The sequence below is a fragment of the Marmota monax genome, unplaced genomic scaffold (genome assembly GCF_021218885.2).
Source record: "Marmota monax isolate L192 unplaced genomic scaffold, Marmota_monax_Labrador192_F-V1.1 WCK01_AAM20220418_F8-fsc00016, whole genome shotgun sequence".
In the NCBI taxonomy this organism is placed as follows: domain Eukaryota; kingdom Metazoa; phylum Chordata; class Mammalia; order Rodentia; family Sciuridae; genus Marmota; species Marmota monax.
Genome location: NW_026695209.1, coordinates 4,620,338 through 4,692,426, shown reverse-complemented (window position 1 = coordinate 4,692,426; position 72,089 = coordinate 4,620,338). Strand labels below are relative to the sequence as shown.

The following is a 72,089-nucleotide window of genomic DNA, read 5'->3' as shown; positions in this document are numbered from 1 at the left end:
GGATTGAACCTGGGGACACTTAACCACTGAGCCACATTCCCAGGCCTATGTCAATAATTTTTAGATGACTGATATTAACCATCTTGAAATGATTAGAAGACAATGAAGATTTTTGGTCAAAAAATGTCTTCATCTCTCTATTAAACTACCTTTAGATGATAGAACTATGCCTTCTTCTCAGATGCTCACTTACACTGTATTGATAATAACTGAGAAAAAAGGGAATCTTATGTGCTCAGGCCTATAATCCTAGTAATTGTACAGTAGTTCCACTTCATCTGTGGGGTACATGTTCCAAGACCCCCAGTATATACCTGAAATTCTAGGCAGTTAATAACTCAATTTATACTGTTAGTCCTATGTATACATATCTAAGATAAAATGTAATTCATAACTGTGACACAGTAAGAAATTGATGATAACAACTAATAATAAAAAGAGAACAATTTACTGTCATAAAATTTATGTAAAAATACTTATTTTCTCCTATGCCCTTACAACTCTCTAGTCTATGGAAATATACAGCACTAACAATTTATGAGTAAAAAAAAATTAGAAAAAAATGATTTTGGATCTGATTTCAATACCCTTTTTTTCATGCTCATTCTATCTGAAATAATTCATAGCAAAGGACTTCACAGAATAGTAAATTTTAACTTTAAACTATAATTAATAAATATAGACTTTAAACTTTTACATTACTTTGATTCAACACAAAAGATTATAGCAATTTCATTAAAATACTAGAAGAACACATTTTAAATTTAGATTTAAATGAATGAATATTACCTTGTTATCTATGTTTATTAACACAATTATAGTGGTACTTTATTGAAAGTATTACAAAATATTACTTATCACATTTAAATTACATAAAACTATTCTGCTGTCCCTAGCAGTGTCAATGAGTACATTTGGCTCTTCATACAAGAACAAATGATGCATTTTTTTTTTCATACAAGTACAAGCAAAGACTATAGGATTGTAATAGGAAAACAAGAGTTAATTAGTCTGTTTCACCCAGCCATGTTAGCAAAAGCCAGATTCAAAGCTTTTACATGTTGGTAGAGTAGAATTGAAACAAAATTGCCATCTCCACAGGAGAAATTACAGTTAAGAGAAAGGAAATAATACACTGGGTCAAATGAAAATTTTAAATGATTGATATAGTATTTCTTAAAGTATATTAAAAAAAAAACTTCTGAGCTTAAGAATGGAACATAATGAACATTTCTGCCTTCCCTTTTCAAAAATCTTCATTAAACAATAAAGACATAAAAACAAAAATGTGAAATTCAAAAATCTCCATTAAAAAATAAAGAGACATAAAAAAACAAAGATGTGAAATTCGTTGTCCACAAGATACTTTTTTAGTTTCAAGCTACAATATGAGATGAGGAGGAGCTGAATACAGGAAAACCTCAAGAGGCAGTACTGAGGATGGCCAAGGAGACCCCTGCAGCAGCTACCCTCAGAAAAACCTGGAGGAGTCCCACCTGCTGAAAACAGTGGCAATATCTATGCTTCTTTCTTTCAAATAATAGAAAATGGGAGGGCAGACTGACTTAAGACACTTGTCTCTGTATTGTTTGCAAACACAAAGAAGTAATAAAAATTAACTAGTCAAAGAAATAAACCAAGATCATTCAGGGTTTTCTTAAAAATATTCTTTGGGCAAGGTAGAGACAAAATGAGTGTAAATATCTCTGTATTGATCTCTTCTAAGAGAAAGATATCAACAATTTACAGATCCCAGTGGAAATCAACAGACTCCATAAAACTTAGCATAAAACTTAGCATTTCTAATTTTAAAAATATTACAAAACTTTTTTTTGTGACTATAAAACACACAACAAAGAGCCTTATCAAAAATTTGTTTAAAATATATTTTTTAAATTCCCAATAGATAATTGGTAAAAATATGTGAATATTTTGCAGAAAAAAATCAAGCAAATTAATGTTGACCTGCAACATTAATAATCCATCAACACAAACTTGAATTATAAAAAAAAATCAGTGAAACATAGAGCTGGTTCTTCAAAAGTAAACAAAAGAGATTAAAAGTAAAAGGAACAAGACTCAAATAAAATCAGAGATGATAAGGGACCTTACAACCAATGTCTAGGAACATAATCTCATTAAGTATTAGTCTTTACAATTTTAGATTAACCAATTTGACAACCTAGAATAAATGGACAAATTCCTAAGCACATACACTTTATCACGATTAAATCATGAATAAATAAAAAACTTAAACAAGCTAATAACACATAGCAAGATTTAATTAATAATAAAAAGCATCTAATCAAACAAAAGCCCAGGTACAGATGGCTTTACTAGTGAGCTCTACCAAACACTTAAAGAAGAACTTGAAGATGAAAATAAATTCTTTTCAATTTATTATAAAAAATATAAAAGACAAAGGAATTCCTCCAAATAAATTCTATGAGGGCCGTGTTATCCATATAGATACATAACAACAACAAAAGAAAACTACGTGTTAATATCATTGATGAACATGGATACAAAATTCTAAACAAAATTACAGGAAAATGAATAGAACAGTCAATCAGAAGATTATTCACTACAATCAACTTGTATCATATTAGGGATATAAGGACTGTTGCATATATGCAAATAAGCAAATGTGATATACCTCATCAACTGAAGTACAAAAATCATATGCCCATCTCAACACCTGCAGAAAAGGAATTTGTTAAATTTCAAGATTCCCTTCATTATAAAAATGCTGGACGAAAGAGGAATAGAAGGAACATCCCTCAAACTAGGGAAGGCCATTTAGAGCAAGCCAATAGCTAATATACTAAGTGGAGCAAATTTGATAGCTTTCTCTTAAATTCTGGAAAAAGACAAGGATGCCTACTCTTCACCATTTTTCATTCAACACCATGCTAGAAGTCTTTGCCAGAGCATTCAGGCAAAAACAAAAACAAAAAAAGAAAAAGAAAAGAAAGAAAAAGACACATTAATTGAAAAATAAGAACCAAAAGTCAAACTGGCATTTTTTTGATGATTGCATGACTTTATATGTAAAAAAAACCTGAAGTCTGTAGCAAAATACTTTTATAACTAATAAATGAATAATTCGGTGTAGTCGCTGGTCATAAATTTTAGAACACAAAAATCAGTGGCATTGATATATGCCAACAATAAGTCATCTGAAATTGAGATAAGAAAATTGATCCTATTTACAAAAGCTATTTAAAAACCTGGGGATAAATTTCACCAAAGATGCGAAAGATTCTTACAAAAAAAGTTTTAAAATACTGTGGAAATTTAGAAGGAGAGCAGAAATTGAAAACCATTGTTCATGAATTGGAACTCTGTAATTTCAAAAATACCTTTATGAAAAATAAGGAGGTAAATCAAATCAATTTTTTTCAAATTTCAGTAGTTACCAGGAAAGAGGATGCAGTTTATTTATTTGTTTTTGTTTTGGAAGTTAAAGACAAAAGTACTGCTACATAGTATTTAAGCAACAATTTGTATATCTGTAGACTACCAATTAAGACTTGCATGCATAATGTGGACCACTGTTACAATACTGTTATTTTGAACAGAGATCTCTAATGATCATACATTCTATTTAATGTAAAACCTTCTTAGTCTCCTGATTATAATGAGGATTTTGCTCAATTTCTGAGTTAGGAAGTAATATATTTATATACTGATCATAATACTTAGATGCTCGAGAGAATAGTTATGAAATTAATGAATATCCTTTTCATGAAGATATTGGTGCCTCTAGAATACTGGTATATTCTAGAGCAAATTAATTAGTCATAAATATGGAAAAAATATATACATACATATTTTTTGCAATAGGTTAGAGTAATCAAAAGTTGTCTAATGTTTGACAGAACTATCACATACCTACTTGGAAATTACTCTAAATTGTATGAAAGTTTTCTTCAATACTTTTTAAATAATGGTCTTGGGAAATTATGTTCGAGCAATGAAAAGTAACAAGGTCTATTTTCAGTTGTGACTTTAAAAAGTATAACTCTAATTATATATGAAATAATTTGCACAAAAATAGTGGATTTAAAAAAATAGATGCAGACTGTTCAGGTAGTGTATTTTTTTTATTATTTATACCACTAATAAGTAGAGTTCTTAAGTTATACAAGGTCCTCAAGTTTGACAAAGAAATAACCTAAACTTGGAAGAGCTGGATATCTTATTGAGATTGATGGATGTTGGCCCACAGTGTTCTTCTTTTTGACAGCTGTGACCTTCTATTTCTCAGACCTTAAGTCAGAAACTAATGGGAAGTCCTTAGTGACTTGAAATAACGAAAGCTGATTTATTTACCCTTGATCTGGGTAAGACACGGAATGTCCAGCAAAGTGACCCTAAGGGCAAGGAATAAACTGGTAATTAAAGTGTAAAAAGAATAAAAGCCAGAAAGTGTCTCTGAAGATTTATCTATCTTTCTGTAATCATAGGATCAGAAAAAAATGCAATTTAGAAAATTGACTTTGTTCCTGTGTTTTTTCATTCATATACCTTTTATTGTTGTTCTTAGTTTTTGTAAAGCTTATTTATGTCAGTATGACTCCATCATTTACAGAGCATATATGATAACTCTTGATAATAATTATAGAAATAGTTTAAAGGGAAATACAAGTGAAAACCTGACAAATGTGAAAGTGTAAGATTTCAGGTGAAGCTAAACATGAAATGAGACATAAATACTTTTTTTTTCTGTTTATATATCACAGACATGAAAAGGATCATAAAAATCACATGTTCCAATAATACTGTTGTGTGACTATTTAAATATTACAATTTACAATGTCCATCTTTGCTTTCAGTTCACAAAGGGTTATCCAACAAGTTAAAAGGGGACTTATATTGATTTCACAGATTACATTTATAGTCACATTTATGAATATCATTGTATCACTTCTTACATTTCATCTGCTTAATATCTTAAGGTTTATTTAATGAACAGATAAATAAAAGAGCAACTGAAAATCCAGTCCCTATCTCCCAGTTCTTGCCTTATAGTAGTGGTTCAGTTGATTAGGGATCACTAGATAGTGTCAAACCCATGTTTGCTACTCTGACCTGAAGTAAAATGATGAGGAAATGAACCTTAGGGAGTTTTCCAATCCTTTTGAGTCTGTAACTTCTCCTATGCTGCCTTATAACTGCACTCACATCCCCTGGCAAAACAGCCTTTAGTTGGGGCTCTATGAGACTTGTAGAAGATAAAATATCTGCTGGTTACTGATTCCCCAAAATTTTACCTTGTTTAGGAAGCTCCTAATCTCCAGGTCATGCCCATATCCACTAAAATCCCTCAGGAGTGTGTGCGGGTGGGAGGGTAGTTAAGAATCATGGGTTCATTAAGACAGAATCTCTCCTCTAGAATTTTAGTATGTTTTGTTGTTTCTCCAAGTATTCAAAATCATAAAAAAACATGATTTTAAAATTCGTTTGGGATTTTCTATTCTCAGAAAGGAACTATTGAACTAATATGATATTGTCATCTTATATAATAATGCATAATAATGACCAGTTTCTAAAAAAAAAGATTTAAAGAAAACAAAATTTGGTTAATTTTTAAAAAGTCTGACATTGCATTTTAGCTAAAATGGATACATTTATTAAGTTTACATGGATTGTGAACAGTGATACATTGTAACTTTTATCAAATTCATCCATTAGTTATTTTTTTTCTTTTTTTAATCTTAATTTCATTTTGATTGATTTTTATTTGTTTTAGTTATGACTCTAAAGGTTTGGGATAAAATTCTTATATTTGTAAACTGAAAATAAAGTTTTATCTTAAAAATTTATTAAAGTTTAAAAATTGAGATTAAATTTAACAAACTTCTTAAATAAAGCAGGTCTTTAGGAATATTTTTATCTTTGCTGACACTTATGTCACTTCCTTGGGTATTTTGGTTTTGTACTTTTTCCAACCCCTCACACTATTAGTGTTTTGACTTATATTCTAAAATGGAAATTTGTCATTTATTTGATCAAACATTAGTCTTTCATTTCATAAAAATTGAGAAATGACTTTTGCTGTTCTCTATTATGTTCTATTCATAGGGGTTTTAATGAAAATGTAATGACAGTTTAATAGTAATACAATTCTAGATTGAAACTTTATCTGAATAATTTCAAGATATTCTGGTATCATCTTATGAATTCCATTCTCAAAAACATGCTATTTAACTGTTGACCCTCTGTAGATAATATGTCAGTTTCTAGGTGATATAAGACAATTTCTATCCCAGTTTGAGCTGCTATAATAAAAAAAAAATAGATTGGGTAGCTCATAAGCAAGAACAATTTCATTCTTTTAGTTTAGGAGGCTCAAAATCTAAAATAAAGATGTCAGCACTTTTGAGTTCTGGAGAGGACAATCTTCTACTACTAAGTAGTAGAAGTCCCTTTGTGTCCTTACATGGTAGAAAATTGCTACCTAGTTCCCTGACCTCGTCCTATAGGCAATGATTCCACTTATGAAGACTCCAGCCTCATGTTCTTATTACCTCCCCAAAGCCCTTCCTTCAAATGCCAACACATTGGAGTGAGAATTCAACATATAAATTTTGAGAAGAAACTGACATTCAATCCTTTGAACTTTCTCATCTGTGGTGTTTTGAAATTTACGTATGATTAGAAAATATTTTTAATGTTTTAGTAGAAAAATAGAATTCCTGATTCTTTACATTTTTAATGACTTTTTGAAAATTTGCAGTTATCATCTCCTCACATAATTTTTATATTCTTATGATTCCAGTTAATCCCATGTTAAAATTTCTGACTTTATTCAATTTACCACTTAAAAAATATATTTTGCAATTTTCATCTACTTGTCTCTTTCTCCTAATCCTAAAAAAATATTTGTTTGCTTACTCTGCCTTCATCTACAATTTTTGTGTTCCATAATCCATGAATTTATCAGTATGTTTAATAGCTTCAACTTTCTTCTATTTACTTATTTATTTATTTACAATTATGTTCATTCTTCCTGAGTAATAGCTAATAATTTTTAGAACTGTCAAGGTAGTTTAGGGACTGTGATGATTTATTTTTCATATCAACCTGACTGGGCCACAGGAAGACCACATACCTTACTAAAATTATTTCCAAGTGTATCTATGAAGGTGTTTCAAAAAGACATCTGTGAAGAAGTGAGCATTTTGATCAATAGACTGAATAAAACATATGTATGTGCATGTCCTCCCATCTACTGAAGACTTGAGGAGAACCAAAAGGTAAAGAAGGATGTATCTGTTCTTCCTGTGCCCAACTGCTTGATATGATACATTAACCTTCTGTTCTCTTGTGTTCCTGACCTTTAGACTAACACTGGAATCTGTAGCATCATTTATTCTATTCTCAGGCCTTTAAACTATCTCTCTTGTTGTAGACTATAGAGTGTAAACTGAGATGTCGGAGTTGCCTATCCAGCTCCATAGTCATAAGTGAATGCCTCATAATTCACACACACACACACACACACACACACACACACACACACACAGCCTCATGAGTTTAAAAAAATGTTTCTATTTTCTGTGGAGACAAAATTTAATACAAAATAACTTTATATATCATAATTATCTATTCAACTACTTGTGGTCAGTGTTCTACACCTTCCAGATACACATAAAAAATCTATAAAGACTTTTGTCACTTTCAGACAGTCAATGAGAAAGGATTAATAAAAGTTATTCAAAATCTCTTCTCAGCTGTCTTACTGGATTCCAATGCATGTTTTATTATCAGTATTGGCAAACTAATCAAAGCCCCTCTTTCACCAAACTGATTTCAGTCTATGTTTTCTGAAGTTCTAATCGAATCATTTTTAGAATATAAACAGGTAGAACATAAAATATTAATCTGTGGATATGGCTGAAAATATTGATGCTTCACTCTTATTTGTTATCAATGTTTCTAAGAATAAACTGCTCCAGAATTCAGTAGCTTAGAACAACCATAATTGTACTGGACCTTAAAATTCTTGAGTCCAGGCTGACAGCTAAACTTTTGTATACATGAATCTGTTGAGACATAGCATTCAAGATGACTTCCCTTCTCCTGTGTTTAATATCTGTTATGATTTGGATATGAGGTGTTCCCCAAAAGCTCACGTGTGAGTCAATGCAAGAAGGTTTAGAGGAGGGATGATCCTGTTATGACAGCCTTAATCCAATAGTGAATTAATCCCCTGAGAGGGGTTAACTGAGTGGTAAATTGAAGGCAGGCAGGGTGTGGCTGGAGAAGGTGGATCATTGGGGGTGTGTTTTTGGAGTATGTATTTTGTATCTGGTGAGTGGAGCCTCTCTGTGCTTCCTGATGGTCATGTGAGCCAACTCTTCCAACATGCTGTTCAGCTTCACCTTGACCCCAAGGAATGGAGTCAGCTCCCTGTGGGTGGAGACCTCTGAAACCATAAGCTCTGAAATAAATTTTCCCTCTATTAAAATTGTACTGGTCAGTCTTTTAGTCACAGCAGCTAAAAAGCTGACTAAACAATGTCTTATAGTAGTAGCTAGACTGATGAGCAGATACGTGAAGTAATTTTATTTAGGTCAATATTTGGGACTACATTTATGATTAACTGTTGACATTTTTCCCTGGTGGTTTCTGCATGTGATTATCCATGATTTTGACAGCATAGCAACTGGATTCCACAAAGTGAAGCTTACTACACCCGCAGAGGTCTGACCTCAAAAATCCCTCTTCTGATATATTATATTGATTAGAACTAGCCATAGGAAGATGTATATTTAACAGGCAGAAACAAACTATCTCTTGAAATGATATGAAGATGTACACCAAGGACAAGGATATGTTCTTGGGTCAAATTCTTGGGGGACTAATATGCAAAACCCCAAACACTTTCCAACAGCTATTCATCTGGTTTCACTTTGTGGAAATCTGAAAATTAATTGGTCAAATGTCACAAAAATACATTTAAGAGTATTTTATATATGTTGTACATCATATTAGCATTTGAGACTTTGATATAAAAGTCAAAGATTGGAAGTAAAAGTTTTAAAAAATAATGCATGTATGTATGAATATAATCATAGCTGTTTCTGTTTCTTTCAGAATTAAAAATTATTTTCAAATAAAATAATACAGCTTGAGTTATGAATATTAATATTTTAATTTAATAGAAATCTTCAAAGTCTAAAGTGAACTTCTAAAAAATTATGAACATAGCAATTGTTTCAGTAGGTAAAAAATCCCCAATTTTTCTTTTTTTATATATCTATTTAATATCAAATTTTCTTTTAATGTTTTTATAAAGCTTTTAAAATATTGTTCTTTATGATTTTATGAGTATGTAAAGATACATTTATAAGTTGTCTTTCCTTTCTTACATTTTTCATGATGAAATAATTTTAGTAGGCTCTGACTAAATTAATAGACCATAAACATTAGGGCGACTGACCAACTGAAGAATCCTTACCACTTTACTTAGTAGATTTAGTTCCTAGATTTATGTGCTTAAATCACTACATTTTGCTGGTTCATAAACCATGATACATTGATTCTATTCAATATTTTTCTTGGCCATAAAATAAGTTTCCAAGGGATAAGTATACATTTGAATTATCTGCTCTATGAATATTTTTTATATAAGCACAATCTTAGAAAATTGCCAATAAGTTTTTATTTCTAAACAAAGCACACAGATATGCCTATTTGGAACAATGGTAATGCTCTTAAATTTCTATACTTCTTGAAATAAAATGACAAAAGCATAATTGATTTGCATTTTGCAAATAAGGTCATATTTAGGTAAATGCCTTAATTCATGGTTTGTAAAGAAGTAATTGTTGTGAGTAAAATGATTCTCAACACTGATGAACTTTAATGCAAAATCTAAGCTCTTGCTTATTAGAAAGTTCACTCCTCTACTGTGCTTCCTGACTTCCATTTTTCGTTCAGTCCAGTATTCTGGGCCACAAGAATGTGACTTGCTTTGTATAGTCTCAGTATTAAGATCTATTGAAGCATGACTGGACTATCATTGCTGACCATGAATAGATTTCGGAGGAACCGGGAACTTAGATGTAAAGAGAATTTTAACTCACCAATCCTTAATTGAACTTTTATATTTACTAAGTAAAAATAGGCAACACTTTATAAACTACTAAGATTCACCTGTTACCAAAATTAATCACATGTATTTTTACATAAATTTATATTTCTTACAGATTTTTCAAAGTCATAAATTAGACACAATGAAATATTGATAGGTTTCAGGATCTGCTACTGCTCAGACACCCTGATTTAATATTAACTAAGAAATGCACATCCTGATTTAATTTTAACTAGAATTCACATAAATTGTTATGTTTTAAAAATATTATGTAACTGATTCCCTATTAAAGTTACTTTATAAATCTGATCTACAAAAACATATACATCAGAAATTATTAAGAATTTCTATAATTCTTAGCATTGTATGGTTGTTAGATGATATTTATCAATTTCCTCTTTTACCATCCATTTCAGATTTCTCACTTGGGCTCCTTAAATACCATTTCTGGTGGTGTTACTCAGATTTTTATTTGCAGGTCATCTTGTCTTCCACAGGTCATATTTGCTGCAATTTCACTTTAAATACGATTTAATATGAGAGCATATCCAGTCCATAAACAAATGCCATGAGATTTTTTTTTTCCAAATATATCCAGAGACTCAGCTTTTTAACTGATCCTGTGTTTTCTGGTATGTTGCATTTTCTTGTATAGTGGCCAAGCACTCTTAGATAAGTTATGTCATCTATTGTAAATTACAATTTACTATTTACATAACTATTCAGTCAGGTACTTGGGAGGATTAAGTTCCCATTTTCTTTTTGGCTGTCAGAAGGAAGCCAGTATCATTTTCCAATGGTGACCTGCTTTTCTTGATTTGTGATCCCTTCATCATCAAATCAGCACCATGACCTCAAACTTACATGCTTGAAATGGCTTTAATTTCCTCACTTTTAAACAAACAGAGAAAATAAACTAGCAATTCTGTGTTTTGAGAGAGCCTATTTAGTTAATTTCCCTATTGAGAATTTGTTAACCATAGTTAACGATCTTAGTTGTAATTGCAACTACAAATCCCTTTGTCAATGTAACACTAAAATCATGGACTCATATATACAGAGTCCTATAAATTATGATTGGAACTATTTAGGTAGCCATTGTAGAATTTTCTCTACCAAAAGTAGAAAATACTTGAGAAGGAAGATATATAAGCATTCTATTGCTACCTAACAATATTTCTACACGTTTAACACACATTTATTCTACAAATTGAGGGTGAACAGTTCAGAACTTTGTCAGAATCTTTGTCAAAAATAAAATCAACTAGTCCATTAGATCTATATTCTATCTTGGAAATTTGACTCAAGAAGATTATATATATCATGTCCATGTTATGTTGATATAATTGAATTCATTATGGTTGTGGGGGGAAAGAATTAATTTTCTTAGCTTTAAGATTAAGGTTGTTATTTGTAGAAGGCTTAGATTCCAGAGCTTACTCTTTTTTTTTTTTTTTTTTTTTTTTTTTGGTCTCTTGAGTACTTTCAAAATAACTATTTGCCTCACAGGCCAATGAGGAAAAATCTCTTCCTACAATAAGCATTGCAATCTTAGGTAATGTAATATTGCACATGTCATATTTATCTTCTATCATTTTTTGTCTTATTCTATTAGCTAAACTTAAGTCACTGACCAGTCCCATTAAAGAAAGGAAATTACACAAAGGACTGAATGCTAGGAGGGAGAGATCATGGAGGAGTCATCTAAAATGTTTTCAAGGCAGAGAAATTTTGATAACAAAATAAAAATTGGGAGGAACATGTGGATGTGGAAGTAGACAGCGGCAGGGTAGGGAAAGAGAGGGAGTGCGTGTTGATATGAGGGGACAATTTGATCCTTATTCATTTGAACTGATGATAGACATGGGAACTCCTTGAGCTGGTTTAGCTAACATTCAATCGACTCCATGTTGGGTTTGTGTGTTTGTAGTGTAGTTTGAGTTTGGTTTCTGTCACTAGCAACCTCCACTGATAGGGGTTATGATCTTATACCAATAAATATGAATTTTCAAACATATCTGAACAGTTAATGTTAGCTATTAAATTATAATTCTTAAACAGAAATAAAAATAAACACAAGTACTAGTTGAATTGACATATGAAAATAATAGAAGATTATTTCAACTGAAAATTATCTTTATTATCTCTCCATTCAAAAAGTCATTTCAGAATTTTTTTCTATAATAAAGTATATATAAATTGTAGTTGAGCCAATAAAATTGTCAAATGATTTTTTATGAAAATAATATTATTTCTTAAACTGAAGGTAAATCATGAATATGATTATGATTTAAGAAATAAAACAAAAATGAAACTTCAAATTATAACATTATAAGTGATACCTCAGATGGAAAAAGAAAGAGAATGCTCAGTTTTCTTAAGGCATCAATGCTTAGGTTGGATGTAAAAATTAAAAAAAAAATAATGAATCAGGGAATGTTCCAAATTATCAAGATTTTTGCTTACTACATTAAGGAAGTAATTTCTGAAGTAGTTAGGAAATACACAGAATTGCTTTTTAAGAGTTTACAAGTCATATTTTGAATTATATGTATCCTACGTGTCAACAATGTAAAATGATTAACCTTGATTGATAGCTAGAACATGGGTAAGTCGATTATGAGTTTCATGAATTAGATAAAATGAATAATGAAAATCTGAAAAAGGCAAGGAGCTCCAGCTTTGATATTTTCTGGCTGATACTTGGAAATTGTTGATATGTAGATTACAGCTGAATCCAAATAAATTAATATCATTTTGAAGTGAGAGATGGCATTTATTGGATCCCAGTGAAAATTACAAAGTAATTATCAATAAGTGAAAAGAACATGAAGATAGTTGAGTGTAGGTGGCCAAAAGAGTTTTGGGAAGGAAGCTATCATCAGTATGTCAAATTGATCATAAGAAAAAAAAACACTTTAAATAATAAAACGTTATCAAATCCTACATTGCACAGTAAATAAATTACTTTTACAAAGACATCTTTGGAAAATAAATTTGAAGATAGAAAGCATGGTGTAGTCGTTGAAAAATAAATATGAAGAATTTATCTTCAGTTTGACATTATTAGTCTTGATATCAAATATCATGAGGTGATTAGGTGGAGAGAGAAGTAGACAGAATATTGTCTTGGAGGCAGGGCAAGAGGAGAGCGATCCTAGGAAATCACAAGCCTTAAATAAAAAGGAATGAGAAACATCTTTTCTTTTGGTCTTTTGCTTATTAATTACTAAGACCTTGTATTGGATGTGTTGTCTGCAGAAGAGAAGCACCAGTGTCACTTAGGAATCCCAGGACTTTCCCCAGATCTTCTGAATCAGAATTTATGATTTAACAGCAGCACCCTGTGAAACTTTATTCTAGACTGCCCTGGTGCACAGACATATGGCTCAACACTTAAAAAGAGAAACTTTCTACCAAAGCTTGTGACAAGTTAGTGCTCAGTTTACAGTCTGGAGCACATCAATGTCATACATCTTTTACACTAATGCCACTTATTTTGAAGAAAACCATCTCTTGTAAAGAGCAAGTACTTCACTGTACACAACTGGTATGAGATATACCTGATTATTATCCTTACGTAAACAATTTCTGACTATCTTAATTCTGAAATGTGTTCATAGCTAATTAGTTTTCAATAGAGGAAAACAAAACTCAAGAGGGGAAACGTGGCTAAAATCTGCCATAGAGTGTTCATTAAGAGTATCATGAAGAGCAGCAGCTAAGAAGCTCTGATTTCCTCGTGGGTAGAACTAATAGACATCCAAATATTTCCTAAAGAATAGGAGTCCAATCTCCCAAACCATACCCAATGTTAATATATATGATTGAAAACAATTTACTAATCATGAAGCCCATGCCCCCCCCCCAAATTCTATAGCAATACTATCAACTTTAAGCTATATAGGTTGAAATGAAGGTTCTGATTTGCTGAATCTGTAGCACCACCAACACTAAGAGTTTTCAAGTTCTCAGGTTATATTAATGCTGCTAGAGCAGCCTTTATTTGATTGACTTGTTTGCATTTGCGCATCTGCTCTGTCACTTGTAACTAAGTTTTCTTCATGGAGTTGCTTGTCCCAAACATAAATGTTTTTGCAAGACTCCTTTAAACAACAGTTGAATAGTGATATAGAGTGACTATTTATGTGTGGCTAAGGAGCTCATTTGTTCAGGTAGCTTACAAATTAGGATACATATTCTTTGCAACTTTCCTGAAAGTAAATCTGCTCTGGAACTACCTGGATTGAGTACTGTGGGAGCAGGTGCACACAATTTCTACACTGAAATAAAAACCAATGCTTCAGATCAAGATGACTAAGTCCAAATTGCCCAGAGACTTTTACATTTTACTGAAACATCAGACACAGTTAAAGAGAAAAAAAAAATCAAATAACCTTCTATTTCATTTATGTTGCAAATAACTTACTTTTATAAGAATCACTTGTCTGTAAAAAAGATAGAGTGCTGCTTAAACCTTCACAAGCAAAGCGCAGTGAAATAGAGACTGTTATTGTGTTGATGAAATGTCCCTTATCAGGACATATTCACATTCCACAGTTCTGTAAATAAGTCTGCATTGTTAAAGATAAAGGAAAAACTATTACTTCAGGCAGCCCCTCTAACCGGCTGTTTGACAGAAATAAATAATACCAAAAAGAAAATAAATAAATAAATAAAAGTACAGTATGCTAAATATAGACTCTTAAGTACTCTAAGTTATACTAGAAATTAGAATTGGCACTCATGAGTATTGGGCAAGATGAAAAGATCCTGATTAAATCTGAATGACTCTGCTTTCTAATCATATCATGTAAGACACATAATTTCTGAGTCTGTTTGCTCTTTTAAAAATTAGAATAAAGATTATATTTCTCTTCCCTTTGAAATGATGAAGATTTAATTAAAAATAAAAAGGATAGTTGCTACAAATTACAGTTCATTACATAAATGAAAAGAATTTATGATATAATATTTGAATCTGAGGAAATAAAGTAATTCCTATTATCAATGCAAACTAATTAAAAATTCTACATAAAAATAAACTCTGAATGATAATGAGTCAACATACAGATATTTTTTTTAAAATATGCATTTGTTGGCTAACGGATTGATATATTTTATAATAATATCTAAAATTAAGTCTATAATAAAATCTAAACATCAAGTCAAATTCAGATTTTTCTCTTCAAATTCATTAAAAATATTGCCATGTTTTGGCATTTTCTATTAATGTTTTAGCAATCAATTAACACTGTATATTCCTGTATACATTATTACAGTGTGATCTAACTTTTTATTAAAATGTACTACTTTAAAATATCTTAAAAAATATGGTTTAAAATTATTTTAATTGGAGAAACAATTTTGATGGATAGTAATCATATATCTTCAACCTTATGACTACATAATGGAATCACATGGATTATAATAGAGAAAAAAAGAAATCTTTATTAATAAATTTCACATTTAATTTTATGGATCTTTACATAATGTAAAACAACAAAATTTTCTTATGTGCATTAAACAGACTGGGCAAAATGAAACAAACATTTTTTTTTTTTTAATTTGAAATAAAATCAAGGAAAGCCCAGGAGACAATAGAAAGAGAACAAAATAAATGTTGATAGGCATAGACTACCAAGGGGATCCTGTTGAAGAACTTTTCCAGTTCAGTCTTAACAGAAGACCAGCATAAGAGAGACAAGGCCCAGGTAAGAAGCTGGTGTGGTAACCCTTTACGATTCATGAATATAAAGATTCAAACTCCGTGAAAAATTGAACTCCTTAAATTCCACCCTGGACTTAGAAGATAAACTAAGATTGTTACCTTCATATTTAGAATTTGAATTTTTACTAACAAAATCTATGACTTTAATGTGTTTTCAGGTCAGTAGCCCCTAGGCATTTGGCTTCAGCAAATCCAAATCTTCTGTGAAAAAGAATCCCTATCCACCCCAACACTAGGAATTACTACTGAATTACTATTGCTCAAAATCACCCAAATTACATGCTTGTAATCCCAGTAATGTTGGAGGCTAAGGCAAGAGTATTGTGAGTTCAAGGAGAGCCTAGGCAACTTAGTGTCAAAATAAAAATTAAAAAATAAACTGAGGCTATAACTCAGCATCAGATGGTCCCTAGGTCCAATCCCAAGTACTACAAAAATTCTTTTATTAAATAATAATAATAATCAAGTAAATAAAACCTGTATTGCCAAATTGTTACAGATATAGCATATATGTTACAGAAGAATATCACCAAAAAATGAAATTATCTTTCATGTTTGAAAGAAAATTACTTTTTCTTTGTATTGTCCTTAGAGGAGTTTAAAAAATTAGGTAAGAAAGTACAAAATAAATATTTAGATCATCGTTTAAGACCATACCTGAGTGTAAGTATGTGGGGGAAATGAAAACTTCAGAAGGCACAACAGTTTTCTGATCCCTCTGTTAAAACATAATCTCAAAGTTGCTCTATACTGTAAAGATGCCAAGTTTAGGGACCAAAATGCTATCACCTCTTCAGAATTTGAATTCTAGTCAAAAAGTCACACTTATTCCCAGCCTACCCCTCCATCACGGGCTCCGCAGCAGGACAGGCTCCATCTCTCATGGGAGAAGTGAAGGTCATTCTTCCTCATCTCTTCTCTCTCCAGAGCCCCTGAATTACAACACTCTGGATTCCACCATGGGGAAAGAGCTGAAAGTCAAGTTGTCTGTCCTCTGTGAATTGAGAGTAGATGACTCTTTCACATTCTCCAGCCTGGTCCTTCTATACATGAATCATCTCCAGGGACAGAATTTGCCTGGAGATGTTTGTGTCTGACCCCTTTCAATTTCTGATTTTAATTCATTTAAACCCATGCAAAACCCCCACGGTTTTGTTCAGTTTTCTTCTAGCAGATTCACATGGGGTAGAGTTCATTGTAAGTTGCCCGGACTAACACCACTTCCTTAGGTCCCTGCTGGTCCCTGGGTTCTGAGAGTCTTTTCCTCATGGAGGAGTCAGCAGCAATGTGCACGGCTTCACCCGTTCTTGCTCTCACCCTTTCCTCTACTTTCTCAGCTCCATCTGACAAATAACCAGATTCTCATCTATGTTGTCTCAGCTATTCAACAGCATTTCCCAATTTAACACCCTGTCACACACTCAATTTTTCTGTTTCCCACCATAGTAGATAATGAACACAGGGGAGTTTCATGTCATCTTTGTGTGTTTAAAACAGAATAGGACAAGTTTTGCCCATATTCATTACTGGAACATTTTAAAAAACAAAAAAATAGATGAACAAAATATAGAGTTACTTGCCATCATACAAACTCAAGGTTGAATAACACATTTTTCTTATTTTATCTATAATATTCACAATGATTATGCACTTATTATGTATATAAATTAGAATAAAATCAACCACAATTTTTATTTTTTTTTAAAGACAAGCAATTTTAAAATGAAAGAGAAAATTCCCTCATTATGTGTCTCAGGGCTTCTGTTATGGTTTTCTTTCTTTTCTTTCTTTTTTTTTTTTTTGCAGAATTACCACCTCATTCTCATAAATACTGCTCATTTAAGATTGGGAAGAGAATGTGGGTTTTAGAAGACATTGTTTCAATACTCAGTCAATTTGAAGATTTTTCATTCAAGTTTGAGGTCAGGGAAGCATGTACTTGTGTTGTACTCTGTACTCCTTTGTATTATCAACAAAGTTAAAATGCCTTGTAGACTTCAGTGGAAAGTCTTTCAACTAATATTTTCATTTTCTGAACACGGTAAATATGCTTAGCTAACTACATTTGTTAAGGTTGGTATTTTAAAATGCTATCAAGCCTTCAGAGTGCAAAGGATCTTACACAGGGTACAGAAATGGACAAAGAAATAGATTTGTTTCTGACCAATTACTATAGTTAGTTATCTCACAAAATGCAGGATTCCTTCAAGGCAGTGTTTGCCTCTGAAAACTCATCTGTGCTGAGAGTGAAATGCCAGAATTCCGAGTTTCTTATACATATTTAATATACGACAAACCATATCATAGATCTGTTCAATTAGCAAAATAAAACTGTGACATGCATTGATCTTAATAAGTATGTATTCAAGATTGAAAAGCGACTTGTAATTTTAGTTGCTTAGGAAACTTGGAAAATTTTAATTATTTATAAAACAAATACAAACAAACTCTTGCTTAGAGAATGAAAATTCAATATAATCTAATGTAGGTGCTCTGCTGAATGATTAATATAGAATTTGCTTATGAGAAAATCCCTTCCAAAAATTTTAGAGATAAAAACATAACTTTTTTTTGTAAATTATTTCCCTTATTTTCAATAAAATATTTTCATTAATAGACTATCAGAATTTCTACATTTAGCTGTATAACCCTTCCTATAAGAGTTAAAATATTTTTGCTGTCACTATCTTCACTAGTTATCAGCTTTTCTGTATAATTCTGTACACATATATGAATGTGTACATATAAGTATATATGTCTACATTTTTATTTACATATACTTGTAATTTCTTGTCCTAGGTTACATGCACCTAGAAACAGAGTTCATGTTAATCCATGCCCTTATTTTACAGATGCTGCTATGGTGCTGTATTATCAACAATTATTTCCACAGTGGTGAATAATTCTATTGTGTACTCTCTAGGAAGAACATGACATATAAACAAAATAAGGTATTCCATATAATGTTTTCTTTTCAGGTAACAAATTATCATTGTTGAACTGAAATAAAAATGCTTTCTATGTGTGCTTTATATTTGGATCACCATTGAGCTTTCTTACTCTTACCTATCATGGTAACAACAATGCCCAAGACAGAGTTTGCAAGATGCACATTAATGATATAATTAATATTTTAAATGAAGGAATGAAGGATTCAAAAACTCTATTGAACAAAGAGTACATAATTAATGATCCTTTGTTAAATACCATAATAACACTGCCAGATGCTTTGCAGTTTTAGCTTTATGCAATCCCAGTTCTTTGTCATTGTCTGAAAATTAAACAATAAAGTATTTACTTTTGTAATGATATAAATTAAAACTCACTGGGTAAACTACTCTGTTTAAGACAACATTTAGTGTTTCTGCTTATAGTATTCAAAATATCAATGAGTTAGGTGAAAATTTCAATAATTATTCATTCAATGAAATGCTCATTAAAAGCTCATGGAATATCAGGAACATATCTAATATGCTCAGTCTATGAAGAAAGGTTTTTTTTAAAATTTTTTTATTGTTGGTTGTTCAAAACATTACAAATTTCTTGATATATCATATTTCACACTTTGATTCAAGTGGGTTATGAACTCCCATTTTTACCCCATATACAGATTGCAGAATCACATCAGTTACACATCCATTGATTTCCATATTGCCATACTAGTGTCTGTTGTGTTCTGCTGCCTTTCCTATCCTCTACTATCCCCCCTCCCCTCCCCTCCCCTCCCCTCTTCTCTCTCTACCCCCTCTACTGTCATTCATTTCTCCCCCTTGTATTATTTTTCCCTTTCCCCTCACTTCCTCTTGTATGTACTTTTGTATAACCCTGAGGGTCTACTTCCATTTCCATGCAATTTCCCTTCTCTCTCCCTTTCCCTCCCACCTCTCATCCCTGTTTAATGTTAATCTTCTTCTCATGCTCTTTGTCCCTACTCTGTTCTTAAGTTACTCTCCTTATATCAAAGAAGACATTTGGCATTTGTTTTTTAGGGATTGGCTAGCTTCAGTTAGCATAATCTGTTCTAATGCCATCCATTTCCCTGCAAATTCTATGATTTTGTCATTTTTTAATGCAGAGTAATACTCCATTGTGTATAAATGCCACATTTTTTTTATCCATTCGTCTATTGAAGGGCATCTAGGTTGGTTCCACAGTCTTGCTATTGTGAATTGTGTTGCTATGAACATCGATGTAGCAGTGTCCCTGTAGCATGCTCTTTTTAGGTCTTTAGGGAATAGACCGAGAAGGGGAATACCTGGGTCAAATGGTGGCTCCATTCCCAGCTTTCCAAGAAATCTCCATACTGCTTTCCAGATTGGCTGCACCAATTTGCAGTCCCACCAGCAATGTACAAGTGTACCCTTTTCCCCACATCCTCACCAGCACTTATTGTTGTTTGACTTCCTAATGGCTGCCAATCTTACTGGAGTGAGATGGTATCTTAGGGTGGTTTTGATTTGCATTTCTCTGACTGCTAGAGATGGTGAGCATTTTTTCATGTACTTGTTGATTGACTGTATGAAGAAAGGTTTTTGAGGGCTTGACTTGGTCTCCTGTCCAGGTGTAATTGCCTACCATAAGGAAGATAGAATTGGGAACTGATGAATGTGTGGTGGCTGGTTTTTGTTCAATGGGTATGTCGGGGTGTGTCTCCCTGCCTGTCCTCAGGGACAAGGTGTAGTAAAAGTTGCTCACTAAAGCTGTAATAGGGCAAAAGCTCCAATGCTGGCAAAATGTGTTAAGTAAACTACAAGAAGCTAACATGGTTGGAGAGGAGAGAATGAGGCCTAACACACAGGTTCCTATGAGGTAGAAGAAGTACATAGCCAGACAATGAAAGACTTTCCAGTGGGCAGTAAAATTTGCTAAATTTAAAATAAGAATCATTATATATTGCAATACTTTGCTCAAGGGCCGAATTCTATGCAGTCTTTGTGATATAAATCCCTCTGTCTCAACAGAATGTTAGAAAATTCTCCATTTTCTTTTTAAAAGTTAATTAGAGGGTGCACTGTGTCATAGCTCTGTTTAAAAGTCTCTAATTACAATGTGTTAAGTAACTGTGGTGTGATACCATGCTGAGTGTGAGACTTCACATTTTTCATGCAGATTTTCTTTAAAAATGACAAATTTTTAATGTAAAAATTTTTAATGTAAAAGGGGAGGTGCGATAAACAGTCACAGTAGGAAAAAAAGTCAAAGATACGAAAATGACTCCTATGTGAATAATTGAAAATATTCATGCATTGTATACTTAACATGAATTTAATGATGTCAACCATCATTGACAAATTTTCTGACAAGTGGAGAATATTGTGATATTTAGTTCATTTTGGCAATTTCATATACCAAATTCTAGATAATATTCTTACATTAACATTTTTTTGGGGGGTATTAAACTCAGAGGCACTCTACCACTGAGCCATACTTTGTATTTTATATTTAGAGACAGGGTCTCACTGAGTTGCATAGTACCTCACTTTTGCTGAGGCTGACTTTTAACTGGCAATCCTCCTGCCTCAGCCTCCTGAGCCACTGGGATTAGAGGCAGTCACCACTGCACCTGGCTTACATTAGCTTTTTTTTTTTTTTTACCTTGGTGTGATTTTATTTTCTTTTTTTTTAAATTTTTTATTGTTGGCTGTTCAAAACATTACATAGTTCTTGATATATCATATTTCACACTTTGATTCAAGTGGGTTATGAGCTCCCATTTTTACCCCATATACAGATTGCAGAATTACATCAGTAACTGATGTAATTTTACATTAGCTTTTTAGACATCATCTCTTTCTCCTTAGATTTGTCTCAAAACACAGAGAAGAGTATATTAGGTAGAACTCTCTGTTGGCCCTTGTGGCAAAAGGATTCAAACTTGGATTCCCTGCTTCAGAAGACCTGTTTAGCAGCTGTTTGTCAGGGATGTTGGAAACTTCTTTTGACTCACAAAACCTCTAGGTTTAGATTTGGACTGGATCCCCATCTTCGTTCTGAAGTGTGATTTTTCTCTGCTGCAAATTCTGAGTCACCTAAAGAATTATGTAAGTATATGTATTCCTACCTAACACTCTCAAAGCATTCTCCATTTAGCAAATAGAATCATCTAAAACTGAAAATGAACCCCTCAATTGTGTGTGTGTGTGTGTGTGTGTGTGTGGTGCTGGGATTGAACCCAGGGTCTTGTGCATGTGAGGCAAACACTCTACCAACTGAGCTATATCCCCAGACCCCTCAATTGTCTTCTTAATGTACCAAAGCCAGCATGTTTCAACTGTATTTATAAAGTAAGCTATAAATATTATTGAAGAAATAAGATCTTAATTTGCTGCCCTCAGTAATGTGTACAGTCACATACTGATTAGTTCTCACCCTTCAGCCATGTACCTCCATTGCATGCTAAACATACTCAACATTACCTCTCATTCTGCCAAGTCTCTGCAATTACAAGCAAATTCTGGGGACCTTTTCTATTCCAATGCCATATTCATAGATCCAAGAAGGCTACTTTAGCAAACAAGTTAGTCATCTTTCTTCTGTAAAAGACCAAATAGCTTTTTAAGATTTAAAGCCTGCATTAGCCTTCTTATGCCACCATTCAAAAAGAAAAAAAAAAAGAAAGAAAAAAACATGGATTGGGAGGATTAAACAACATACAGTTTTACTTTGCATACACACGTTTTATACAAGTTTATTTTGAGGCTGAGTACCTGTAGGGCTCTCTTCCTGGCTTGTAGAAGGCTGTCTTCTCATTGTGTCATCCAATATCTGAGACAGTGATCTCACTAGTGCCTTTTAAGGACATTGATCCTATAGATTCAAGACCCCACTCCTAATTTTGCTTAGCCATAATTACTTCTTATTGGCCTTATGTCTAAACACCATCATATCGGGAGTTAGGATTCAATTTATGATGCTCAAGGGGGAAACTCATTTTCCACACCGTGTGCCCATTATTTCAGTGTACCCTTGTTCTGTAAAGCAACATTATACAATCAGTACATGAATACATCTGACCTTATTAAAAATAACCTGTATTTCCAAATGTAGATGACAAAATGGACTTTACTTGCAAGTTTTGTTTGCACACTTAGATGGTTTAACTTTCTAAAATATGGTTTTAGAGGGTCCTTTTTAGTCTCCTCTCTCTCTAAAAACTCATTGTAATCATATTTCATGCATATAGTCAATCACCATTTTTAAATTGTCTTGTTTTTTAACCCATATTTCTAAAAAATATTCCTGTTTTAGCAGAATGAAGCCCCTGTTGGGAGTTACTTGGAAACACTGGAATTTGTATTTCTGGATACATATCACCACCCTTTCATGGTTACCCTTTAGCTGAAGTGCTCCAATGTCTCCATGGGATGTTTGAAGAGTTAATTGACCCCACACGAGTCTTGGACAAATAAGTCAGTTATAAGAGCAATAACTGTAACCAAGCAAATTGAATCTTCTAACAGGCATGCCAGCAAAGGCAACAGATTTTCTAGGGGGCAGCTATGACTGAACTTTGGAAAGTATTGCTGAGCTAGGTGTGTTTTTACTGCAAATGGTGTCAGGATTGATTTTCACAAGAACTGTATTTTGATTTACTACCTCAGAGACAAGAGAAGACACGTTTAAAAATATATTTCAAAAATGTGTTCAATGTCACCAGAAATCTTACCTAACATGGAAATTCAACCTCATTAAAAGTTATTTTAAAGGATATATATAGCAGAGAAAATACAATTGATTCTGGAGTAAAAGTATGATTTTTTTTCACAAAGGAAGGTAATACCTGGTGGAAAAATTCTTGATATATTTGACCATTTTAAAATACAGAACTGCTCAAGAAAATCTAACATATGAGCAAGATATGGCTGTACTAGATATACAGAACAATTGATACTGATGTAAATGTTTCTTATATGATTATGGAGTTATTATTTTTGCTTCAAATTGTTTAATAAAAAAATTGTGTATTTTCCTATAGTGTAAATACAACCTCATCTATAGTCCATATAGTAAATCCTTATACACAAGCAAGAAAATTTTGGTTACTTTAAATGCAATATTGTTATTATAACACTTTAGTAATTTTTTTATAAAAGGCTATTTTCCTCTTATTTCAGTGTGTAGATGCACTCCATACTTTTGAAAAAGATTATATAATCTTTACTGTTTAAAATGATTTCCAGATTCTTTTTGCATATCCTAAAAGCAAATCTGGATAATTGAAAAATGAGTTATAAAATTCAACTCAATATTTTTTCTAATTTCTTAGTATTCATATTAGATATATCACACTTGTTTAACACTTGATACTAGTAACCGCTTTAAGTCTAACAGAGTAATCAAGGAATTGTGGAAAAACCTACATCCACAAATGGGCTAGGACATTAAATTGATAATCAGAGACTAGAAGTGAGACTACTTAATATCAATGGAAATTACTATAAATGTTAACATGCTTTAATAATCTGTGTTAGTCAGCATTTCATTATTGTAACCAAAATACCTGACAAGAACAACTTAGAGGTGAAGCAGTTTGTTTTGGATAACAGTTTCAGAGATTCAGTCCACATGGATGATTGACTCCATCTCTTTTGGGCCCAGGATGAAGCAAAACATGGTAGAAAGATAGTGGGGTTTGAAGGATGTTCACCTCATGGCAGCTAGAAAACACGGACAGAAAGTGAGGTGCCTGGAAAATAGAAACCCCATAGGCAAATCCCCACTGAGCTACTTTTCCCAGTTATGCCTCACCTGCCTCTAAAGTTACCATACAGTTTTTCTATTCAAATTATCAATCCATGAAATGGATTGATCTACTGATTTGTTTAAAGCTTTTAGGACCTTATTATTTCAACTCTGAACATTCATGCTATAAAACACAGGAAGTTTCTTAAATTGAGCTTGAGGTGCTTTTTTCCATTGTGATTTTATATGTAATCTTATCAAGGTAATTGGATGACACTGATATTTGTTTGTTGCTGCTAGAGAAGAGATTCATAATAAGAATATATTCCTTTTTTTTTCATCCCCAAGAAATGGCTAAATATTCATGTTTGTGTACTGTAAGATCTATTAAGGGTTATATAAATGGCTTTTGAGTTCCAGCACTGAGAAACTACCAAAGTCTAATGAACTGAGAAGATTTCATCTCACTAATGTAATCTGAGGTTCTGAGGTTTTGGAATATGTCTTTGAATTCAAACTCAATAAAGAGAACTCATGTAAAATGCAACACTTAAATTCCCCAAAGATTTCAGCATCCTTTTAAATAGACTAAACTGTTATACAACAGAAAAAGAAAGGCCAATAAAGCTGATCACTATGCACAAATGATTAAGAAATCCTTCTTTCCTATGGTAAGATAACTCTTAAATTCCTACTTCCAACAAAGGATTAAGCAATCATGAATGAGGTTGAATTTCTCATTACATCAGCATGGGAATTGGAGCACGCATATTATTATAATAGAAAAATGAAGATTTTTATTGTTTTCTAAAAATAATTTATATAAAGGATTTTATGTTGACTTTTATCCCTGTAACTTTGCCCTGCCCACTATAGAAGCATATAACCAAAAAATTCCTTCAAATTATAGGTTTTATGTTAATCTAATATTTGAAATAGCTATAATTCAGCAGATTACAGTGTATTAAATCTCAACCATCCACTAAAACGGCTCATTTATTTAAGATTTTGAGAGCATAACTTTACTCTATGTGCTTTTTCAACATTGAAGTTGCAACAATATCCATAACAGAAAAGATTGCTGCTCTCATGGATTTGATATTGTAGTGGAAAAAAGACAATAGTCAAATGAGAAGTTGAATAAGCTAGAACATATTAATTATAAATATAATCAGATACAAAATAAAATTAGTAGTATAGCAACTACTCTACGCATGTAGGCTAGTCTATGTTTTTTAAAAGATTTAAAAAGTTGGGAATAATTTTTATATAATGATAGACCAGGAATGTAAAACAAAACAACTGTCACCAATGAAAACCTACTGTCTATGGGGACTAATGACCTAGGAAGAGAAGAGAAGGGGATGATGTCAGAGATGGAGGCCAGAGTAAGGAATATGGATTTTATTATAAATGCATTCAAAAGTCACAGCATGGTCTTACTTTGATTATTTAAAATATATTTATGATGCTTATTTATGACAGCTATGTGAAAAGTCATATTAAAAGAGGTGTCAAAAAGTAGGATCCAGAAATGACAATTTTCAGGGTATTTACCATTATTCTGATAAAGATATTGTTTTTTATTTAGCTGTCACAATGTAACCTAAAATCATGACTAATCACTTATTGATGAAGCATTTTCTAAGATTCTTTCACCTGAGTTATGGAATCAAAAATGGGCATCTCAGGCTGAAGAAGCATTACATCTCCTAATAGGAGTTCACTGTCAAGCCAATATCTGAATTTTTGGGTGAGAGTATCTAGCAATTTATGGAAAAGCAAGTTAAAAACTTCACAAGAGGGTATATGCTTCCTCCCTTTTTTTTTTTGTTTTTGTTTTGGGGACACAAAGATAACAATTTGCCTTAACAGCTAGAGTTCAGAGATTAGAATACTGTATTAACTCCAAACTCACCTGCTGCTCATAAATGCTAGAGGGGTTTATTTCACTCTGTAACTGCCACTTTCCCCCCTTGAAATATTGGAACTATCTCCTCTGGATCTCATGAGGTAAGAAATAATAAGCAAAGAACATAATGCCTCATCTATAACATGCCTTCAAAGGTGGAACCAGTAAAACAATACCACAAAGCGTTTGGTTGTGTGGTGTTTCTTCACTACAGGATTTGGTCAAAGCTTAAGCTTATGTTATCCTTTCAGGGATGAAGTCATAGCTGCCAGGCCATCCTGACATATCTTCTGGCTAGATAATTGATAACGTGAAGGTGAAACTGAAATGGGTAGGTGAGAGCTGGGCAAAAGCTCACATAAACAGCCAGTGTCAAGTGTGTGTGCTGTCTCACATGCACACCTGCTCTCCATGTTTGTCTCCCTCTCTGCCTTGCCCCACGGTCCTCATTCCTCATAAATATGAATCAACCAGGTCTCTATTGATTATTTACTCTACCCCTCCACAGGATAACATGTTCCATACTACACTGTTAGCACCTTTGTCACCTCTGGACCCAGTGTCCAAAGAGAATTGGCATTTGAGTTCCTGTGCCCAATAGAGTGATAACAATTCAAATCCTTATTTCCTTGAAGTTCCTGAGTGAGATCTAATGGAGTGGGTGAGAACTTGGAGTCTAGTGAGACCTTGGCTCTATTTAACTTTAAAACAGCCGAGTCCCTGGTGGACAAATATAAAGGAATCAGAGGAATATTAAGAAAGTATCCCTGAACCAGTGATGGAGACACAATGGGCTTTATGTTCAAGACCAGCAACTAGCCTCAGGAATCAAATGGCATTTATTTTCCTTGAGGAGGAAAGAGAGAGAACTGCAAGCCACAATCAGGATGCTTGGGTCAACTATATTCCAGCTAGTAAGCAATTCCTCCCAATTCCTCCTTAAACGGAAACTGAGGAGAGAATGATTTTCTAAATACTTGGCTCAAACTGTTTGCTGCTAATAATAACTGGATTATCAAACTCCTGCCTCCATCTTCTTCTCCAGCCAATTATCTTTATGATAGGTGATGGTATTTTACTTCTTCGTCTAAATTTATATATTTAAACACTGAGCCACATCCCCAAACCCCACCCTTTTATTTTGATAAAGACTCTCCCTAAGTTGTTTAGGGCCTCTGTAAATTGCTGAAGCTGACCTTGAACTCATCATCCTCCTACCTCAGCCTCCTGAGTCACAGGAATTACAGGCTGGCATTTTATGTTTATATTCATTTATTTTAGTGTAACTATGAAAAAGTGCTTCATGGATCAGAGACATACAAAATAGTTACTTATAGAATATATTTCATGTTTTTAGCGTGTGTGTGTATGTTTTTCCTTGTAGTACTAGGAACCCAGGGGACACTGAGCCACCTCCCCAGCCCTTTTAGTTTATTTATTTATTTTTTATTTTGAGACAGGGTCTTGCAAAGTTGCTGAGATTGCTTTCAACTTGTGATCCTCCTGCCTCAGCCTCCCTCATTGTTGGGAATACAGATGTGCACCATCATGCCCTACACTTACAGAATATGTTAATACAGGTTGCACATAAAACTGTTCTACCTTGTGGACAACATGGTGAAGACCAAATTATCTTGTACATACAGCATATATATGTGGTTTAAGAGAGGCACTCCAAATGTATGAATCTCAAAACTTTCACTGGACATAGGACAGTTTGTATATATTTCTTCTTCTCCTTTCATCTAGACAGAGAAAGAGAAAACTTTGTATTGTTAAAAAATTCTCTTCACCGAAAAAACTAAAAAATAAATATTAAAATATTTTTTAAAAATTCTCTTGAGGAAGTGAAGGGAAATTTCTTAAGTTTTCAGCTCTCTGGAACATAAATGAATGGGTGAGGGATTTATTTGCCTTTTTTTTATGTAAACGACCACCAGTAGGGATAATTGATTTATAAATCTCCCCATGGTATTTACCTTTAATTCAGAGACTTGCTTCCACTTCCTCATTTTTCAAAGACAGGTTTGGGGTTGCTGGTACTTTTTGTCTAGAAATCGGTGACTATGCAAGAAGTGTGAAAATATTCATATTCTTTCCTGACACAGATTGATTTCTATACTGATGACATTATGTGGGTAACAAGCAATGATCTTCTCAGCACACAGTTATTAAATGTGTACTATGTACCAACATAGGCTATAAAACATCACACAAGGGAGAATAACATTTTTGCCTTCACTTGAGGAATTTCAGTGGAATAGGGGACAAACAGAACTGGAAAAACATGGTAAAGCAAATAGCACTTTAATGTCAAAATCAGCAATAAAATATAATTAGAGAAAAATCTAGGAATTGTGGTGACTTGGGAATTTTAAAGAAAAGGTGGCCAGAGTTTACCTTAATGAGAAAATGTCCTCTGAATAAAGAAATTTGAAAGCAAGGGCATGAACCTTAATGGTGTCTGAAAATAAGCTCAGGTAGAAGAACAAGAAGAGCAAAAAGCTACTGGTGGGGTCATGTTTGTCTACTGGATGAGTGACAAGGAAAATAGAATGAACAAGTCAGAGCAACTGGAAGAGAAGGAACATGAAATAAAGTTATGACTAGTCATGTCGCTAAGTTCATTTCATATGAAGTTAAATGTATCGTATTTCATACACTAAACAGTCAAGTTAGGGGTGCTAATTTTTCTAGCTTCTAAACATGAAAGGATTGGAAACCAGATGATTTCTATACAGATAAATAGGTTTTACATACTTTGTTGCAAAGAAGCAACCTCGGAAAGTCTTTGTTGTTAAGATCCCTAAGCTATTACCAAAATTCACACTCCTTCTCTTCAGCAGAAATTGTTATAGCTGGGCATATGACTGCTAGATTATACTTCTTTCCATGATCTTTTAAAATTAGGTGTGGACATGACAATTAAATTATCACATAAGGCATTAAACAAGACTTGACCAATAGGAACTTTGCTGTTCCTCCATATCTCCATGATCCTGAATCTAAAACAAACTTAAAAAGGCTTTTTTCTTCCTCTGTTCTCCTTTCTTCTTGTATCCTTTTCTCCTTCAGTTTCTTCCTTAATTCCTTGCTAGCATCCTTCCCCATTCTATTTTTCTTCAGATAAATGATTCATCCACTTCTATGTTACACAGTTTACTAGGTGTCTAAAATTCAGTTATAATTCAAACCAGAATCTAACCTACCAAGTGGAACTTACCACCACATATATGGAAAGATCATGGTAAAATAATTATAGGTATAAATATTACACTGGACTGGGATAACTTTTAACAAAAGAGAACTATCTTAGATAAAAATAATTTTAAGGGAAATATCACAACAAATCATATTGTTTAAAGGGATTTACATAATTTTCTGAAGTTTCATAGCCATATTGCTTAACATAAATTACTCATACATTGAACATTTCAGATTTCTATTGGAAAAAAAAAAACTGTGAAAAGAAGACTTCACATAATACATGAGATTACAGTTTTAGCCATTGTGATATGGAAAATTGTGATACATGGAAAGTTCATATACACTGCTCTGCTACAACATTCTCTGGTTTATAGTACATGCTTAACAATTTATGTGATAGGTATGTTAAGTCACTATTTGACATTTTCTGTGTCATCTGGAAGAGATCATGAGGGTGTGGTTGGTGGTGTGTGAACTCAGAGAAGTTAAATGAGTGAAAAGTCCTTTTCCCAGAGAGAAACTAGCATGTGTACGAAGAGGTTAGCTTCCATATCTTAATTTAAAGAGAAATCTATGAGGCAGAAGTGAAGTTATTATTGGTAATCATTCACTCATTTCAAAAACAGTGATTATTAATGACTCTTTGAGGAGATACCATTAATTTGTCATGTTGAAGAGTCTACAGGTCTTATATTATTAACATTACAGCGATTCTGAGGAAGGTGACTATAACATTATTATGTCAAAATCATGTAAATGTGAATTGGAATTCTTAAGTGTGATATGTTAATATCATATTTCATGTTAATATCAAGATTTGCTAAAGAAAATGGGAGATGATGTTACCTTCAAGATCTTTAAATGAGATAATGCAATTTTCATAAAGATGGCCAATTAAATAAGAAACCAGAAGGGAAACATTGTACTCTCATTTCAACTTAGATCAGAAGGATATATTTAAAGAACCATTAAATTCTCCTAATAGTAGTTCAATTAAAGTTGACATAACATACAGAAATGTTTTCCATTTAAAATTTTTCTTTAAAAGCTCACTGAATGGTCTGAAAGTGTTTTAGAATAAAACCTGGAAACACCACCAATAAAAGTAGCCAACTGGAATATTTAAAAAGTCAGCAAAAGCTATGTTTCTGAGTACCTAGAGAAAAATATTATTTTTAGAGATGCACATTTTATAAGCACCTGATTCATGTGCAGGAGTAAAACTACAATCAACAGAAGTATCAGAAAAAAAAGTGAAAAAACTAGGACCTTAGAATAAATGAAATATTTTGGGTAAGAGTAAACAGCTGTTTAATAGAAGTAAATTCAGTTTCCAAATTAAAAGACATCTCAGTCCAATAATACCCCAAGAAAGATGCCCAGAGGAAGATATATTAACAGGAAGTGACTATAATTTTAGAGTAAAGAAAACACTCCTCACTGGAGCACAGTAGTCTTTCCCATTTGGGGGGCCTGAGGACAGGAAGAATGTGAGATGTGTTACAGAAGTTGAAAAGTCTGACATTGTGGATAACAGATTTCAAAGGCTTTGCAAATAAAGATATGTGAAACGTCTTTACTGTTATTCTTGTCGATTGATTAAGCTTTGAGGTGAACCCTTTCCATTACTTCAAAGTGGAACTAAAATAAACAAAATATCATTGTAAACATTGACCGTATCCAGCGCTAGAAAAATATTGAGGGTATCAATTTGTGGTTTAAGACATCTCATAAATTTAGGGGAGAGACATATTGTTCTAATGGAAATATTGTTCTAACAACTGGTAAATAATAGAAGCACAAAAGTCAATTACGTAAATTTATAGTTCTTATTCTGGAAGTTTAATTCTACCTGGATGTATAATGGCAAACTTTTATTAGGTTTTTTGAAAAAGTTATTTAAATAAAAGTTTTCATTGATTTTATCCTCACTGAAACCTATTTTGCAAAATGGACCATTGAAGTGATAAAAATGACTTCTTCAGCTTATTTTACTATGAGTTTAACCTGAGGATTTTGATTGTGTGATTTTCCAGATTACAGCCATTTTCCTCTGACACATACATAAAATATATCTCATATATCTTATGTGACTCAATGATCACAATGAATAGGGCCTGGATTTTAAATTGATATATTAACATTGTTTCTTAAATTCTATTTAATGTGTGCACAACCATTACACAAATAAATTTGTGATTTTGCAGTTATTTCCACCTTGTTGAATAAATCATTTCCCTGTACATGTGATACTCAAGGAATCATATGATTGTGGAAAATGTTCAAAATGTCATTTCCTCATGTAGCTTTGTACGCAAAGTATGTGGTGATTACAGCAGTCGGTAGGCATAGCAAAATTGTCAGATCTAACATGCAATATCATTATAATTGTTAATAAATGATGACTACACATAACATATCTGGAAATGGAAATAAATGGTCTATACCACATTAATTACAAATATTACCACAGGGTACAATTTTTAGTTTCATATATCATTAACAACAACTAGGCTTCCAATGCCTACTGAACTAATAGACTTCATTACCAATTGATCTAACCCTGTGGCATATGTTTATGGCTTCTATGGGAACCTGTTAATAATTTATAGAGATAATAGCATATGCTTTCCTTGCACCTTTCTTGTATTTTACCTCCCCACTCTCTTCAGGGATGTCAGTGTGATGACACTGAGAGGGGAGCAGGGTTGGTTTAATAGAGCTTGAATCTTGCTTTACAAAATCTGCAGTTTATTCAAGTTCCCCAAAACATTGTTTATTCAGGCTTAAGTTATGACGTCATGTTAATGTTATAAAATTTATTGCTGTAATCTCAAAGTGTACACTTGAAACTCTATGATAAAATCATATTTAAGAATAGCACAGTTTTGATATGAAAAGAAGGAAAGTGAGGAAACAGATTCCCTTGACTGACACAATCATAGACTATTATAAAGACAGAACTTTTTAAAGCAGTTCATTTTTAAAATGAAAATGAGATTTTAATTCAATCATTGGTAATAGTCATTTCTAAATATAATTGAGCACACTATAATTAGAAGATTAATTTTCTCATGAAAATCAAATTTGTTGACAAGTATTTTGTCAGCTTCTGTATAAATGATATATACAGGTGATGTTCTAAACTGAAATAAAACATACTTTATGCAAGACTCAGACTAGTACTTTATGAGTATTATGTTATGTGATCCTAGAATAATCTTATGACATAGTTGTGTAAAGTCATTGTTTTATTCCATAATTTAAATAATATTTGTTAAGGGTATGCCTTTGATTTTTTTGTTGTGGATGTCATAATAAATAAAATAAATACCTACTTTGGATATTTATAATTCATGTGGGATGAAGAGTAAGCAAAGAAATAAATGATAGTAAATTTAAGAAAATGTTAGTGCAACATTGTGTAAGTGGTTCACACACAGATTATAAGGAGATATTTTTCTAAGACCCTCATATTTAAACTGATTCCTGAATGACTGAGTCAGAGCCACCTATACAAAAACTAGTCGAGGGGTCTGGGGCTGTAGCTCAGGGGTACAGCGCTTGCCTGGCATGTACAAGGCACTGGATTTGATCCTCAGCACCACATAAAAATAAATAAATAAACAAAATAAAGTCCTTGTGTCCATCTACAACTAAAAATATTAAAAGATACGCAAAACTAAGTGGAGTAGGGGCATATTGAAGAAAATTATTGTGGTAATTAGTGGGTATTAGTGAAGAACTAAAGACATTTTAAAGGATGGCGTAAGAAGTCTAATATCTAAGTAACTGAATTACCAGAAGAAACACAAATATATAGAATGGTAATAGTTAAGTAGATTTAAAGGTTAAGAATTTTCCTAAACTAATGTAAGAATTTTTTTAAAAATTCAAGAAAGCCACAGAAACCTAAGCAACATTAAAAATCAGTGTTCAGCCAGGCATGGTGGTACACTCCTATAATCCTAGTGGCTCAGGAGGCTGAGGCAGGAGGATTGCAAGTTCAAGATGAGCCTCAGCAAAAGTGAGGCCCTAAGAAACTTAGTAAGACCCTGTCTCAAAATAAAAAATAAAAAGGGCTGGAGATGTGCCTCAATGGTTAAACACTACTGGGTTCAATATCCTGTACCAAAAGGGAAAAAAAAAATCATCAGAGTTAATGGATTGGCAGGGAGTGGAAGGTGAGGCGAAATGTAGCAGCTGATGACAAATAATTAATGTGAATTCTAGAAACAGAGTGAATAAGACAAGGCTTAGGCCAGGCTTTGCTTCATGCAAGACCTGGGCTTACTCTGTCCCCTAATTCATGATTTACACATGCTGAGGATCTACGTTTCATAATTATTTCTCCTGTCAGACAAAGGCTTAAAATAGATCTTTCATAAAGCAAAGAAAAAGCTCCATGATGTAACCTAAACTAACTTGAATTTATATACAGCATGCATATGTTTAAATATCTTCAAAAATTATTAATTGCATTACTATGCTCAACTATTCTGGGCAATTGTTCTCACTTGAACATGAAAGTGCATTATGTTTTTAATTTTAAAGTCATAGGTAAAACTCCAGATAACCTCTGTTTGAGTTGCAGACTTGGTGATGTTTTCTCCATAAGCTGGGACTTTACAGCACATTAAGCTGTTGGTTCATTTAAGAAGTAACAATAAAAAAATAAAATTTAAAAAAATACAGGGTGAGCTCTTGTATAAGAGGATACAAGGTAGCACCTTCCATTTATCTCCACTAAAATTTAGATTGTGAGCATGAAGTCACCTTTGAGAGCACTCAGATTAAAGTGTATCTTAAAAATGCACTAGGGAGGGAATATTCTCTTAAACACTTGCTATTTAAGATAACAGTTACACAAGCCACTAAATCTCCAAAATGTGAATTGTTGATTTATAAAAAATCTATAGACCTATGTCTAACATTCCAAGTTTCCACATTTACTTTCTTAAATATTTCTCACATCTGTCACCTCCTCTCCAACACTGCTGCCCAATGGGTCAGTTTCTCTCTTCAGTCTTGACCCCTTCATATTTATCAATGTTGATAATTCATTGTCACCATGCCATTCTCTGATTTAAAGTGGCCCTAAGGACCTTCTGATTTTTTTTTGTGTGTGTGTGGGATGGGTAATGGGGATTCTACTCAAGGGCACTTAACCACTGAACCACATCCCCAGACCTTTTTTGTATTTTATTTAGAGAGGGGATCTCATTGAGTTGCTTAGTGCCTCACTTTTGCTGAGCCTGACATGAAATCTTATCCTCCTGCCACAGCCTCCTGAGGATTACAGGTGTAATCCTCCTGGGATTATAGGTGTGCTACTGTGCCTGGCCAACCTTCTGATTTTAAGCAAATTCCAGTGCTTAGCATTACCTCCAAGCCTTGATCTCCTCTTAACCATGATTTTTCACAAGTGTGTTTCAACCATATGATCATTAACATTGCTGAAGTTTCAGCAATTACTCACTCTTGTGTTGTATATTACAAACAAAAAGAAGAGGAAAATACATTACACCTGCAGTATTATCCTTAATTTTATACCTGATGAGAATATAGAGTTCAGGAAAAACTCATATTCATAATTCAACCCAATATCAAAAGGATCCATAACACCAGATTCTGGTCAGCTTCTCATGTCTACTCACACCAACCAAAAGGCGACAAAATTAATGCAAGTCACAAGTTTCTTTGCAAGTTCTTTACATGATGGGATGTATTCACTGAGCACTTCAGGACTAGAATAGAATCTGCCAGATTTCTGAAGCTATAATAATTGCAACTGCAGGGCATATGGTTCAAATGACTTTGTTCATATCCACTCTACACAAACACATGCAAATGAAAACATTGCAGTGGTTTAGCACAACAAATTTTATTTCTTATTCCTGGTGTACTTCAATATTAATAGTATGTTTCACATGATAGCATTCCTCCATGTAATATCCAGTGTTACATTCTGTCTGATTCCATTGTTTCTACCCCATTACCTCTGTAGTCACTCCAAAAATAGAAGAAAAAATGTCAAATGCCCTTGAGACCCAATGCACATTTCACCATGAATCTGTATATTCTATTATGAAGGTTTAGTGTTCATGAATAGGATTAATAAAATATGTGAATCAATAATATATAACATAAAGAAATTTTCAGTTTATAGATTTTCTATTACTCCTGTAAAAAAAAAAAACTGATCACAAACTTGGTGGCTTAAACCAATATAGATTTATTATCACATTCCTTTTATTATCAATGTCCAGGCTAACTCAGTTGCTTTCTCTGTTCTTGGTTCTACAGGGACAAAATCAAGATGTCAGTTAGCTGGGCTCTTCATCTATGGCTCTGGGAAAAATCAGTCTTGAAGCTCATTCCAGTTGTTGGTCAAAATGAATTCCTGGTGGTTGCTGGACAGAAGCCTTGTTTCCTTAGCAGCTGTAGACCAGCAGTTAACCTCAGCTTCCTGAGCCACATGTAACAACAGTCTTCCCTTCATTGCTGCCCAGTGTCTTTTGCTTTCATCTTCTGAACTATTTCCCTGGCTCTAACCAAAGAAAAAGTTATTTATTTTTTAAAGCTTGCACAGTGATATTGAATACATAAGGATAATTTCACATGATCTTCCGGATTTAAGGGACACTAATTAATAACTTTTTTTTGGTCCTTATTAAAACTTTTCTTTTTTTATTTAATTGATTTTATTTTTTAATACACGACAGCAGAATGTATAACAATATATTATTACATATATAGAGCAAAATTTTTCACATATTTGTATATAAATTATGTTCCTGCCAATTCATGTTTTTATACATGTACTTTGTTTTAATTACAATTCTTATTACACATATATAAAAAAAACTAATTAATAAATTTAATAGATTATTCTGCAAAGTTCCTTGATCTGTGTTGATAAATCACTTGGGAATGGAAATCTTCAGAATCCTGACTATGAAAATCAGTAAACATTTGTTCAACAGCTGCATAGTTCATTTATTTATATTCACCCTAATATTTCATTACAAAAACAGAGATGTTTTGGTTTAAAGCAAACCAAAAGCTAAAAGTCCTAAGTCATAGGTCATTTTCAAGGAGTAAGTTTAAATTGTAAAGTTATTGACATTTAAGACATGAGTATATTATATATTAGGAAACAGATATGTTAGTAAATAATCTTAAAATGGGAAAAAATAATTAGAAAAAAATAGGCTTATTACATAACAGAATTTAGGATTTAATGGAAAGTTTTTTTTTTTTTCAAACATGTTTTAAATCATTAGAATCTGAAAGAGAAAAAAAAATGAGAGGATAAGGCAAGTACCTATAAAAATACCTAAGAATAGAAAATTCATAATCCAAGGAAAATAAAGTTACAGTAGAAACCACACTTGAAAAATTTCAGATAATTGCTGTACAATTATTGCCCCTTCAGTTTTTTTTTTTTTGTGATCACTGTTAAGTTGCTTATTTACATCCACTGTGATAATATTTTTGAGTTTAGTATTAATAATGTACAAAGCATAATCATAAGACCCAGTTTTTTAATTGGTTAGATGTCTTCATGCATAGTGTTAAACAAAATAAAGAGATGACCCAAATAATTGGAGTAAAGCGATTTATATGCATCCATTGGGAACAAAACAAAACAAAACCCTTTGAGCTTTCCATCAAATTTACTGGTCAGTTCAGAGTCTCAGCTCAGGAAGAGATGGCTAGACCCAGCTTTAACATTGGCTGGGGCTTCCTGGGAGGAGTGTGGCCTCAGTTTGAAAGATATACCTAGAAGTTAGTAAAAACTGGAGACTTGTCTGACGACACGCCACACATGTTCCTCTGTGAAAATCTACCTGTACTCTGCAAATTCATTCCTTTCACAGACCACGATTTGAACACAGGAAGTTTTTTTTTTTTTTTTTCCCCACATGAGCTTGATTTCTGAGATTCCTGTAAGAAAACTTCGAAGATGGACACATGGACATAACTTGAACAGACTATAGCCTTCCATCACTGAAGATGGTTTGAAGGATGCTATTTTTAACCATTTGGGGGTGATGGGTGTATTGTCTCCATTCAGCAAGGAATTGAAGAACAGAACACAGAGGTAGCAAGCAATCAGAAGATTTAGTTCACAAGCAACAGAATCAGACTTCCCCAAAGAGAAGGAATCCCAGAGCTGGGAATCTAATGGAGAAGTTTGGGCCTGTTCTTATGGTCTCTGAAGTTACTTCCTTTTCTTATCTCCTCCCCTCACCTCTTATCACTATTATTGATTGGTTGCCACTGTGTCCACACATCTATTTTAGTTTTTCTATTGGATCCCTAGCTTAGGCTCATGAGTACCAGGTATCTGTCTGATTAGTTTCCCTGATTGCTTCCACAAGTGCTTTTGTTAACCAGGAAGTTGGCCTCTTTGAAAGACCTTCTCTGTGCCCCTTGGTTTGGACCCTGCTCCCAACCTCCTCACTCACCATCTTGTCCTGGCTGCCTAAGTCCTTCTATATCTCCCTCAAATTGAGTATTTTCCTACCAAAACTATATCTGCTTGTCATGGTGCCTGACTTGTAGTGTGGTCCATATACTCATTCCAGAGACATCTTGAGCTGTAGCCAACTTTACTGTGCTCATCTTCTCACACTCAGGATTATGAGAGACAGAACAAAACACAAGAAACATAAGGGGACCATCTAAGTCCAAACCTATTCGTTCCTGGCCCATAACTCCCCTTCTCTTACTGCCTATTGTGGTTAATCCTAGTGCCAAATGACGATTCTTTCATTTAGGTCTGCTGGACCCTGGGTTATGGGCAGTCCAAACAAGCTGTTCAGTTCATATTTACTTCGTGATTTTCATCATTCTTTTTCATTGGTCTGGATTTCTATTTGGTATCATTTTGCTTCTCCCTGAACCACTTCCCTTGAGATTGTTTTGTAGTATAAGTTTTATGATGGTGAATTCTTCCAGCTTTGGCTATATGAAAATGTCTTCGTTCACCTTTATTTTTTGAAAAATAGTTTTGCTTAGTACAGAATTGTAGAATGGCATTGTCTTTAGTATGTTGAAGATGTTGCTTCCATGACTTTTGACTTATTATTTTAATGAGAGGAAAGCAGCTGCTTAATGCCATTCGTCTTTTATTTTCTTTGTATACAATGCATCTTTTTTTCCCCTGAAAGCTTAAATATTTTATTAAATCACAAATTTTACACAGTTTTATTGTGAGTTTTGTTATGGGGCTAGAATTCATGTTCTGGATTTTTTTCCCCTAATACATGGCAAGCTTACAGATGTTCTTGAAACCACAAGGATAGTATATAAAAGGGAACAAATTGGTGTGTGTGAGTGTGTGTGTGTGTGTGTGTGTGTGTGTGAGAGAGAGAGAGAGAGAGAGAGAGAGAGAGAGAGAGAGAGAGAGAGAGAGATTTTACCAAATTTTAGCTTAAAGGAAGAAAGGAGAGGAAAGTGACAGAACTTACTTTTACCATTGAAGTAACTAAAAATTGACAGAGCAGGTGACAGAATAAATGCTGATTTTATCCTAATTACATATAAGAAGACATGAAAGATGTGACTCTACTTTGTGTATAACCAGAGATATGGAAAATTGTGCTGTATATCTGTAATATGAATTATAATGCATTCTGTTGTCATAATAACAAATCAAAATTTAAAAAATAAATAATGCTGATTTTATTTTTTTCTAATTTTGAAGATTGCAAAAACCTCACCCTAATATGGCATAGGCATATATTTACATCAGAACAGAATACTCAGATGATCCCATGGTGAATTTCCTCTAATTTTATACTTTAAATGCTTCATTCACCTTAGTTTTGGCCCATGTTCATGAATCAACTTAAAATGTTACTCTCACATCAGATGCCAAATGTGAGATATGACATTTGCTGGGAAACAGATGGGACAATAGTGTATCTGCAATGATAACACAGGATTTAATAAACTCTTCAATTTAAAAATCAACCCTATCAAAAGAAGAAGGAAAATCCACCACAAGAGTTGGGTGAGTTTAACCTAAGATGCTACAGATTACATTTCCTTTTCTCAGGCAGAATGAAAGCTTGAAATAAATATTAACTGGAATTGCAGAAAAATGTATGTCTTAATGAAGCATACGTGACATTTGATATTGGAGATTTGATTTAGAAAAATAGTAACATATCCACTATTTTATTAAAATATTTTAAAAATAAGTGATAGTTTAGTAAAAAATGAGTATTTTAAGTTATCTACTTAAGTTTTAGACATATTTGTGAAGAAGTATTGTTTAATAGTTCTCCATTGAATAACCTATTTCTCTTGTTACATAAGAAGTTTTCAATATTTAATATTTAATTTATAATAATCTGGAAAATTCACAAGAAACACTTTAACAGAAGATTTATCTTTTAAAAATGTGTACAATAGGCAGAATTTAATTTTTAACTTTATTCAATATATTTCATTTTTCCCTCATTTCAAAATGTTGTGCAATGCCAAAGCAAATTTTCCATTTGATTGTTTTTTCTGTCTACTATTACATTGTTATGAAAATGAACCAAATGTTAAATTTTGAAACATGTCTAGTAAAAATTTGATCAAATGCTTATTTTTAATATTTTGCTTATTTAAAATATATATTTCCCAGAAAGAGAGCTTATTTATTAAGAGATAACTTGCTTATTTAGGAATAAATGTTCCCAAATCTACAAATCTGATCATGCATTTAGGTGTTTCTTCCCCAACATGTAGATTAATTTTTTTGTACCAACAATTGAACCCTGTTGTGCTTCCCACTGAGCCACATCACCAGTCTTTTTTATTTTTATTTTGAGACATGGTCTCAATAAGCTGCTTAGGGCTTCACTAGTTACTGAAGATGGCTTTGAGCTTTGATCCTCCTGTCTCAGCCTCCTAAACCATTTGAATTACAGGCATACACTAACACATCTGGCTGCAGATTAATTTTTTTTTTGCAATTAAAAAAATCTTTTAAATTTGTTCTAATTAGTTATACATGACAGTAGAATAACACTATGCATAAATGGAGTATAACTTCTCATTCTTCTGGTTATACATGATGTAGTATCACATCACTCATGTAATCATATATGTACATAGGTTTATAATGTCCAATTCATTCAACTATCCTCCCTACCCTTATTACCCCCTCCCCTCCTCTCACTCCCCTCTACCTAATCCAAAGTACCTCTTTTTCCTTTGCCCTTCCCAACCCCATTACACATTAGCATCCATGAATCAGAGATTCAGATTACATTTGGCTTTGCTTTTGGGGGATAGGCTTATTAATGTTAGCATAATATTCTCCAGTTCCATCCACTTATCTGCAAATGCCATTATTTCATTTTTCTGCAAAGATGAGTAATATTCCATTTTGTATATATACCACATTTTCTTTATCCATTTTTCTGTTGAAGGGCATCTAAGTTGATTCCAATTTAGATACTGTGAATTAAGCTGCTATGAACATTGATGTTGCTGCATTACTGTAGTGTGCTGATTTTAAGTCCTTTGGGTATAAAAGGAGAAGTGGGATAGCTGTTTATTACATATTAGTAGGTTAATTTGATAACTAAAACTGTGACTAATTTCTTTAGAAAATACAATAGGCTTCCAGTTTCTAGTTAATAACTGCTTTCTAACCATTTATACACCATAATTCTCTTCTGTTGACAGATAATGATAACATATGATGCTTAGGATGTGATAACATTATTTCAACATTATAAGAGATGTGTAAAAATCATGGACAAAAATGATAACTCCTAATTTTCTTATTCTAAATGAAGAAATGATGCTGTATTATTTATGAATTTCATAGATTATTTTTCTGCAAAAAAGATATTTTAAAAATATATGTAAAAGACTTATCTTTCTTTACAAAGAGGTTTAATGTCTTTGACATTAAGGAATGAAGCATTTAACCTATATTCCTGATGCCCATTTTAATGAAAAAACTTTCAAATGGGTATTATTTATTTGTAGGACATTAGCTCAGAACATATTGTGGTCATGTCAACCTTTCCATTGGCAATGATCAGAGACCAGATAAAAATTAGCACACAAGTTAGGTGCATTGACTCATGCCTGTAATCCCAGTAATTTGGGAGTCTGAGGCAGGAAGATCATGAGTTCAAAACTAGCCTCAGCAAATTAGCAAGGTCCTAAGCTACTCAGTGAGACCGTGTCTCTAAATAAAATATAAAAACAGGCTGGAGACGTGGCTCAGTGTTTAAGCGCCCCTGAGTTAATTTTAAAAAAAAAATAGCAGAAAATATCCATGTGGAGTCTAACTTTCTCACTTATCATCTCATCTTCCTCATTCCCTGAGATTGGCCAAACCTCTGGAGCCTCATCAAGAGGCAATAATGAAGTCAGGGAAGACAGTGCATTAAAAAATAGAGAAAATTTATTTTAATTTTTTATTTATATGTGTAACCCCATGAACAAGTGCAGTGAGTCAAAATGTTAAATTAGATCACAAGGTAAATTAAAGAAGTAGAGGAGAACTTCCATGATGGAATACTAGGACATTTGTTTAAAAGAATATACATATGTATATATGTATGTGTGTGTGTGTGTGTGTACACACACACATATTAAAGTTGAATCTCCAATTTAAATCACAGGTAACTATGTATTTGAGTTATATCAGAGAAGGACACACACACACACACACATAGATATACACAAAAAATAAATTAATTAATTAAATTAAATAAAACAATACTATAAGACAGGCCTACAAAAATATAGGCCCATGACTCCAGGGAAACTAATGTTAGTATTTAACTCTTGGACAGTTAAAATCAGAGAAGATAATAGGCAGCTGGGACAATGGAGAAATACATGATTCCCACTGGCAATCGGCAGCAATTCCTCAGAAATGTCCAAATTACCTCTGTTGATATGTGTGTTGGTTTACTCTTGAACCTAGATACAGTTACAGTGCAAGCACGTAAGAGGGCTTTTCCAGGTAGAATTGATTTTTGAGTAAGATGTGATATTTGAGCAAAGAAATGAAGACAGTGATAGCATTGTCCAGGGAAAATCACAGGCATTGGTATCCTGCCAAGGGATGACTTGGCATCTTCAGTGAACTGAAAGGATCAAATTAAAATTGGAGCCCCACCTATAAACAAGAGGGTTTTGAGGACTAAGTCTGCAAGGAGAAGTGACCAGGTAATAAATTATTTTGCTTGGACGTGTTTTAAGCATTAGAGCAGTGTATAAGTTGATTAGATTTATGTTTGAGAGACAGCAAATCAATAAGAAGATACTGTAGTAATTGAAAAAAAAAAAAAGACATGATGCTTGTCTAAGCTGGGGAAGTAGGAAAGCAGATGGAAAAAGAAGAGTCCAAGATTTAAGAGCTAGCTGACAGGAGGACTTCCTGGATAATAGCAGAGGCTCTGAACTAGTTGCAGAAACCAGCTGCCTCTTTTAATTATTTTTGTACATTGGCCAAGACGTTTAATCTCTATAATTCTCAATTTACATTGGTAAATTGAACATAATAGTGGTACTTGCTTCTCAAATTCTTGAAAGAATTTGTTGTGATATTATATGCAAAGCACTTGGCACAGGTCCTGGTATAAATCCTCAAAGCACAATGACTGTCATTACTGTAATTCACTGAAAGTGGCTATTTGTCAGGTGTTGCTGCTCAAAGAAAACACTCCTATATATAATGAAAATGATATAATAGTTTGCTATCAGTTGTTCAAGCTAAATGTTTTCTCAGGCGATTTTGTTTGTATTTTAATCACAGTGTTTGAAATGCTATATAAAATAGAAAGGGATGAACAATATTTTCCTAAAGTAGAATTACATACTCATTTAGTTCCTAATTGCTCAGAAATATTTTATTTCCTACAACTCCTAGTGCCAATTTTCTCTTGAAGTTGAAGTGTCTACATTTGTAATGAATTCATGGGTTGTACTTATAATGATTGCAAGACCTATTTCTTAATTTTGAAATAAAAATGTCACATAGTTCTAAGGAAAGAGGTAATTGAATATGAGAGATCATAGAAAGTATAATGATTTTTTATAAAGATAGAATTAACATTACTCTCTGTATTTACAATGCTCCTTTAGATTTTTTTTCAGAGATTATGACAATAAGAAATAAGAATCATTTTTGCTTTAGGTGATAAAATGTCCACTTCTGTTTTATAAACTTGCAACTTTTAATTTCTTGGGTCAAAAGTTAAAGTAGTATAGTACTTAAGGTGTGTTTTCAACATTCTCCAGTTTCATATGAGTTGAATATATACAAATAATTACAGAAGCAAGGGACTTGTTGTATATTGTCTGTGTGCAAAGTGTTCCCCTTTCTATTTGTCTGATCCACTGATCAATCATGATAATAGTATTTACACTATTATTACATTAATCTGTCAAAGGAAGGATTTCCAAAATGGAAGATGAGTATTCCTAAGTGAATTTAGCTGTAGATGTGCTTCTTGGTATACCATTCTGAATGTTTGGGTTTTTTTGTATGTGTGTGTGAACTAACAAAAGCATTCATGAATATTATCATAGACTAGAATACAACCTGAATTGTATACTTTATTTTTTTGACTTCCATTTCAAATGGGGTTTGTTTGATATCCAATGGACATTCGTATTTAATACAATTTGTGTCAATATTCACAGTTGATATATAATGTCAATGAATCAACATCTTTTTAAGAATCGCTAACATTTGTCAAAAGTAACTTATATGTTGAGAAGTATTCTTATCACATCCTGTAGATTATATCCCACAAAATTTAATGAAACCTCATGTGGAATATTATTTCTCTCACTATGGTACAAGTGAGACAACTGAAGCTATGAATAGTCAAGATAATTTCCCTTTGAGTTTCAAATATCAGATTGAAAGAAAGATCATAAGATCTTAAAGCAGATCATATCTTTTCAATATGAGTTCACAGAAGAAAACAGGCAAGAAGAATCAGTACCATTTCTCCAATACAGGGATTTGTGAGAGGACAACACTTCACGGGGAGTCTGTATACAGAATCTTGTAGTTACAATACAACCAGACTTAACAGTACATGTAAAGGTCTTCAAAGCAATTATGCTTTAAATTTTCAGAGAACAGAAACATGTTCAGGCATAACAGTTTGATTTTTTCTTAGCCACAAAATAAACTAAAACAATTATTAAATAATAATTAGTAATAATTTTTAAGATAAGGATATATAATATATAAGAAAGAAAAAAAAGATAGATTGATTTAAGAGCTGTGTAAACAGTTGAGTTCCAGATACTTAAATATGGTTTTCAGGAATTGGTTTGAGGACAAACAAGGGCTAAAAATCGTAGCTGCTGGTGTCATCTATGGTCAGCAATGACTTCCAAAATACCAGTACTAAACAGCAGACACTTCCCGTAAGAACATTGAGATGTTAAGTGATACCATTAGAACAGATGAAAGTTTGTCTTCACAGCACGATTTTAATATTGAATATCATTTTTTTTAGTAACCATTATTTTATTTTTGAGAATTTGTACTACATACTGAATATCTTTAGAAGTATAGTTCTGTTTTGTTTTCTCAGGAGTTTTTCAAACACATAAATAATAATTTCATATTTATGTCATTTAGTAAACATTATTTTCAGAGTGGTAGTATTAAATGTTACACTTCAAATGTGCCAACAACATTTAAAATTGTTGCTTTCCACCATAGTTTCAATTCCACCATCGATTTCATGGATCAGAATAGGCAAAGTTTGCTGAAATAATAAACAATTCTGAAAGTTCTGGGGTTTACATAAAAGAAGTAACACGTTGGGGCTGGGGATGTGGCTCAAGCGGTAGCGCGCTCGCCTGGCATGCGGGTTTGATCCTCAGCACCACATACAAAACAAAGATGTTGTGTCCGCCTATAACTAAAAAATAAATATTAAAATTCTCTCTCTCTCTCTCTCTCTCTCTCTCTCTCTCTCTCTCTCTCCCTCCCTCCCTCCCTCTCTCACTCTCTTAAAAAAAAGAAGAAGAAGAAGAAGTAACACATGCATCATGAGTCAGCTTTGGCTCTAGGGCTCAATGTCTTTTTTTTTTTAAGAGAGAGAGAGAGAGAATTTTTTAATATTTATTTATTTATTTTTTAGTTTTCGGTGGACACACATCTTTATTTTATTTTTATGTGATGCTGAGGATCGAACCCAGAGCCCGCACATGCCAGACAAGCGCGATATTGCTTGAGCCACATCCCTAGCCCAAAGCTCAATGTCTTTAATTCAGGATCCAAGCTAAAGAAGAAGCAAGCAGAAAGACAAAAGGATTGGGAAAATTCAGTGACTCTAAAAATTATTCATTCATAAAGTAGAGCTGAGGGCACTAGTGCATGCCTGTAATCCCAGTGGCTCAAGGGGCTAAGACAGGAGGATTGAGAATTCAAAGAAAGCCTCAGCAATTTAGCGAGGGCCTAAGCAACTTAGTGAAACTGTCTCAAAATTTAAAAAAAAAGTTGGGGACATGGCTCAGTGGTTAAATGTCTTTGGGTTCAATACCTGGTACATTAAAATAAAATAAAATAAGAAATAAGTTCTGTTATTTGTGACAAAATGAATGAAACCAGAGCACACTATGTTAAGCACAAAAAGCCAGATATAAACAAGTATCACATGCTTTCTCTCATATATAGAAAACATCAGTCTAACTGACAGTAGAATAGTGATTACTAGATTGGAAAGTGTGCCAGGGACTACAGGGGAAGGTTAGGGTGGAAGAAGTGTGGTTTAATATGATCAATGAGTGCCATATGCATGGGTGGAAATGTCATACTTAAGCCTATTAATATGAAAAATTATTATATGTTAATAAAATATTTTTGCATAAATGTGCCACACATTATTTCTTTTCCATTTCATCAGATTCAAAGTATGTAGTTGAGTCTAATAAGGCAAAGAGAAAACATTTCCATATATAGATAAGCAAAAATGCAGGCTAACAGGAGTAGTAACAGTGATATTTCTATGAAATAAATATGTGAGAATGTACATGGCTAAGTTTGTTTTTTGATATGTGCTTTGTATTATTTTTTGTTTTACATTCTTTGCAAGTTGTATTTTTTCCATTGGAAATGTCTATGTTTATTATCTCCGACAAGAATATTCTTATTCTCTGAGAAGAGCACAGTAATTCTTCAAGGTGCTGTTCAGGCACTCAGCAGGCATGTTAGGATATGTTTAGGGAGAGTTATGGGGGCAGCAATGACTAGAAGGCAAATTCCAGTGGGCTATTGGACTGCAGAGAAATCTGTAATAGAAGCCTCTTTTTAACAGGTTGTAGGATTCAGGTCACAAGAAACAGAACTCGCACATGTACTTCCTGACAACCTCCAACTGATTATCTGAGCTTTGCCTTCCTTTTTGTTTTTTACACCAATCCATTAAGAAAACCTAATGCAGAACAAAAACTCATCTTGAATGTGGCAGTCTTCGTACTGAATATTATAAATTCAAATCCACATTTTACTGACAAGAAAACTAAGAGATAAGCAACTGTATTGCATCTCATAAAAAAATTGTTCTAAGCAGAATCTTTCTGTATTTTAGTTTTAAACACATCAATAAAAATTTAAATATTGAAATTTAAATATGTCTGTATTTCTATGTTTTGTGTTGTTTCATGCCAGTATATGGATATTCGTTGCTATAAATTGCCAGAGAATGGATAATGGATACATGACAAAAGACTGTGCTTTTTAAAAATGTTTAACTTTAGTTAATTGTATTTAATAATAACTGAACTTATTTACATTATTACTCTATGATAAATGATAATTTTTTGTAGAATTGGGATGTAATATCAAGGTGTCATTTATTAATTCTGATTATTACAGGATCATGGTATATATTATCCTCTGTTAAATCAGCACATTATTCTTTTTTTGGGGGGTTCAAGGGAATGAATTCAGGGGTACTCAACTGAGCCACATCTCCAACCCTATTTTGTATTTTATTTAGAGAGAGGGTCTCACTGAGTTGCTTAAGGCTTCACTAAGTTGCTGAGGTTGGCTTTGAACTTGTGATCCTCCTGCCACAGCCTCCTTAGCACCACCATACCTGGCAATTTTTTAAGAAAATAATTTTAAAAATTTAATATCATCTCAGCTTTTCTGAGAAAATTGTTTTGAATGAACAAGATGTCTTTCATATAACATTGGTTTTATTCAACAAATAATTACTGCCTCCTTCTTGGTGACAGGCCTTGAGTATAGTAAAACGAACACATCTGAAAATGTCATGATTTTCTTCAGTTCATCACCCAGTATAGGAAGAATAATGACTCATAGATGAACATGCACAAATCATAGAGTAATAACTTTGAAAAACAAAATAAAGCAAGATAAAAGATTTATTTGTGGCACACTATTCTTATAGTTAGTAAAGATCTCTCTGAGAGTTGTTATATTTCAGCAGAAAATAAACAACAATCTCCTTCATCTATTGAATTGTACTGAGGAATTGAGTTCATATTGGTGATAATGGTGAAAGTAGATTCTGCCACTCTTCCTTGATTAATGAAGCTCATGCAGTTTTCCTGGAGTGTTAATCTGTGCTGTTTCAGAGAAGAGCCCAGAATCCTTAGATGCATCTCTTTCTTCCCAGTCTTTCTTCAGAAATGAGAACTTTCTAATTTGCACATTTTAAGAATTTCTGGCACTTGGTGCCAAGAGGCAACAGTAGACATTTTTATTTGTTTTTTTCTCCCAGTTGAAATGTCTTACTTTTGCAGAAACAGAACATAAAGCCAAACAAAAGGCTCCCAAGATGATAAGAGAGACAATGATTTGAATTTCTGAACCATGACTTGCTTACAGCACCAGAACAGTGTCGCTAGCAAAGGGCAAGATCTGCACATGAATCTTTTGAAGACTTCATAGTGGAAGGAAAGACTATTGACAAGACTATAAGGATTTCCAGTGAGCTCAGTAGAGGGAAAACCTAAGCCTAAATGAAGAATGACAATATAAGTGAATGAGGAGGAGGAGGAGGAGGAGAAGGAGGAGGAGGAGGAGAGGAAGAAGATGATGATTATTTCTGTATTGAAACAAGAGATATTTGAGATCATCTTTAAAGGATCTTAATAATTCCTTTTTTCTGATATTAAAATTGTCTGAGCTGTTTTTCTAATAACTTCTTTCAGAAGACTTTACTATCTGTTTATGTATTCAATTAATATTTTTACACCAAAAAAGTAAAACATTTCCCACTATTCCCAAGAAGCAATTTTTACATACTGGGAAATAATACATGCCTAATTAAGGATGAATGCTACAAATTAAAAAGTTATATTCTTATGGTTGTATTTTGTGCATTTTCTACTATACATGTATCAAGATAATAGCCATTCTCAAAAAAAAAAAAAAGAGAGAGAGAGAGAAACAAAGAAACAAACAAACAAAATGCATCAAGCCACATGTTAGCTTTGTTAAGGATTATCAAAATATGCTGTAAGGTTTCAGTTTAAACTAATGAATTAATAAAGTGTCTTCATTTACATAGCTTCTTGCTAGAACTTAATAATGGATGGAATTGAACATGAACTGAAGATTTATTATGAAGTAATGAAATGTTTTAGACTCAAGACTCCTTCAAGCATAAATTCACCTCCAATCTTACTAAAAACTCATTGTGTTACAATAACCACAGGTAATCTCTTCTCTTAGTTGTCCTATTAACTCAATTAACTACCTGGATAATTTCATTCAAGTCATTTAACCTTAGGGTGTCTATAAAGATTTTCATCTAATTTTGAATTCCTTTGGAAATTCAAAAGAGTTATTCCTCCTGTTGCTGTTAGTATCAGCTTATTGTGGGACTGAGCACATAGATTTTTTTGTGTACTTTAGGCATAAAACTAAATCTTACATAACATGCCATTTGTGTTATATCCTCACCACTTTGTTAATTTTAATTTGTATCATCTCCATATTTTATGGCACCCAAAAGAAAATTCACTGGACAAAAGACACCTGAGTTGTATCAACCTAGCAAGTGTAATTTTTCTTTTAAGTGAATAAAATTAGTGCTTTTTTTTTAATTTCATACTGCCCTTTGTTGCTAAATATTCATTTAAATGTATGTGATACACTTTCTATGTGTTAAGTCAAATGACTGGGAATCTAAATTTGAATTTATCAAATCAACTCTCCAGTTTGAAGATTAATGGCAGCCTCTTATGGAAATATTCAATGATGGGTACAAATAAATTTCAATGACTACACCTGCAATAAAAGTATTGTTAAAGGTCAAAGTGTGTAAAATATCATTGTTACCACTGAAGTAACTTGTATGGAATAGGATGAAGTATTTCTGTTCAGATATCCAAAACCTGCCTTGGAATTCCGTCTAAATATTACAAAACCTGCCTTGGAATTCTGTCTAAATACTAAATTCAATAATTTCTTTATTAATGATAAAAACCTGAGTACCTAAGTCTAACTCATTATTGTTAATCAATGTAATCATCTTAGTCATTAAAATAAATGAATTATTTATTCAAGATTCATGTTTCCCAAGATCCTGTGAAAACTGTAAAACAATGGAAAAAAACTGATCTATCATTTGGAAACATAGCACAAATAAGTACAATTCCTGCTTTGAATAAGAATGAAAAAAAAAGAGATTAAAGAACAGTATTTCATAAATCTCAGAAATTGTTACAAAAGTCATTACAATCATACTAACTGAATTTTATTGTGTTAGTCAGCTTTTTGTTGCTATGACTGAAATACCTTACAAGAACAACTTAAAGGGAACATGTTTTTTTTTTTTTTTTTTTGAACTTGAGGCAATCCAAGTGTGAGAACATTGTAGAGAAAAGCATCTCAGTAGCAGAGAAAGAAAGAGAGAGAAAAAAAGGGAAGAGGGGATGTGTGTATGGGGAGACAGGTACAGTCTCAGTCAATACCCCAATGACATACTTTCTCCAACCCTGCCACACCTTCCCTCAGTGATCACCAGTACTCCATTCAAATTATTAATTTGACCAATGGTTTAATCCACTTGGAGCTCTCATAATCCAATCTTTTCACCTCTGAAAAGTACCACATTTCCTAACACTTGAGCTTTTGGGGTGACATTCCTAGATCCAAACATAACATTACACCCTTGGCACTGAAATCTTGTGCCCGTCTTACAATAAAAAATGAGCTCAGTCAGTCTCCAAGAGTCCCTGTAATCTTAACAGTTTCATCATTGCTCAAAAGAACACGTATGATGTCTCCTCAGAGACAGAATGCAAACTCTCAGCAATGAGTCCCTGTAAAAATAAAAAGCAAGTTACATGCTTGTGATATTCAGTGGCACAGAAAGAACATTCCCATTCTAAAAGGAAAGAATGGGGCATAGAGAGAAGTGGTTGAAGCAAAGCAAGACTGAAATCCAATTGGGCAAATATGTCCTGTAACTCCACATCTAACATCCAGGGCATACAGTGGCTTAGGACTTAGGAAGTCTTGGCCCTTTAGCTTTACTGACTATATCCCACATGAGCCCTCATTCAGCTGGGCTCTGCTCTCTGCCTCTTGCTTTTCTTGGCAGATGACTTCCACCAACCTGGTATCTCTTGATTCCTATGGCCTGCAATCCAGCTCAGCTACTTGTAGCTACTTTCCTTCAGAATCCAGCAGACTCATTTATTATTTTGTCTGCATATTAATATCATTTCATTGGCAGATCTTATATTGTCAAGAGTTTTAGAAATATTAACTTTTAAAAATTCAGAGCATTTAAAAAATGTCATAGTAACATTTTAGGATTAGGAAACATCTTTTGTTTGTTTGTTTGTTTTGGTTTTACAACCATGACAACTAATTTATAGTAAGCCACATATTAAATCTTGAACAGAACAGACTGCAAAAATATAAAAGAAAACAAAAAAGCTTAATTTTTATATGACATGTTCATTAAATAGAGTAGTAAATAATAGAATCATCACCCCCAATCTGCTTAAACAATAATAATGACACCAATGTCCATATAAAAGTCTTCAGTTGTTTTCCTCAGAAAACTTCTGAGACCTTTTGAACACTGAGAAACAATTTAAATAGATTCAATTCCCATTTAAGAGTACAGTGTTGATCCTTTGAGTGAATTCCCCAGAGGCATTTTTCAGAATATAGTCAATTTCTTTTATTCTGTAATGATGTGTAAAAAGTAACAAAGTATGATCATACTTGCTATGATTTCAGCATTTCAACAACCTTTGGAATTTAAGTAAAACTTGCTATTTGGCTGGTTTGCATTAAGTGCTCTACTACTGGCCACATAGTGTATTAATCAAACATATTGATGAGTCATGTAAAACTAATAAAAATAATGCCAGGATGGTAAAAATTTACCAGATCTCCCATCACTAGTTAATTTTAGCTTACTTGCTATACTGAGAATAATTTTAATACTATTTTTTACTATTCCTCATCAATTTTATTGAAGATTAATTTGTGTACAAAAATCTTTATTTAAACTGTGCAACTTAATAGACATTGATAACTTTATAGTCCTCTGCAGCCATTATTCTGTTGCAAATCCCTTACATTTCTAATACCCTCCATCCAATAGTTCCTCATAGCTTTATTACAACATCCCTCCCTCTACCTTAGACCATGACAATGGATGACTGGCTTCTTATCATTATAAATTAGTTAACTTTTAAATGCATTACTTTATTTTGGCTTCTTTAATTCAGCATGATGCTGAGATTCATCAAACACTTCCCATGTAACATTTATTGTTTTATTTGCTGGGAATTAATCTATTGAAGGACATAATATGTTGTATTCAACCATTTATTCATTAACAGATATTTAAAAATTTTCCAGTTACTGACAATCTTGAATTTTGGGGCTGCATATACTCTTGTACACATCTTTGTGTAGACCTGTTTTATTTACTCTAGATGAGTATCTAGGAGTGGAATGGCCAAGGCATAAAGTAGAAACACCTTTAACTAATTTATAAAAGTATCAAGACATTTAACAAGGTGGTTGTACAATTTTGCATCTCTGGTGACGTATGAGCATTACATTTAATCCAGGTCCTCACCAAATAGTTGATCATGCTAGAAGTTACCCAGAATAATCTCATTTTAGTTTTAATTTGCATGTTCCTTATTTTGATTTTTGCTGGCCAGCTTTTCGTGTGCTTCATGGTTTGCAATACATTCATTTTATGTAATGCCTTCAGTGATAATTGCCCATTTTATTCAGTTATTTCCATCCTAAAGTTGAGATGCTTAAGGCCCTTATATATTTTGTCTATAAGTCTTTTCTCAATTATATGTGCTGAAAATATATCTTCCATTAGGTAGCTTGCATTTTTATTAAATTTTTATCTGGAGATTTTACCATTTTGGCTTTTCTATGAGGATTATGTTACATTTTGTGTGAGTATTGATTATGATGTGAAATGAAGCCAATGTCTTTTATATCTCACATAGATATATCCTACATGGATACTGAGCTGTTCAAACATTATTTAGAAAGGTTTTCTTTTATCTTTAATTGAGTTGATACTTTGGTTGAAAATCAATTGACCATTATATGTGACTTTATCTTTGAATCATTTATTGTTCTCTACATATTCATCATGCCTTGATTACTGAAACCATTGTTATAGCTTAAAATTTAAAATATTTTTCTTTACTTTAAAAATTGCTCTAGGTAGCTTGATTGTCATTTTATATGCAAATGGTGCTATTTTTATTGACCTTGCTTTAGACCTACAATCTACTCTTGCTTTTTCAGAGACAGCCATTTTAGTAATAAGTAATAATAAGATTTCTGATCTATGAACATAGTTTATCCCACCATTCATTAGGTCACTCAACATTTTATTACCAATATTATACGGTTTTCATTTTCAAGATCTTTCAAGCCCTTAGTAAAATATAAATCTAAATAAATCTGTGTTGGCACTATTGTTAATACGACTTTAAAAAGTGACTCCATGTCAATATCTTAAAATGTTATGCCCACTTACCTTTACAATTCTTTGAGATTTACAATATGTGCGGTATAGAAAAGAATGCAGACTTTTTAATTTGATGGTTAAATTCAATTATGAGGAGCCTAAGGTGTATGTGTATTGTCTTCAATTCAAAAATGATGATGATAGAAATAATTTGTTCATTTAATTGTGATGATTAACTTAGATTCCACAGTATAGAAAAAATATTACTGTGTTTAATATCCTTATATGCAAATGAAACAAGGAGCCTTTTCTATATCACTTCCATAGAAGTTGGAAATGCACTTTTTTATTTCATGAAATGATTCCTATCACTGCCAGTATAACACTCTCTTTCCTTCACATTCTGTATATACTATCTTTATAGCTGTTTGAAAAAAAAAATTAGATAACTATCCAATTGCAGAAATGCTCCCTTTGGCCTTTGATTCATAATACACTTTTCCAGCTTTGATCATTTCTGCTGAATATATTCATCTAAGCAAGTATTTTAAAATAATCTTACAAAATTGATTTTAATGCCAGTAGTTTATGAAGCCAAGAAGTATAAAAGACAAATCATAGTACACATAATAGAAACTAAACCTTAGCCTTTTGAACCAATTGTTGATGGGAAAAATAACAAAGCATTTTCACTGCTTTTATAGATTGCTTCTTTTGAAGCAACAATGAATTGAATCATTAAAAAGTAAAATAGTCCATTGAACTAAAAAGTAAACAATGAATGGGAAAACCAATACCTAAGGAAAAAAAAACATGTTTTCCAATCTCTGCTTTTATGCATGCTTTTGGATTTAATAAATGATGAAAAACTGAACTCTAAACTTAAGTGCCACAAGGGTTACAACACTGATGCATTACATTGATGTGCATATCAGTAGAAGTCACAAAATGTTGTTTTAAAAATAAAATACATGAGATAACAATTAAACAGGAAGTGGGAGGACAATGAGAAAAATCAACTCTATCATTATTATGTTATGCTAACATGATTATGTAATTTATTTTCTAATGAGACAATTTGTTTCTCTGCTATTCAATTTACTTGGCAAGGAAATGCTAAAATAGGAGGAGACCACTCATTTTTACAGTTTATCATTAATTTGAGTCTTTATTGGATCCTTCTTAGACTTCTTCAGACCCTGGTGTGTGCCCCTGTGTGTGTGTGTGTGTGTGTGAGAGAGAGAGAGAGAAAGAGAAAGAGAAAGAGAGAGAGAGAGAGAGAGAGAGAGAGAGAACTAGATAATAAAGGTCCATAGCTTCTTCTGGGTCCCTACCACATTCAGGTCAGAAGCAAAGCGAATTCACAGGATCTGAGACCTCACACTGTGGGTTCCAGCTTCTGCTTCCTCTTGCTATCCATATATATATATTTTTATCCTAATGCTTGTCTTGTAGTATTGAAGCTTTAGAATCAACATTTCAGAAGACATGATCCTTACAGAGACTGCTTACTTGTTTCCCACAGTTGCCTTAGTTCAGTTCTTAGAAATTTCTCATTGAACCCTGACAGAGATACTATACTTAACTAATCTTACCCCACAAATAAACCAGGATGAATAAATGTATAGCATTTTTATGCAACTACTGAGTACAGTTTAAAGCCTTTGGAATAATTACATTATTATATATATATATATGACTAATTAGTTGAAGAAAATGGAAGCATGTTTCTTTTTATTTTTCTTCTACACAGATATTTTACAATATCTAATAGTTCATATAATTTTTACAGTATCTAACTCTATATGGTATGTCATAGATATGCATTTTAACCAATAAAATGAATTATTCCAAAGGTTAATAGTTGAATTAAGTATTCAAAAGGTTAATAGTTTTATTTAATGGATTGATTTGAGCTTATTGACTAAAACTTGTAAGAATTAAACTTTGAATGGTTATAGAAAATATAGCTTTTCCTTCTCTTTTTAAAGAATATGCTATCAATTTTGGTCATTCTGTTTCCCTAAAGGAGATAGCATTGTTTTGCTTTCATATTGAATTTGAAAGAGGCCCATTGAAAAACAAGATTAATTTGGACATGATTTACTCTCAAGAAGTATTCAGATTTTAGTACCATTAAATCTTATCAAAACAGTTCCCTGTAGAAGGATAAACTCTGAAATTGAGCCAGAATTTTAAAAGTCTTTGGATTGGAGGAAACAGAACAAAAGGAACCATTTAAGTGTCCCTTGGCTGAATCATATCTTCTCTTCTCTGTTTGTCCTAGTTTTACTAAGCTCTAAAAATAAGAGCCTGATAAGACGCATTGCTACAACTACCACCTTCTCTCCAGTACAACTAACTACCAGAGGTAGTTAGCGTCCACCCCAATTAATTAGACTTAAATACCAGGTAGGTGTGGACTCTGACCTCTGGATTTCCAGGACTGTCAGTGGTGCCCACTTCTGCAGTGCTGAGCATTATGGCAGCACTGATGGCGCCTTGCTCCTGGAACAGCATGAGGCCATTGAGCAGGGGGCTAGCTTCAGCAAAGCCCGAGATGAGGTGCTGCAGAAGCTTCAGGAAGACTTCAAGATGCAGAATAAATTTGTCTTTATTCTGGGTGCCAGCAGGGAAACCAGCAGAGTGCTCTTAAAAGAAATCCTGGAACAGAACCTGTTTTCCAGGGTCACTCTGGCCTGAGGAAACTCACCTTCCAGAAGGGAGCTTATAAAAGTTACATGCATACACTGCTGGTGGGACTGCAAATTGGTGCAGCCAATATGGAAAGTAGTATGGAGATTTCTTGGAAAATTGGGAGTGCAACCACCATTTGACCTAGCTATCCCACTCCTCAGCCTATAACCAAAGGACTTAAAAACCACATACTACAGATACACAGCCACATCAATGTTTATAGCAGCACAATTCACAATAGATAAACTGTGGGACCAAACTTGATGCCCTTCAGTGGATGAATGGATTAAAAAAAGTGCCACCTATACACAATGGAATTTTACTCAGAAATAAAATAGAATAAAATCATGGCATTTGCAGGTAAATGGATGAAGTTAGAGAAGATAATGCTAAGTGAACTTAGACAATCCCAAGAAACCAAATGCCAAATGTTTTCTTTGATATAAGAAAGCTGATTCATAGTGGGATAGGGAGAGGGAGCATGGGAGAAATAGAGGAACTCTAGGTGGATCTACATGAACTCTAGGTGGATTGTGATGATCATTATTATCCAAAGTTGAAGACATGAATCGGTGTGAATACACTATGTATACAACCAGAGATATGAAAAATTGTGCTCTCTCTCTATATATAATAAGAATTGTAATCATTCTGTTGTCATATATAAATTAAAAAAAAAGAATTTTAAAAACAGTAAAATCAAGGGAATGAATGAAACATTTAATGCCTTTCCTGTAAGAACTCTGTCTCTGGGCAATCAAATAGTTGACAGGAAGTGTCTGTTTTCAGAGGGGTTCTAATTAATAAATGAAAAAGACATTAAACAATATGAATCAAGAAGTGGTGGACTTTGAAAAATTGGAAGACTAAAGTGTCTTACAAAGTCATGATGTTGGAATCTGTTGCCTGAATACCACCAGAAACAAAGCTGGGATGGAGGGATTTGTTTGTGTTGACTGAGATCATGTGCTGAAGTCTGCAGAGCTGGAAAAAGCTGGATGGTACAAATATTTCAACTTGCTTTCCTCGAAAGGAGCTGATAAGTTGAGCAATTTTTTATATTTACAAGTTAAGTGAGAAATAGAAACCAGGGTTGGGGAATTAAAATTTGATCTCCACTCAGTATTTAGGCCTGGAGTTTTGTCATGTGGTAGGCAAGAATCTCACCCAGGTGAATGGTTAGAAATTCTTAGGCTCCTCACTAGAGTCTGGGCCAGTGGACACTCGGTGTCTGTGGTGACTGTGGCTACTCCAAGTGACTAGAAGATGGAACTTCTGGACAACAAGGCCATCCCTGACCTGACCTGAGAAAAGCTCATGGTGTTCTCAGGCCATAACTAGACTTGAGAAACTTGACCACATGCCTCACTAAATCTGTAATTTTAGGGCCTCAAAAGAATTTGAGTGCTTTACCTTTGTCGTTTGACTGTTCTTTGCTCTGCATTGGTAGCTCAGGGCCTGGGTGTACATGTAGATCACTCAGGGAACTTGTGAGAAGTAGAGATTTATAGGCCCTGTTTCAAACTCTGTGAATCAGAACGTGGGGGGAGTGGGCATAGGAATCTGCAGTTGGTTTTGCTTAAAATTCCTCTGATGGTTATTATGCCACGGATTGGGAGGCAGCTTTGAAACACTCCTCTGCAGTCACAACAGCAGTATAAACCCTATATGCTGTTCAGACGAGTGGTGTGCTAAAATTGTTGCCATCCTTGTTCTAATTAAGAGTATATAACTGTGTAAGTTAATGTTGTGCCTTTCTACTACTTTAGAACATATAATAAAAAATTAACAGTTTTTATAGTTCAAGGGAGAACTAAGTAGGGCAATGAAAATAAATGCACAAATCCTGGGTACCTCTTCAATGGTTCAAAAATATTAGCTGTACTAGGGGTGATGTGCAGCTTTTTGGCCAACGCACTGATTTAATAACAGCTATCGTTTATCAAATGCTGGCTACATTCCAGTCCTTATTTGCATCATCTATGTTTTAACCCTCCAAACAATCCTTATAAAGGATACTGTCACTGAAAAAAAAAAAAGAAAAGAAAAGAAAAAAAGAAAGAAACTCAGCTCAGCTTGGAAATTGTGGGGAAAGTGATGAAAACCATAGAGAGGCTTACTCTCCACTCTCCTCCTTTCCTGCTCCAACCTCCCTCTGACTTTTATCCCACACTGTTCTCAACTATAGGCTCTGTTCCTTCTCCAGAATACAATAAGAGGAATGTTGAGGCAAACTTAGAAGTGGAATTTTACATTTGGGAAAAGTATTTCTCACAGAGGGAATCAATCTAACGTGAAGAAGGAAAGACATTAAATGCAGCTAGGTAAATAAATCAATTAAAAGTTGACATTTTAATTAAGTAACACATTAAAAGTAAAAACAAGCATATGAGCGTGCTGCGCGAGCATACACACACACACACACACACACATGCACGCACACACATACACATATCCCAACAACAGCAAAGGCAAGTTAATCCTGTAAGTGGATCTTATTCCTTTAACTGCAAGAATAAAGGTATTGAGGTTCTTATTTCTTTAACTGCAAGAATAAATGTATTTAGCTCAGTATTCAGACCATAGTTTAGTTAAGAGTCTCAAAGTTTTACGATTCAGACTCCCACTTGTCCCTGAAACCAGGACACTCAGCATAAGCTATGAACACTACAGATACAAATGCATTCCAGTTAGATAGGCACTACTTGGGACCAAAGTTTAAGTGATCTGCTTACAGAGAATATCAGAATATTCTGTCATATTTTATCACTGAAATAAATTGAAGTTATGCTATGTTTAAAAGGAATGATCAGTAATTGTGAAATATCAGGTATCCAGAAATAAATCTTTAAATCTTTTAAATATTTAAAAATACATTTAAGGGGCTGGGATTGTGGTTCAGTGGCAGAGCACACGTGTGTGTGAGGCACTGGGTTCGATCCTCAGCACCACATCAAAATAAATAAATAAAATAAAGACATTGTGTTTTTCTACAACTAAAGAAATATTTTTTAAAAAATGCATTTAAAAATGAGCTAACATGGCAACTCTTAGGAGAAAGTAAAAATATTTTCAAGTTGGATTGGCTCAAGAAAGATTTTTAAAAATCAATGGATTTAAATCAATATTTCAGAAATGAATGTATGCTAATGGCAATTCGCTAAAGGATGATGTCATATTCATTAAATTGATAAAGATATAGCCAAGAATGGCTATTGCTAAAATTAGATTTACAGATGAAAAAAATAAAGCAAAATTAGTTATCATAAAAATAAATTGAAATAAGGCAATTAAAAACAAGAAAATTAGAAAAATATTTTTTAAATGTGGCCAAGGGGAAAAATTAGAACAGATTTTTAAAAGTATAATCAGAAATGATTTTACAGTTTTGTCATAATGTAAATTATAGCTTGTAACAATTTACATCAGTGATAAATACCAATTTGTAAAAAATATTTCCAACTTTTAAATAACCATTTTTTTAATATTCAGAATACAAAGTGAATTGTGAATTAAAAAGTAACAAGCCCTCAGTAGTAAATTAAATAATAATACTGATAGAATTAACAATAAAGCTGCCTATTTTACATATTATCTTATTATATATATTATTATCATACCTTAATCATATCAACTTATTTAATTCTCATATCAAAAATATGTTGTAATTATTGTCATTATCGACATTTGGGAGTTCACCACTAGTACTGCATACATTTTTTTTTTAATATCTGTATTTTCCTCTGGGAGACCACCATGGTGAGCAGTCTATGTCAAAAGCTTCCACATGGCTCATGCTGTTGTAAGTGAGTGTCACACCTGAAGCCACGATTGTCCTTCTTCCTTCTCACAAGCTCTCTGATACCTCAGAATGGAATGGCTGCAGGAACACATGAGACACACATGGATAACCTCTAAATGAGGAGCTTTTCCCATGTGTAGACTGGGGTGATCAAACATTGGATAAACACCTTGTTCCAGAAACCACAGAAGAGCAAGTGTCAGAGACACAGAAAGGTGAGTGTATGAAATAAAGTGAAATGACAGATGAAGATCAGGACATGCAGAGAATTTGCAGATTCTGAAAATAGAGATTAGACATTCCTTGCAGACATTACCAGGTCTGTGTTTTATCAAAGACAATATTGTTGAGTTTGTGTTTTATAAATTGGTGAAGAAAATTCTAAGAGGACTTAGAGAAAGAAAAATGCAAGACTGAATTAGGGAGAATAGATAACAAACTATAATGTATAATATTTGGAAGGGATATAAATGATAAAAACACAGGGAATTAGATTCAGATGATGAGACTATTCAAAGAAACAAAAGAATAAATATATACAGATGGATATAACTATGAATTAATATTTTAAAAAACATTTATTTTGTTGTTTTCTACAAATAATTTGAAAAATAACAATAAATTATATAATGCCTATTTAAATAGCAAATTTTTGTGTGATATGACTGAAATATTTTCTCTTTTTGTCTTTATTCTTTTCTTCTCTTTTTTTCTTGCTTTCTCACTTCCTTGCTTGCTTGTGGTCAGACCTAATGAGCATCTGAACTTTACGATAACAAGTATGTGAAATTCACTGTCAACTCAGTGTTACTTGGAAAATACAAAAGCTAACCTAATCTTGAAATTCTATTATTGTTTTTGATATATTTAGCAACTTCATCCATGTAAAATGAGATTTAAATTGTACAATGTTCCTACTTTGAGCTACTATAATTCCTCAAGTGATGTAATCATCATTATGTGGTATTTGAATGCTTTTTTATTTTAAAGAAATAGAAAAATAAGAATATTTTAAGCTAACAGAAATTGTAAGCAAATGCCTAAATGCTTAAGCATGCATTTTTACATATTCATGAACACAAGCACCTGCCCAGGTACCTTTTCAATTGTTTTGTCCCTGGATTATTGTAGGTGATTCACTATTCTTTCTAGACACAAAGCTCTAGGTCATGTTTACTGAAAATCAAACAATCTGCATAGATTTTGTTCTTTTTAGTATTAAATTTATTTGGTAGTTTCAGAATAGGTAAAGAATGTATTCTTTATGAAATAATTTGTTATTTAATATTAAAAATACGTAATTATTTGATATTGATTATTTTTAATTAATCAATCTTAGTTTGATTCTTTAGAGAAAGCATTAATTTTATGATGCTAAGATTAAATAATTACAATACAGTATCTTTTCAAAAACAGAAAAAATAGTTTTATTAAGGTGTGCAAACAGAAAATTTATGGATAGTTTAAGTAAGGTGACCCCACGTGTATATTTGAAATTTAGCAGTGCATAAAGATGACATCACTAACAACTGTGGATGGGTTAGGTTGTTTTCAAAATCATGTTGGGACCCAGTTCAGGAGAGACCATACAAAAGGTATCCCGTGTAACATCAAAAATAAATATGGTCTCTATATGGTTACCCACTGCAATGTCAAAGTTAGAACATATTCAGCAGAGGAGAATGGAGAATCCCTGTGAAATAATAAAAATAACTTTTCAAAAAAAACATGTTTAAAATATAAGCCACAGAGCAAAAACAATGTTTATATCAAAGGTCCTGTTCAATGAAGAATGCTATGAATAAAAGTTTTGGACAGCAGATGGTAGAAAAGAAAAAAAAAAAATTCTATATTTAGAATTTATAAATGGATGATCTTGAGATATAAGGAAACTTACTTAACTTACAAAATGAAACAGAAAATAAAATATACATTTTGCAAACATTTAAAGAGAATTTAAAAGTAAATTTTATTTGTTCTGTTTCTGCTGTTAAAAAAATGCTACAAACTCAGTAATTTAAAACAATAAAAATGTATTATCTTAAAGTTTTGAAGTTTGGAAATTTAGAAGTAGTCTTACTACACTAAAGGCATGACATTTGCAGAACTACTTCTAACCAGAGACTCTGATGGGGAAATCTATTTCCACACTTTTTCGAGCTGCTAGATGACACCTTGTAGTTCTTTTTCATGTCATTCTGATCTTTTACCTCTGTCATTGCAACTGTTACTTCTGCTTGTTTTTCTCCTGCCTCCTTCTTATAATGCTTTGTGATCACATTGGGCCCAACAGATAATCCAGGGCAATCTTCCCTCTCAGGATCCTGAACTTAATCATGTCTGCAAAACCCCTTTAACAAGGTAAGGTATCATTCACAGACTCCAAAGATTAGGACATAGTCACATTTTGGGAGGAAGGAGATTTATTCTGCCTGTCACATAAGGAAAGCCCAAAGAACCAGCATTGTCGTGATTGTACAGAAATCACTGGCAATAGAAAAATTGTAGCTAAAAAAATGAGATACCATTTTATATGTGTACTAGATTGTAAAATATGGTATTTTAATACAGTCATATCCTGGTGGAAATTTGGAGAAATCAGAAGGCTCAGGCACTGCTTCTATAGTCATTCTGCAGAGCCATGCTGAAGAACAATTCAATATTTGTCAGACTGAATATAGAAACATAAAATTGACTCATCTATGTCACTTCTAGTTTTATAATACTGGGAAATTTCTTTGTAAGTCCATAAATGAATATGAACTAAAATGCTCATGGTATCGTAGTTTTTGATATTAGCATTTAGAAGAAATTTGAGCAGCCATCACTAACAAAGAATAAGGTATCATGGAGAAAATTTATTAGAAATGAAGCAGCAGCTAAAAGCAACAGATGTGACATTCAGGAAACAACTTGATGTATCATAGTATTAAAGTAAACTAAGAACATGATATATAGAAATATATTTTAATTTGAATATGATGGCATATACCAATGTACTTATGTAATTATATATTTATATATTAAAATATGTACACACAGTATTGCATATTTAAAGGATATATACCTATACATTTATGTAATTATATTAAAATATTTGCATACAATTTTGTGTATTTTAGAGATCACTTTAAGTAAAAATGATACACCAAAAATAACATTAATACTAGTATGTATCTATTATATTTATAGAAATGTTTATATGCATGGAGATGAAAAAGAGTAAAGGAACAAATAAATGACTGCATTTTTTCAGTTTAATGAAAATAATATACCAACCATATGATAACATGATAAACACATGTTATTGTGGAGAAAAATTATTAGAAATGAAGCAGCAGTTAAATGCAACAGATTTGACATTCATGGAACAACTTGATGTATCATAGTATTAAAGTTAATAAATACCAGTGATGAACTGATGAGAACAGAAATGCAATGGAAATGAACATACTGTTTTACATTAACTTAATCTGAGCACTGCAGGTAGATTAGATTATAACCATGGCACAAGATTGTTATCCGAGGTAAATATCCCAGCAGTTCTTCAAATTGTATAAAATTTTTAAATATTATGTGAGAACCTTCCCAGGAAACAGACATCATATATTTAATATTGTTTTAACCACAAAAAAAGGTGATATTTATGCTTGGGTGGAAAATAGTCAAAGAATGACATATGATCTGGACTTAAAATACTAAAACTTTTTCCTATTGATCTGCATGAGAGTGATTTGACTTAACAATATTTTCTTTGCTCTATACTTGAGTAAAACAATATTAGAAGAGTACAAGATCCAACTGTATTTCATTGCTTATAACTTTACCATGCATCATCTTACAGAAGAAAATGTAAAATTATCATATTTGATTTTCATGTGATTCATATGACTCTGAATTTAAAACTGATAAATAAAAAGTGACCATTCAAAATGTACAATTAAAATATTGTCCTTCACTTGGGCAATGAAAAAAAGAAAAAGAAACTTTGTTTATCTCACATAACAGCACATAAAAGCTCCCATGTCTGGGAAATGGTTCTGGAGGTACTTTGGTGGAAGGAATTCGGAGTTGGTACATAAACACACTATGGACAAATTGAGAAGAAAATGAAAAATGATGAAAGGACTTGTTGAAAAAATATGAAACATATATAATTTCTAAAATAGAGCCAAAGATCATAAAGTAAAAGACAAAAATACTGGGCTGGGGATGTGGCTCAAGAGGTAACGCGCTCGCCTGGCATTTGCAGGGCACTGGGTTTGATCCCTAGCACCACATAAAAATAAAAAATCGAGATGTTGTGTCCACTGAAAACGAAAAAATAAATACTAAAAAATTATCTCTCTTAAAAATAAAAAAGACAAAAGTACTGACCAGGAGGTAGAGGCTATTGTCAGTGGACAAAAGAGGAACACAATAATCGGTGATTCTCTTTTGAGTTCTGGCTGGGAACTGGAACATTTAAAGCACATATTTTCAAAGAAATTTAGTTACATGGGTCAGAATAAATCTTTTTAAACACTGTGCTGTGTCTTGGCTTTGCAACTTATTGGGATATAATTACTTACCTCATATTGATGCCTGGGGTAAAATATTTAATTAGTGGCTTTGGGGGTGAAAGAATGATGATTTGAGCTTTCTACCAATTTTAGTGTACATATCACCACCCATGAACAATATCAAGCTGTCAACATGATGTCTCAAATATAACAATTAGCCTTTGTGTGTACGTAGCAGCCAACTCTATTACATCATGGCAAATTCCTGAAATCAGCAATAGATTACTAAACTGTGTAAAACACTTAGCACTGAAATTAGTACATAAGAACAATGTAGGAGCTCTGGATTTCTCTTTCAGTATCATATAGGACACTTTCATTTCTAACTCGTATTACATATATGGGTGAATATATACAATATTAATAACATTCCTAGTAATACATATATAGTGATACTGAAGAAGAAACAATTTTGAAGGCCAAGAACATTCTCACATTCCTATGATTGTGCATCACTGGCTTCTTCAATGCAATGAGGAAATTTTATCATCCCACATGTCTGGGCTGTCTAACCTCTACATATCTTCAAGAAACCTTTGTTCCTTGACAACTTCTAGGAGATAATCTAGGAGATAATCTCTAAGCCTTTAGCATATCATTGCCTAAAAAATGTCTTTGTTTTCCTGGGATCTGGGCCTAGGCTGGATCATATATGGTTGCACTGTGGTTAATGGTCTAGACCTTCGTCCACACAGTAATAATTGACCTGAAGAAAAACTGGAAGGTCTATCATAATGCAGAGAGAGAAGTGTGGGAAGCAGGAGACTGAGGAATTAATGTTACCCACGAGAATGCTGTTGATCTACATGGCCAACCCCTAATAAAAATGCTAGACACCCAGTGTCCAGGGAATTTTCCTGGATGGCAAATCTTTCTGCATGCTGGCTCCTATCACTGCTAGCAGACTAAGGTGATATCTCTTAAGACTCCACTAGGAAAGCGCGATCGGAAACATCCCTTGTTTCTCCTGGACTTTGTCCCATATACATTTATCTTTGCTGATTTTAATATGTATACTTATATATGTATTAGATACATACATGTATTAGATACATACATTAGATAATAAGAAATTATAGCCCTGAGTATAAAAGGGTCAAAATGGTGAGGTAGTTGATTTTTAGATTTGGTAGACTTTTATTTCATTTTACCCAACATTTTCCCACAATTTTAGCCTTCAGACTCTCTTTATTCTACAACATACTTTATTCCTTATCTGTTTCCTTATTGTTTTGTTTAAACTTGTTCTGACCTGTTATCCTTATTATGTAGTCAGCTCGTAGCAATGCAAGGATGTGCCCTTCTCAGCCTCAAGTTCATTTTAACAGATTATTTAATGTTAAAAATTCTTTTGGGCTCTGGTTGCAACTCAGTGTTAGAGCCCTTGCCTGGCATGTACGTGGCCCAGGCTTCGATTCCCAGCACTGTAAAGCCAAAAAAGAATAAATAATAAAAATAATAGATTTTCATCTACTGAGATGGACAATGAATAAAATGTTGCAAATGAATTTCTGTTTCCAGAGAAAGTTTTAGTGTTTAAACTTCAGTGGGAAATCCAATAGCAGTAAGGAGGTAGAGTCCAGGGATTTCACTAAGTGGCCTACAGTGTATGGAATAGGTCTTCACCACAGGAAGTCATTTACCACAGTGTCAAAGACTTTAAACTGAAATGATACCTGCAATACAATTACCTTTATGATTCATCCTTAAAGCAGAAAAGGCATTCGCAATGATTCAGGGAACAGAACGGGACAAAATAAGTCTCTTCCAGGAAAAAATAACTCAACCGGGAAAACTTGTCATTTCTAATAAATAATTATGCTTATTTAGCTTACAACACAGGGAGCTGACACTGAAAATGTTTGAAGTTTAATCCCAGTTATAATCAGCTAATAGGGCTTAATATATTAGTTTTAAATACATCATGGTAAATAAATACACATTCTGTTTAAGATTTTAATTTTAATGAAAGAAAAGTTTTCATTTACTAAGTTGCAACTTCCTATTGTTCATTGACAATGTTTGCTTTTAGTGCATATAGATTTATGGCATTTATAAGCCAATGTTTGATATAAAAGGGATCTCAGTAAAGACAAACTTCATATCTCTTCAATATTTATATCTGTTCAATATTTATGAAGCTTCAGTTAATTAAGCTATGTCTTTCAAATATCGAATAACACTTTTCTTTTAAATTTTTAAATTTGAAAATAAACTAGTATTGTTATCATATGAAGATAGCCAGTCAGCCATTGAGACTCAACGTCCTTGCAGAGTATAAAGTCAACCAGTGAAATTTTGGACAAATTTTTAGTCATCAAACATATTGTCAATCATATAAATGGTTATCCTTTGCCCTTAGCTTATGCACATAAAATTCTGATTGATGCCAAAGGGAGCCCTGAGTGCCTTTTGAGAGTACTGAAGTTTGAAACTTTATGGTGTGTTCAGAATATCTTTGAAGCCCAGTTTTTGAGGAGAAATGCAACATTTAAAAAGTACTTCTTCGGGGCTTATTCTTATCCACTGAGAACAAGTTTAGATTGCCCATTTTAAATCTGATGTTAGGCTTGGATTGAAAAAATACAATGTAGGTTAGTGGATAGTTTATTTCTAATGGATTGTTTCAGTTGATTTCAATTTCTAGATTTATAACCTTGGGGACCCAGAGTGTCAAACTCTCGACTTCTTTTGTTGAATCTTAATATTTAAGTTTCTTTCACCCAACTTTATAGTTACATTTTTTATTTAATTCATGGTATTGCTATAAATTAAGTCATTTTTGTTAGCATTGTCAACAAAATTTATCAAGAGAAGAAATCAGGCCATCAACAAAGTCATTAGTCAATTTCAGTGTTAAAGTTATTGGCATGTATACTTTCAATAGAGTTCTTCATATTTTTGGTGCTTAAATACATTTAAATAATCAACAATCAAAATTTCTGGAATGTATTCCTACAGCTTAAGATGGAACCTTAACAGAATAAACACAAACAACTCCCAAAATACGAGTAATGGTGTCTATCAGGAGGTCACAAGTATATAAATCTCTAAGGAATATGCCCTAATTTTTCTGTCATAGCTAACTATGATTTTTGTTTTGCAGCATAATTGCTATGCTTGGATCAGTGAAGTTTCTCAGATACATCTGTCATTCAGCTACTTTTTAGTATCATTACCTTGATGAGGGCTCAACAATATTGACAGTTCATCTAAAATGAGCCTGTTAATCCATCTGAACCGGTTCTGGTTCAGCAATAAAGGCTCTTAGGCTGGGGGTATAACTTAATAGGCAAGCTCTTGTGTAAACATGTGAGGTCCTGGGTCCCATGCCAGCCATGGAGGAGGGGACTAGGAAGAGAAGGAGAAGGATGAGTAGAAAGAATGACAGGAAGATGAGGAAGAAGAAAAATTATTTTAAAAGAAGCAATATTTCTGAATGAAGAAAAGTAAATACTTGTATTTCAATTAGAAGCAAGCCTTTACTCTAAGGAAAATTTAAGGGTGAGTATAAACAGAAGTCATGATAAAAACAAAGGAACACAGAGATGAATGTAATAATGGAACCAGGAGAGGGAAGGGAGAAGGCAATAGAAACACAATTTGATTACTTGTTAACTCTGTATGCCACAGGAAATGGTGTCTGTTGCTGCTTTAATTAATCCATAATAGTTGGATTGTAAATGGGTGCAACTGTTAAAATCATTTTCCTTGGCTTTGGCTTATTTTTTGAGATTCTATTACATAAATTCCATTAGCTCCACCAGATTTACTCCAGCGTACAGTATTCTTTCTGCAACAGAAGAAGATCAAAGAAAGGAAGGAGAGTGAGGTGCCTTCCTCTTTTGGGGTTCACACTAGCTGGTTCTTGCAAGGTCATATTCTTCATAGGAAAGTACATAACTAACCTTCCTCTTGTCCCATAAAGTCTAACAGTTGTAAATTCTATCTGGTCCCCAACTTCCCATCTATACTCACACTTCCTCAAAGTTTTTCTGCAATCTTTTAACTTCATTGTCAAAAGTATATTTATTAAACATTTTGCAAATTATTTAACTTGAAAGAAACACCTTATTTCTTTTAGGACATAACAAGTAAAAGGTTGAGGCATTTGTTGTTCTGCTCTCTCAAATATTTTTCTTAAGAGAACCTATTTATCTTTCACTGAGAAAAGAAGGTAACAGGAAAAATATTAGGAATTGACTGAAATTACTTAATGGACAAAAACAGCAACAGAGTTAAAAAAAAAACATTTTTGTACTAAGTTATTCAAATGTCTATAAAAGTTTAAAATTCCACTATCATTAAATAGGAAATGAATTGAAAAAGAGTATTTACTTTGTGCCAATGCAATAAAATACAATTTATCAGATTTCATGTGTAAATCCTATTTCTCTACATATAAAATAGGAAGTTTTCTGGAAAATATTTCTTTTTCACTAAATAAACAAATAAATAAAAATATCACTTTAATGCACAAGTACAATAAAAACTGAAAACACTGCTTTTGAGCCTGGAAATGAATAGAATGGCTTTCTTTCACTCAAGTACAAAATGTACACTTTGCATAAAAATTTTATAATTTTTAGCACTTATCATAATCAATTATATAGGACCATAGGTTAAAAGCCTCTGATCTTATAAAACAGAGGTTATGTAGACTCTGTTATCAAATTTTAGTGTATTCAAATGTTTTGACCATCATAAAAAAAAGCATCCCTACTTCTCAATGACCATTGAATTTCAAAAGTTTTGTAATCTCCCTTATCCAATTATTCTTTTTATTTGTTCTTCCGGGGAAAAAATATGAATTTGTCAACTTCCCAATTCTTTTTGTTTCCTTTCTTCTTTCTCTGAGGCCCCTGCACTACTACTCAACCCACAGTTGTTGTTTTCCATGTACATTTAATTTGAGAGATAATTTATATGTATTAGTAAATAAATTCTTACCAATTCTAAATTTTGAACTTATGTTTCCTGAGTTTCATTAACACATACACAAACACACACACACACAAAAAAAGTCTTACAAACCTCAAAAATGTTAATATTTTCCAAATATTTACAAGCAAACAAATAAATAGTTTTAGTTTTTATCTAACCTCAAGGATACACAACTAGAAAGAGAAACGAGTGTCCATGTCTCCTGAAAATTCAAACTTTTGTATTATCTCCAGGGCACAAGAAACTTTCCTTTTACTACCGTAACTATCAACAATAATTTTTGTGCAGCTCACCTGACAATATACTAGCTAACTGGTCTTCAAAGTTGCAAGAAATATGTTTATCAGAAAAATCATTACTCAGACCAATTTTTTTTGGTGATTTTCATTGTGTTCTCCCAGTAGTTTTATAGTTCCAGGTCACAAATCTAAATACTTACCTGTTGTGAAATTATTTTTGTTTATGCTGAGATATAAAGATATGACTTTATTATTCTGCATGTGGTCATCCTATTTTCTCAACACCATCTGTACAAGAGAAGGTATTGTTGGAAACTTCACTGAAAATCAATGGGACATAAATACATGGGTTTACATTTGCATTATCTCTCTTGTTTCAACTGATATGCATCTATTGTTATACAGTCCTTTTTGTTTTCTGTCTTGATTACTATGGCTGCTTTTTGGATATTTTGAAATCAGTTTGTGTGATGCTTCATACTTTATTTTTGTTTTATTTTGGTTCTTAATAGCTTTGAGAATTGATAGTCTTTTGTGGTTGCATTAAATCTATAGATTTCTTTGGGTAGTATGGAAATTTCAGTAATATTAATTCTTCCAATTGATATATAGGGGAGGTCTTTTCATTTATAAATGCCTTATTCAATTAATTTGGTTGATATTTTATCATTTTTAGTGTACAGATCTTATATCTCTTTGATTAAATTTGTTCCTGAAAGTATTTAATTTATGGATGCTATTGAAAATAATATTGTATTCTTAATTTCTTGTTGGGTAATTGTATTCTAAATTTTTTGTTGTCAGTGTATAGAAACAATAGTAATTTTATGTTGATTTTATATTCTTCAAATTGCTAAATTCATATATCAGTTCTATAGATTTTTTTTGGTGGAATACTTAGGGTTTTCTGTATATAATATTGTGTCCTTAGCAAACAAATACAATCTTACTTCTCCCTTTGATAGTTGAATGTTTTTTTTAAAATTACTTTTCTTACCTAACTTCTCTGGCTAGAACTTCTAATGTGATGTAGAAAAAAATTGTGATCATAAACATACATTTTTTTGTTCTTGATCTTAAATAAAAATATATTAACTTTGCTGATTCTGGTGTTAGATGGAAACTTATCATATATTAGCTTTAATGAACAGGCCACAAAAATAAAACAGAAAAAATGGGATTTCATCAAACTAAAAAGCTTCTGCACCCAAAATTAAGCAATAGTGTGAAGAGAACCCAGAGTTAGGGAGAAAATATTTGAAAATCACACGTCTGACAAAGAGTTAATATCCAAAATACATGTAGAACACAAACAACTCAATAGCAAGGAAACAAGTGACCTAATTTAAAAAAGAATTAGTAAAAGGAGTTCAGTAGACATTTCTAAAAGGAAAAGACAGGTAAATGGCTAACAGGTTTATGAAAAATGATCAACATGGCTAAACATCTATGAAAAGCAAATCAAAATCATAAAATGTGATACGACCTCATGCTTGTTCAAATAGCTACAATCAAAAAGGAAAGGATAGTAATTGTTGAGGAGGGTCTAAAGAAAAGGGAAATTTTACACATTGTTAATCTGTATGTAAACTTGTGCAGCCATTAAAAAAATGGCATGGAAGTTCCTCAAAAAATTACAAATAACATACTAATATGATCCAGCAATTCCACTACTGTGTATATATACAAAGGAATTTAAATCATTATGCCAAAAAATTACTTCCACACCCAGTATTGCATCCCTATTCATACTATCCAGTATATAGAATCAACCTATATTCATTGAAAAGTGAATGGATAAATAAAATGTAAAATATATAACATGAAATGTACCATTAAACCTTAAAAAAAGAGGGAAATGCTGCCTTTTGCAGCAACATGGATGAACCTAGATGGAATTATGTGAAATGTTGTAAGCTAGGCACACAATAAAACAGAGTCTATGGTTTCATTGATATATGGAATTATAAAAATTCAAAATTACAGAAATAACATGTAGAGTGGTAGTTACCAGATACTGAAAATGGAGATGGGAAATGGGTAAATGTTGACCAGTGAAAGATCAGTAGACAGGAGAAATAAGTTTTAAAGATTTACTTCATAGCATGGTGATCATAGTTAATGCTATGATTTGAATAAGTCCTCTGATGTTCATGTGTTAAGAAGTTGACCCCAATGGACCAGTGATATAATGGGGCCCTTAAGAAATGATGGGGTCAGGAAGGCTCTGCCATTGTACATGTATTAG

At 32.8% G+C, this 72,089-nt stretch overlaps 1 pseudogene; it reads left to right on the top strand.

Moving 5' to 3' along the window:
* The first annotated feature begins 33,400 nt into the window (after positions 1-33,400).
* Positions 33,401-57,631, top strand: LOC124083739 (oxidoreductase HTATIP2-like; annotated as a pseudogene).
* Positions 57,632-72,089: the final 14,458 nt, after the last annotated feature.